The 72,089-nt window shown below is 42.4% G+C and overlaps 1 long non-coding RNA gene and 1 other non-coding gene across 2 annotated transcripts; both read left to right on the forward strand.

Moving 5' to 3' along the window:
* Positions 1-2,001: 2,001 nt before the first annotated feature.
* Positions 2,002-7,335, forward strand: LOC122558049 (uncharacterized). Its single transcript, XR_006314024.2, has 3 exons — positions 2,002-2,290; positions 5,201-5,479; positions 7,133-7,335. It is a non-coding gene; the product is annotated as an uncharacterized LOC122558049 (long non-coding RNA).
* LOC122558148 (small nucleolar RNA SNORD35) lies at positions 2,444-2,523 on the forward strand. Its single transcript, XR_006314049.1, has one exon. It is a non-coding gene; the product is annotated as a small nucleolar RNA SNORD35 (small nucleolar RNA).
* Positions 7,336-72,089: the final 64,754 nt, after the last annotated feature.

Raw genomic sequence — 72,089 nt, forward strand, 5'->3', positions numbered from 1 at the left:
TTTAGATCCCATCATGCACACCCATGGCATTACTTATGATGGATATCTAAATTATTCTGGCAGACGTGTAACCAGTAATTATTGGTGCACCTAGCACAAACTATAGTTTATTCAAAACAACTAGCTTTATACTGTCCTCCACCCCACTCTTCTCAACTTTGACAATATGACTATTATTTTTCAAGGAGCCCACATTGCTCTTATTTATTTTCTCAAGGGCAATTAATATTACCCTAACCAGTGACACCCGTGTCCCATGAATGTATTTTGTAAAAATCCTTTGTTCAGCATGACATTCCAGGATTTAAACTATCATCTCCTAGGTTTTTCATAGCATCACCCTATTCTAATTCTAAAACCTCTTTAGGCACTATATTTCTCTTCGCTTTCGGCCTCAGTAAAACACTCCCTAAATTCCTCCTCATTATTTTGCCTGTCTCTAACTCATTCATTTCTAACTCTTTCCTCCAAATTACATCAGGGAGTACTTTTACTCTCAAAATCACTACTTAAACATGCTATGGTTCTGGTGAAAACAACCCATATGCTGCTATCACCAGTGGATGGCAACTGAAAATAGTGCCAAGGATCGGTTTTGCATGACTAGAATTAGAGATAACATTCATTTAGAGCCTGAGCTGTTTTGTGTCAAAATACTGAAAAACTGACAACATATAGGATGGAAATCAGCCTTTTGCTCCCCATAAGTTACCCAGTTCAAACTGAGCTATAGTTGATCAAAACCCAACATCATTTGGTGGATTATATAAACAACCCAAGGAACACCAATTACAGAACCAATTTCACAGAAAACATTTCCAACTAAACTAACTGAACAAGTGGTCAAGTTACTTTTTGAACCAGCAATGCATGCTTCAGAGGAGGGGAAAAACAAATTGTCGAACCACAGGCATGGGGCAGAAACATGTAGAAACTTGGATGAAATCACAAATGATACATGAAGGTTGCAAAAATAAATTTTATTGAACAGAAGCATAACAATTAAAATAATGATGATAACAAATGAATGGTGTTGTGAAGATTACATGGCCGGGCTGGAATGAACAGTAGGAGGAATGGGGAAGGGAGTAGTGAAAGGCGGTATGAGTATTGAGAGGGTATTTGCGACCAGCAGACGAGGGATGTCAGTTGGGAGAGTGGAGTGGGGTGGAGATGAGAGGGGGTCAGTGAGCAAGTGGGGGGGGAGGAAGGGATCAAATGGTGGGGGAGGAGGTCAGTGAGTGAGTGGGAAGGAGGGGGGGGCAAGTGACTGAGTGGGTGGGCGAGTATGGGGGGCAGGAGCATGAGTGGGGGGGGAGGGTGAGTGAGTGGGGGGGGAGGGGATGAGTGAGTGGGGGGGGAGGGGATGAGTGAGTGGGGGGGGAGGGGATGAGTGAGTGGGGGGGGGAGGGGATGAGTGAGTGGGGGGGGAGGGGATGAGTGAGTGGGGGGGGAGGGGATGAGTGAGTGGGGGGAGGAGGGGATGAGTGAGTGGGGGGAGGAGGGAATGAGTGAGTGGGGGGGGAGGGGATGAGTGAGTGGGGGGGGGAGGGGATGAGTGAGTGGGGGGGGAGGGGATGAGTGAGTGGGGGGGGAGGGGATGAGTGAGTGGGGGGGAGGGGATGAGTGAGTGGGGGGGAGGGGATGAGTGAGTGGGGGGGGGAGGGGATGAGTGAGGGGGGGGAGGGGATGAGTGAGGGGGGGGAGGGGATGAGTGAGTGGGGGGGGAGGGGATGAGTGAGTGGGGGGGGAGGGGAAGTGAGTGAGGGGTGGGAGGGGGGAAGAGGGGTGAGAGGGGAGAATCAGAAGCCGGGCTCGTTCATTATTCCCGTGCCCCTGTCCCTGTCCCCGTCCTTACCCTCCGGTGGTGGAGCCTTGTCTCTGGTTTCCGGTCGAGGCCATGGCACCGACACCGGGGGGAAGGGGCGGGGCGGAGGGGGTCACGTGCCCGCGATTTCCGGTCGCCGTGGCAATAAATAGTGCTCCGGAAGTAGCTATCGGCCTCTGTCTTTCTCTGGGGAAGGTTCTGGAAGGAGCTGCTGGGGTAGCGGCGGGGAGTCGGCTCCTGTATCCGCCCCACATGGTCCCGATGGCGGTGATCTCCCGGGAAAGGCCCCGCCCGGCTCAATCCCCCTCCCCCTTATTCCCCGGGACCCTCCCCGGGCCCAGAGGGCTCCCGTTTGAACTTTTCTCTCTTTGAAATCCCGTTTTCAGATCCCGGGTGGAAATGTGGAGCTGGCGGTGCCGGGGCTCCGGCTGAAGGATGACCCGAGTCTGGAGCGAGTGGGCGGTAGGTCTCTGAGACAGTCCGCTGGAGCTTTCTGATGGTTTACTCTTTAGCAGATTGATAATTCTCTGTAATGTCCTGCTTTACTCGACACTAACAGCCACGTGCACTCGCTTTATAAAACCAGAAGGATCTGAGATTAATGATTTACTGAGCAGAAAATGATGTTTAACTCACGATGGTCTTCATAGCCTTCTGTGATGAGACTGCCTTAAGGCATTGCTGATTACTGCTCAGGATTTAATCAAATGTGACCAGTGGAGTGCCACAAGGATCGGTGCTGGGTCCTCTACTTTTCATCATTTATATAAATGCTTTGGATGTGAGCATAAGAGGCACAGTTAGTAAATTTGCAGATAACACCAAAATTGGATGTGTAGCGGACAGCGAAGAGGGTTCTCAGATTACAACAGGATCTTGACCAGATGGGCCACTGGGCTGAGAAATGGCAGATGGAGTTTAATTCTGATAAATGTGAGGTGCAGGACTCACATTTATTTTGGGAAAGCAAATCTTAGCAGGACTTATACACCCAATGGTAAGGTCCTAGGGAGTGTTGCTGATCAAAGAGACCTTGGAGTGCAGGTTCATAGCTCCTTGAAAGTGGAGCTGCAGGTAGATAGGATAGTGAAGAAGGTGTTTGGTACGTTTTCTTTTTATTGGTCAGAGTATTGAGTACAGGAGTTGGGTAGTCATTTTGTGGCTATACAGGACATTGGTGAGGCAACTGTTGGAATAGGGTTCAGAAACGATTTATAAGGATGTTGCCAGGTTTGGAGGATTTGAACTACAGGGAGAGGCTAAACAGATTGGGGCTGTTTTCCCTGGAGTGTTGTAGGCTGAGGGGTGACCTCATAGCGGTTTACAAAATTGAGGAGCATGGATAGGATAAATAGACAAAGTCTTTTCCCTGGTGTCGGGGAATCCAGAACTAGAGGGCACAGGTTTAGGGTGAGAGGGGAAAGATGAGACCTAAGGTGGCAACCTTTTCACAGAGGGTGGTATGTGTATGGAATGAGCTGCCAAGAGGAAGTGGTGGAGGCTGGTACAATTGCAACATTTAAGAGGCATTTGGATGGGTATATGAATAGGAAGGGTTTGGAGGGGTATGGGCCAGGTGCTGGCAGGTGGAACTAAATCTGGTCGGCATGGACGGGTTGGATTGAAGGGTCTGTTTCCATGCTGTACATCTCTGACTCCAAAATCAATTTTGCAAATTTTAATTTAGAAAAGTATTGAGTAATAGGTTCCTTAAATGGGAAAAGTAACAAATGCCATTGTGAATCTTGCTGTTGTCTGTCTCTTTGTAGCTTTTGATCTCCTGTCCTAATGCTGTTTCAACTGAAAAGTTTAAGGCTTTTTATAATAAAACAAATCTACGTTTGATGCATGTGCTGGGTACTGTTTTGCTCACCCAGTTGCAACTTTGTTTCCATCTGATCTTCTGTATTGGGAGGATCCTGGCAATTAGCTTGGAGGCTTAGATATGTTATGCAAACCAAGTGTGCAATAATCCATGCTTGAGAGTAACAGCTTGAGAATGAAGTAGGCAAAGAAATGGTAGTTGAGTACTAAAATGAGCGATGGTGTTCCTTGTGATAGCTTATTGAACTTCATTAGAACACTGAATTAAAGAATTAGTGACTGGTAATGTTTCTTGGACTGAAATGAGGTGTTGTCCAGCGTGGTGACCTGATTTGGCTTCCTCTGTGGCGGGATGCCAAGTTGAGTAACAAATATAGGATACTAAATCATACAGCATGACAACAGACCCTTCAGTCCAACTAGTCTGCGCTGACCATTTTCCCAAACTAAATTTGTCCCATCTGGCCACTTTTTTGGCCTGTACCTGCATCGACTGCTTCCTCTGGCAGTTCGTTCTGCACACTAACCACTTTTTTAAAAGTTGCCCCTCTTGTCCGCATTAAATCTTTGTTCTCCCTTTAAAAATATGCCCCCTAGTTTTTAACGTTCCCATCCTATGGAAAAGACCTTTGCTGTTCAACTTATCAGTACCTCCTCAGACCTTTTTTCTATAACAATCTCACTTCAACCTCCTATGCTCCAGGTTGGGGGAGGGGGAGGAAGTCCTGGCCTATCCTTGTCACTCAGGCTCTCTATTCCTGGCAAACATCCTTGTAAATCATTCCTGAACCACCTCCCATTTAATAGTAAACCTCCTATAGCAGGGCAACCAGATCTGGACACAGTACTCAAGAAAAGGCCTTGTCAAACACTGCTGTAACTTGCACTGTCTACCTGTGACCCAAATTTTGAAGCATTAAGCACCCAAACTCCTAGTATCTGTTCTAAACACTACTCTGGGACCTAACATTTAATTGTTTGTGTCCTGTCCTTGTTTTTTTTTACCAAAAATGCAATCCTTCCCATTTATTCAAATTAAATTCCATCTGCCCCTCAGCCCACTGATCCATTGATAAAGATCTCTTGTAATCTTAATACCAATTTTTGATGTCATCACAACTTACTAACCATGTCTCCTATATTCTCATCTAAATTCCTAATATAAATTACATGCAAGAGGACATAGTACCTGTAGAACACTGCTTTTCACAGGCCTCTAGTCTGAGAAATAATGCTCCACCACACACATACTGTAAAGCCAACTTTGTATCCATCAATTATGAAAAGTGTTTGAATACTGAGGGAGCAGCAATTCTGACTCCAGCCCTGGTCGCTTTCACATCCCTGATTTTTTACTTTTGGCTGTACAAGGCTGATACATGATCTCTGAAAATACTTATGGGCTACAGTAAGCCATTTTATTCTTTGCAGCATTCAATTTATCATGACATAATTGTATATAATGACCTCTGAATTGTTTCTGCAGAATATGACTTTAATTCAAAAGTAGTTGTAATCATTAATATATTGTGACCTGCCTATTTGTAGATATTACTGGGTTCTGGGAGAAACTCGCCTGGTGCGCCCAACTGAAACGTGAAAATGCAAGGAGAAGAAATCCCAAGCCAGTAATGTGCACAAAACTCTTGTCCGCACTAACCTGTTCTGGGTTCACAAGTGATCCATGAAACCATATCGACCACTGCAGTTGGTGGACATTGTTAACTTTGCTTTCAAGGCTAAGTTTGACATTTTCTGGAGTGTACCTGTGCTTCTTTCCCTCCTGGCAAATCTCTTAAAGAGCAGGCTCTGCTGTATTTTCACCAGGTAAGCACAATTCAAGGTGTCAGTTTTCATTTTATAGTTATTTTATGGCATGATGACTTTGCATTGCTTACATGTTAGTTATTTGGGATCTGCTGGTGGTGTTGCAGATTTGGTTTACCTCTGATTTCTGCAGGGACTGCTGTACTGATTTTTTTTTTTTTTCTAAGCCTCTGAAGTCTAATCTACTTAGGTGCTTATCCAGAAATGTACATTACACAGTCTAGCATTCTTGATAATGACCTTATCTGGTCCAGGGTTAAAATGTTTATACTCATGATGGTCATCTTAATGACTGAGATTGCTTTAAAAGTGACTGATTAACCTGGGATGAGGATGAAGCAAATAGTTAGTGTATGCAATGCATTGCATGAATGTCTGTCACAGATATAAATTCATAGAGCAAGATAATTACTCCTCCAACATTACTACTCCAATTACTCCATTTTCCCCACTTAACAACAATAACCTCACTTTTTTAAGAAAAAGACATGATCCATAATAGGTGACCCTGCTTCCCGATGGACACCAGAGTTTGAGTTGAGCAACGTAGCATTTTTTTTAAAAAAGTCTCCCTCATCTCCTTCCTGAACTCAAGAATGAACTGTCCTTCATGGAGGCACCCATTCCAAGTTCACCTGGACAGACTTGACTTCAGTCAGGATACCTCTAATTACTAACTTAGTAATTAATGAGTTCAGCCTGCCTAACCTAGCCTCATAGGGTAGGCTGCTAAGTATCTATTTTAGTCAATCATGAATTGGTGTGTATATATCCTTCATTGTGGTTTTCATATGTGCCAGCTTTCTTAATAAAGGATAGTATTGTTAACATTGTGCTTGCTATACATGCCCATGTCATTGTCATGGGCTAGAACACTCAAATGTCAGCACCTGAGTTCTGCAGTCATTTTCCACTTAATTTTTATTCTCCCAGCCAAATTAATAGCTTTACACTTAACCACATTATACTACTTTGTCACTTTTTTCCAATTTAGTCAACTCTGCACTTCTATTAGATTAGATTCCCCACAGTGTGGAAACAGGCCTTTCAAGTCCACACACTCTCCAAAGAGCAACCCATCAAGACCCATTTCCCTCTAATGCACCTAACACTATGGGCAATTTAGCATGGCCAATCCACCTGACCTGCACATCTTTGGACTGTGGGAGGAAACTGGAGTACCTGGAGAAAACCCATGCAGACACGGAGAATGTGCAAACTCCACACAGATTGTCACCCAAGGCTAAAATCTAACCTGGGTCCCTGGCGCTGTGAGGCTGCAGTTTTAACCACTGTGCCACCCAAATTCTCTATTTCCTTATTTATTTAGTATTCTCTTTAATAATTTTCCTCTAACTGTCATCTGAATTTAATATGTTGCCTTTATTGATCACTGTAATCCTTGCATTAAGATTATGCAATTTTTGAAATACCTTAACAGCAATAATAACTGTCACTTCAAGTTGCTGAAGAAGTTGAGATATTGAATAAGTAGATTTTTTCAAACTTGTAATGCTATCTGGTTATGTAGATATTTTGCAGGAACATTCCTGATAACTGTCTCTGTAGGATCAGCATTAACAATGAATCTGTTTAGTTTTACTTATGTTTAATGGTATCTAAATTAACACCCAGATTAACATTATGTTCCAGATGCCACTATATTGGACATGAGTGAATCAGGCGGTAATGAGTTTCTGAGAACACCCCCATGGAAAAGCTGGAATGAATTTCAACATCTGACCTGGTTCCCCAGCAGAATATTACACACTTAAGTGCCACTTAAGGCTTGTAAATGTGCAATAATCACTTTGGTTGTATGGAATATATTCAAATAAAGATCCTTATTCAAATTATCAATGCTTTTAAGTTGTCCATTGTATTATTTTTGATTTCACTGTTTGGTGACTAGGTGCATCTAGTAAGTGGTAAATTGGAAACTTGTGCACTTGGAACACTGTTTAGAATGGATTGTTGAACCTGCCGTGTTGGTCAATGAGATCATGCCTGAACTGTGATCTAACACCAAAATATTTATTCCTTTTACAGTGTCCTATGTTCAGTGACTGACTTGCTTCTAATGACTTTAAGATCAGATGTAGGACTTTTTATTAAGGAAGATGAGAATCATGGGGCTGGGGTGAAAGAAAAGGATTATTTCTTAGTAAGGCAGTGAAATAAACATGTTGGTTTTTTAAAAAAAAGCTAGGAGACATACAGAAATTAGCATGTTTCCAGATAATGTATTCAATAGTGCAAACTCATATTTTGGCCCAAATCCCATTCTTGGGGAACGGTCAGCACTTGGGAATAAAGGTTATCTGCAGCATAAGATTTTGTTCCTTCCTGTGTAGGAAAATGTGACTTAGTCCAAAGACCAAACAACAGTCAGCCATAATGCACATTGTGTTGCATTGTTACATGATTACTTTGAGTAGTCATGAGAAGAATTCTAACAGACATCACAGCAAGGGCATAGGTCAATGCTTGTTAAAGGGAAATTTTTATTCTTATGTCTTTGATCTAGATTAATGTGGCTATTGTGACTGTATAAATATATTTAGAACTGTCATTGGACTTCTCCAGAGATTTCTTCCACACTGCATTGCTAAGAGCTCTAAAGATCAATTTGTGCTACTGAACACCAGATTCAAGACAAAGATCTCTCCAACAATTGGTGCAGTTGGCAGGATGCTACACCTGTCCTCAGCCAACTGTGGGGCATTTGTCTTCAGTTGCATTTTAGGCTGATGGTGTTTAATAGCCCGAATGCCAGCTAAATATCTTATTCAGAGTCCAACTACTTCACTTTTGCATTTTAAAGGGATTGAAATCTTGTTCTCCTCTCCTCTCCTCTCCTCTCCCAGTCCCATCACAGCATTCAGAAGGGAGAATGGCATGAAATGACTACCAGTCACATGAATTCTTTTGTGGACAGAATCTGGTTAGGCAGTGACTCAGAACAAGCCTGACCTAGCCATGGCATAAGTGTGGGGAATTTTGGTTGAGAGCCACATTGACAATCCAGGATGCAATCTCCTGATGAAGAAGCAGCACTCTGACAGTTAGTGCTTTCAAATAAGCCTGTTGTACTGTAACCTGGTGTTGTGATATTTAACTTTTGACATTCAGGAGAAAGTAGCCAGCCTAACTGAAAACCCATCCCACTGAGCATTTAATCCATTTATCAACACCTGTTTGTATGCACTGACCAGGTGTACTGTAGCAACTTGCCAACAACAACGCTTCTGATTTTAGTGGGCATACTGGTGAGGTGGTGTAACCTGATAACATTGCTGTTCATAGGGATTAGAGTCATTACTTTAGACTTCCAGATGTAAAGATCAGTCTTTCATTAGCCTAACGCATGGAGAAACTTTGAATACTCCTTGATTCCCTGTTTCCCACTTACTAACATTTAAAAGTATTCTGATCTTGTCTAATGTAGGTGACTTCACATTTGTGTATGTTGCTTTGGAAGCAGGCTGCAATGTTAATGTTTGGCAAGGTTTGTGGCATTTTATGCTATGTTCACAATGCTTTTAATTGTCAAATGATGCCAATTAGTGCTTGCCCATTGTTCCTCTTGACTCCTGCACTACTGGTCAATGGTTTGTCTCTGCATATGTCAGCTCAGTTCATGATAAACTGAATTTGAGGTTCACATTGTCTCCTCGTGGAAATTATTCTGTAAAAGTTCCCTTATACAATGGATCTTGTCCATAGAATTGTGGTGCACTGTATAGTTAGAACAATTGCTTATTGTTGCTTTTGTTCAATAGTAGACAATGGTCCAACTTATTGCTGCCTTGGCAAATTGTGTAGTTAGTAATCTTTACATAGTGCATGCCAGCAAATAATCCATTTGTACATGATTTTAGGTCTTTATAGTCAGATGGTCCTCATTCTCAATTTTTCTAAAATGAGAGACAATCACCTGACCGGAGATCAATAACCAGGGGTGTACTTTAAGGGCAATGGTTTGAGACCATTTCTTGAAGGAAAAACATCCAAAAGAGGTAGGAACCACCACAACATTTAGCATTGGATGAACACCTGGACCCATAACAGCATGTAAGGCAGTTTTCAAGGTGAGAAATGGGATTAGAGCTAATGTGTCCACGATGGTCATCATGCACCTGATGACCTTTTTTCAGTGCTGTGTGTAATATGAAGCCAAACTGCTGCATAGAGTAGTACAAGTGCCTAAAGATGAAGTTGGAGTTTTACTGTGCAAATAGTTTGGTAGCTTGCTTTGTTCATATATGTTCTTCAACATCAGGACTAATTAACTATTGGTAAAGAACTAATGTCAATGTCAGGCAGCATACCCAGTAAATATACAAGTAAACATAGCAACCTCTAAGGACCAATTGCTGAAAGCTGTGTTGCAGCTGCCTTCAGCTAGTTAGACTTTTACAGCTGTGGACCAATTAACTAGGTCTTCTTGCTGCCCTATGATCTGTTCCATGACTGCAGCTTTTGAGCTCAGAATTGTCAAGGTGGGCATGATTTAGTTTGAAGCTAAGCACCTTTTGTTTTCTTGGGATTGCATTTTACTAGCAGCTTGGAAGTGTTGAACCTTGACCATAAATTCAGTTCTGTTTTAATGTGCGTTTCTTCAATGCACATTGGCTTTAACACGAATGAAGAATTTCAACTTTCCTTACCTGGATTGGCTAAAATGTGGTTCTGGTCCCATAAGTTTGAATGGCATAACTTGTGCAATTTTAACACTATCTCATAAGAATGTAGCTATCACATTATACCAGAACTAACTGTACTGAGAATGAAGTGCAGTCCTTAATGCCCTCTGGTGGCTCATTGGTACCATCTGCATCCTTTCCATTTGAGGAAAAATGAACTGAACTCCCATTTTTGCAATTCTGGAGCTAGTATGTCCTCTAAAGAGATTACTGGTGCTTTTGACTTGGATTTAGCTCCTGTTAAAAACATTAATGTTAGTTTATTAACTAGAGCATGTAATTAGGAATAATTATCTCTGAACTGAGGCATAGCATGCACATGTCCTTTTCCCTAAACCTTTAGTATCACCAGTGCCACAAGGTTGAAAGGATGATAAACTTCTCTTTTTTAAAAAAAAAACTGCAGATGCTGGAAAAACGCAGGCCTACCACCATCAGATAAAGAGAAATCAGTTTGTTTCTGGTCTAGTGACCCTTCAGAATTTAAGGTTTTTTCTGTTGTAACCATGGCTTAACTTATAGAAGAATTCGTCGTAGAGCTGCACAACATGGAAAAGTACTCTTCGATCAAACTTGTCCATGCTGTCCAGATATCCTAAATAAATTTAGTCCAGTTTGCCAGCATTTGGCCTATATTCCTCTAAACCCTTCCTATTCATATATCCATACAGATGTGTTTAAATGTAATTATACTAGCCTCCATCACTTCCTCTGGTTGCTCACTTCATTTATGCACCACCCTCTAGAAAACATTTAGATGCCTTTGTGATGGAGGTAGATGAAAGAAGGGGAATTATAGACTGATTAGCTTAACCTCTGTCATGGGGGAAATGCTTGAGTCTATTACTGAGGAAGAAATAGCAAGGAATCTAGATAGAAATTGTCCTGTTTGGCAGAAGTAGCATGGGTTCATGAAGGGTAGGTAATGCTTAACTCATCTACTGGAATTCTATGAAGATATAAGCATAATGGACAACAGGGACCCAGTAGATATGATGGATCTAGATTTCCAAAAAGCTTACAATGAGGTGCTGCAAAAAACGCTGATGCATAAGATACAGATACAAGGTATTACAGGCAATGTGTTAGCATGGATAGAGAATTGGTTAACCAACAGGAAGCAAAGAGTGGGATTAAATGTGCCCTTTTCTGGTTGGCAGTGACTAGTGGTGTTGTAGTTAAACTGGTCCTTTCTCAAGGTGACTGTGCCCTTGGTTTTATTTTTCCAGAGAGGTGGGGTGGGGGCAGTAATTAGCCAGGCTCCAGCTAGACTGGGTTTGAATGGTTTAATGAGGCCCTTTTTGCTTACACCTACCAGATATTGCCTCCAACAGTAGGCATTCAAGACTTTAAAAATAAGATATAATCAAAAGGGATTGGCCAGCTAGCTGTGTAACTAGTCTTCATTTAGATTAGTCAGTTGAGTTCAGCTGGCATCTGTGTGAGGAGCTGACACTCTCCGCTTCTGTCTTCAATGCCTGTAAGACTTTGTTTCATTTTTTTTCTTTTTGTGCTAAGGGATATTGGGATTGTTGCAAGTAGTTTGGCACAGCATCATTAAGTTGGGATAGCCTGTCATGTTCAGATAGGATAAACTATTTTGCGTTCTATTTTTCTGTTCTTTGTGTTTCATTCAGTATTCTTGTAAATAAATTCTATTTTTTTTGTCTGACCAGCTTATTCTCTCCTGGAATATCCACTGTACACTTGCTTAAATCAAATAGCAAAGTTAGGTCTGGGCTACTTTTTTGAAATGTTTTGAGCGGTCTGGCCTGATCCAGTGTACCTCTGGGATCAGTGTTGACACCACTTATTCACAACTTACATAGACGATTTAGAGTTGTGGACCACGTGTAGTGTGTCAAAGTTTGCGAATGACACGAAGATCGAGCAAAGTGTGCAGAGCACTGTGAAACTTTGCAAAGGGCCAATTTCAGAGTTGGTAGAGGTCTGACAAAGGAGTACAATATAATGTGACATCATCAATTTGGTAGGAATAACAGTAAAAAGGACTATTACTTGAATTGTAAAAAAAATGTAGCATGCTGCTATGCAGAGGAACCTGGTTATCCTTATGCATGAATCACAGTAGGTTGGTTTGAAGGTGCAATGAATAATTAAGAAGGCAAATGCAGTTTTATCCTTCATTGCTAAAGGAATTGAGTTTAAAAGCAGGGAAGTTATGTTGCAGCTGCACAGGATGCTGTTGAGGTTACACCTGGAGTACTGTGTGCAGTTTTGGTCTCTTTACTTGAGAAAGGATGTACTGGCACTGGAGGGAGTGTAGAGGAGGTTCACTAGGTTGATTCCGGAGTTGAGGGGTTTAACTTATGAGGAGAGACTGAGTAGACTGGGATTATATTCATTGGAATTTAGAAGAATGAGGGGGGAATCTTATAGAAACATATAAAATTGCGAGAAGAATAGATAAGTTTTAAGTAGAGAGGATGTTTCCACTGATGGGTGAAACTAGGACAAGAAGGCATAGCCTCAAAATTAGAGGGAGCAGATTTAGGATTGAATTGAGAAGGAAATTGTTCATCCAGAGGATTGTGAACCTATGGAATTCTCTGCCCAGTGAAGTAGTTGAGGCCTCCTCAGTAAATACTTTTAAAGCTAAGAGAATCTTTTGAACAGTAAAGAAATTAAGGGTTAGAGTGAGAATGTGGGTAGGCGGAGCTGAGGCCACAAAAAGATCAGCTACTATTTTAGTGAATGGGGGGAGCAGACTCGAAGGGCCAGATGGTCCACCCCTCCTCCTGGTTTTTATGTTCTTTTAAATCTTTCCCCTCTCACCTTAAACCTATGTCCTCTAGTTTTGAACTCCCCCATCTGGGGAAAAGACTTTGTCTATTTACCCTATCCATGTCTGTAATAATCTTTTAAATCTATATAAAGTCACCCCTCAACCCCTACGCTCCAGGGAAAATAGCCCCAGTCTATTCAGCCTCTTCCTATAGCTCAAAGCATCCAACCCTACATCCTTGAAAGTCCTTTCTGAACCCTTTCAAGTTTCACAACAGCCTTCCTATAACAGGGAGACCAGAATTGCATACAGTATTTCAAAATAACCTAACCAATGTCCCGTATAGCCACAACATGACCTCCCAATTCCTATACTCAATGCACTGACCAATAAAGGCAAATATACCAAATGCCTTCTTTGCCCTGTCTACCTGCAACTTCACTTTCAAGGAACTATGAACTGTACTCCAAGGTCTCTTTATTCAGCAATAGTTCCCCAGGACCTTACCATTAAGTATATAAGTCCTGCCTTGATTTGCTGTTTCAAAATGCAGCACCTCACATTTATCTAAATTAAACTCCATCTGCCACACCTCGGCCCATTGGCCCATCTGATCAAAATCCCATTGTACCCAAAGGGCACCTTTTTCACTGTCTGCTACACGTCCGATTTGGTATTTTTTGCAAACTTACTAACCTTGATGTATCTACTTCTGTATCCAATTTGAATTTAGTTCGCCTATCATTTACCATAGCGTCTGGGTACCTGAATTCATCCTGCATGTCTGTCACCAAGGGAGTCAATCTCCCAGTAGGTCTGCCTTACCCCCAGGAAGAGTTCATTTTGCCCCCTCTGTCCATCACTGTAGAACCGGGTGCAGACTGCCATGGTCTATTAATTCTTTGCATTGGTGCTGCAGCTGTAACCCTCTCTATAAAACTGGCTGGTGGCATTCCATGGCATTGACTACACCCTATTTATTTGCAAACTTACCATTGGTGGATCTCTGAGTAAATGCTTTTCTCCTATGATTGTAAGAAGCGTTGGTTCTTTGTAAAGCTTTAACTATTGTGGTCAATTTAATGTTTTGTTTCCTTGTTCCCTATTGTTACTTCCCCAGTTTCATTCTCTTAGGTTCTGAAGGAGGGTCCCTGGATGTGAAATAATAACTATTTTCTCTCTAGTGATGCTGCCAAAACTGCAAAGTTCCTCAAATTTGTTTTTGTTTGTTTCAACTCTGGCACCTGCATTTCTTTGTTTTTTCTCATTATCCAAGGTTGGTTTTCCCTTTGGCCTCTCTTTTCCTATTTAAATAAAAACTCTTGTTGCCCATCTTGAGTTAATTGCAAGTTTACCTGAAGTTTATTTTCCCCCTGTTTATTTTTTGGCTTTTTATGATTTCCTAATCTTGTGCCTTACCACTAATCTTTACCATGTCTATGTTTACGTTTTAAATTTTATCCAATTCTTAACGTCCTTGATGAACCATGTTGGTTTATTCCCTTCCTAGAATCCTCCTTCCAAGCTTATCTTTTTAAAGTGATGAACTATTTTCTTAAATTTCTTCATTGTTTGGAACTTTTTTCTGGTAAACTCCTTTTCCAGCCCAGTCTAGCCAACTCTAATTTCATTCCTTTGTAATTACTCTTACTTAAGTTTAGTACAGTTGTTTCTCCATCTCAAACTAAAAGCTAAATTCTGCCATGCTATGGTCCCTGTTTTCTCTGGGATCTTTTTTCTGGCATCATTTATTAAAACTGCCTTATTATATATCATTCACTAGATCCAAAATAGCCTGATCTATGTTTGGATCCACTACACTTTGTTCCAGAAAACTGTCCTGAATGCACTCTGAATTCTTCCTCATGGCTACCCCTGCCAATCTGACTTTCCCAATGTACTTGAAGATTTTTACATGCCCTCATCTCCTAATTTATTCTCTGTCCTATACTATAGCCAGTGCTAGGTTGTCTACAGACTACTCACGCTCCTGTCCCCTTCTTTTGATATTATACTCATGATAAAACTACAAATGTGTTGAAGAGTTAACAGCACAACCCCTGTTGCAAACCCCAGAAAGACATTTTGAACAGAAGGTCATGTTGAGTGTTTGGACAATTTGAAATCCTTTTGTGAGAACATTGACTAAGGCTGCGCTAATGCATTGTGCATGGGATGGAGTTTCATGGGGCAAGTAACAAGCAGTTGGTCACTATCCAGAGCTTGATTTGAATTTTTATTTATGATCTCAATTGCCAGGAACATAAAAGAACTATCAAAGTGGAATTTGATGAGGCAATATGTGTTGCCTTAATTTACAAATCTCTTGTCAGTAAAGCTGTGTGAAAGCAAAAGCACAATTCTGGAAAACAGAAGATTTCAAAGTACTTTTTAATATAATGAGAATTTACCCTTGAAGAGGATAAATGTTTCGTTTTGCATGACACTAACCTGAATAGTTTAAATTTTAAAAATGACATTTCCTACCAAGAGGGCAGTGCTGCTTTCTGGGTTATTTCCCTATGTGATAATGGCAGCATTGTGACACTTCAAAAATTACCTTTTTGGTTTAAGATGTGTACGTCCCTGTGGATAAACAGTGATGTTTCTTTTTTCTGACACATTGTCTGAAATGAAGTGAAGGCATCTCTAAATCCCATGCACAGTTTCTAGTTCTCCAGTCTTTTCGTTTTGTTATGCATCACCAGAATTTAACGAGAAGACTGAAGAATCCGATCGCTGCATGTTTGTGATAAGCTCTAAATACAGCTCTCTCATTGATTGCTGGAATGAAGCATTTTGTATGCAAATGAAGTATGGATTGGCAGAGCTAATGCTGCCAGGATGGAAAATAACAAACATTTAGTCCCTTGAATACACTGTTTGCATAAGCTTTAAGTAACTTTGAACAGGAAAGTGTTTTGCCTAATTATAATGCACAATGCAACTTAGACCCCTTGTTGTATTTTGTAATTCTAATCATTGGGAGAAATATGAAATACAGTCCATTGTAATTATACAAAGTTATTCTTTTCCAAACAAAGTAACCATAGAACTGACCATTTGAATAACTGTTATGGTGAAAATGCACTGCATTGGGAAATATTCATTCTTTGACACTTGTGTTGGATATTTGTGTGTTTAAAGATTTTATTCTTAATCCTTCATCTTTTCGTTCTCCTATCCTAATACCACTTTTTAGTTTAGTTTACTGTGATCACAGACGACTCTGCATCTGAGTTAAGAAGTTATGGGTGTTCTCACTCCAGAAAATTGACATATACTTTAGGCTAACAATTCAGTGCAGAATAGGCAAGTGAAGTAAGTGCATTATCTGATATAATCCCTTTGAGATGAAATTGAAAATTCCAGCTACATATTTGGATGATACTATTCAAATTCTGTGGTGTGCTGGCCAATATTTAATCCTTGACCAACAACATAAAAGAAGAGAAAATGAGGTCTGCAGATGCTGGAGATCAGAGATGGAAATGTGTTGCTGGAGAAGCGCAGCAGGTCAGGCAGCATCTAGGGAACAGGAGAATCGACGTTTCGGGCATTAGCCCTTCTTCAGGAATGAGGAAAGTTTGTTCAGCAGGCTAAGATAAAAGATAGGGAGGAGGGACTTGGGGGAGGGGCGTCGGAAATGTGATAGGTGGAAAAAGGTCAAGGTGAGGGTGATAGGACAGATTGGGGTGGGGGCGGAGAGGTCGGGAAGAAGATTGCAGGTTAGGGAGGCGGTGCTGAATTTGATGGATTTGACTGAGACAGGCTGGGGGGAGGGGAAATGAGGAAACTGGTGAAATCCGAGTTCATCCCTTGTGGTTGGAGGGTTCCTAGCCGGAAGATGAGGCGTTCTTCCTCCAACCGTCGTTTCGCTGTGGTCTGACGATGGAGGAGTCCAAAGACTTGCATATCCTTGGTGGAGTGGGAGGGGGAATTGAAATGTTGAGCTACAGGGTGGTTGGGTTGGTTGGTCCGGGTGTCCCAGAGGTGTTCTCTGAAACGCTCCGCAAGTAGGCAGCCTGTCTCCCCAATATAGAGGAGGCCACATCGGGTACAGAGGATGCAATAGATGATATGTGTGGAGGTACAGGTGAATCTGTGGCGGATATGGAAGTTTCCTTTGGGGCCTTGGAGGGAGGTGTGGGCGCAAGTCTTGCACCTCCTGCGGTTGCAAGGGAAGGTGCCGGGAGTGGAGGTTGGGTTGGTGGGGGGTGTGGATCTGACGAGGGAGTCACGGAGGGAGTGGTCTTTACGGAATGCTGATAGGGGAGGGGAGGGAAATATATCCTTGGTGGTGGGGTCCGTTTGGAGGTGGCGGAAATGACGGCGGATGATGCGCTGTACATGGAGGTTAGTGGGGTGGTAGGTGAGGACCAGTGGGGTTCTGTCCTGGTGGCGGTTGGAAGGGCGGGGTTCAAGGGCGGAGGATCGGGAAGTGGAAGGGCGGTTGGAAGGGCGGGGTTCAAGGGCGGAGGATCGGGAAGTGGAAGGGCGGTTGGAAGGGCGGGGTTCAAGGGCGGAGGATCGGGAAGTGTGGCGGTTGGAAGGGCGGGGTTCAAGGGCGGAGGATCGGGAAGTGTGGCGGTTGGAAGGGCGGGGTTCAAGGGCGGAGGATCGGGAAGTGTGGCGGTTGGAAGGGCGGGGTTCAAGGGCGGAGGATCGGGAAGTGTGGCGGTTGGATCCCGATCCTCCGCCCTTGAACCCCGCCCTTCCAACCGCCACCAGGACAGAACCCCACTGGTCCTCACCTACCACCCCACTAACCTCCATGTACAGCGCATCATCCGCCGTCATTTCCGCCACCTCCAAACGGACCCCACCACCAAGGATATATTTCCCTCCCCTCCCCTATCAGCATTCCGTAAAGACCACTCCCTCCGTGACTCCCTCGTCAGATCCACACCCCCCACCAACCCAACCTCCACTCCCGGCACCTTCCCATGCAACCGCAGGAGGTGCAAGACTTGCGCCCACACCTCACATCTCTCCTCCCTCCAAGGCCCCAAAGGAAACTTCCATATCCGCCACAGATTCACCTGTACCTCCACACATATCATCTATTGCATCCTCTGTACCCGATGTGGCCTCCTCTATATTGGGGAGACAGGCCGCCTACTTGCGGAGCGTTTCAGAGAACACCTCTGGGACACCCGGACCAACCAACCCAACCACCCTGTAGCTCAACATTTCAATTCCCCCTCCCACTCCACCAAGGATATGCAGGTCTTTGGACTCCTCCATCGTCAGACCACAGCGAAACGACGGTTGGAGGAAGAACGCCTCATCTTCCGGCTAGGAACCCTCCAACCACAAGGGATGAACTTGGATTTCACCAGTCTCCTCATTTCCCCTCCCCCCAGCCTGTCTCAGTCAAATCCATCAAATTCAGCACCGCCTCCCTAACCTGCAATCTTCTTCCCGACCTCTCCGCCCCCACCCCAATCTGTCCTATCACCCTCACCTTGACCTTTTTCCACCTATCACATTTCCGACGCCCCTCCCCCAAGTCCCTCCTCCCTATCTTTTATCTTAGCCTGCTGGACAAACTTTCCTCATTCCTGAAGAAGGGCTAATGCCCGAAACGTCGATTCTCCTGTTCCCTAGATGCTGCCTGACCTGCTGCGCTTCTCCAGCAACACATTTCCATCTCAACAACATAAAACCCAATTAAGCAGTCGTTCACTTCATTATTATTTGTAGATACTGGTGTAAAGTCAAGGCTATTTTCCTATATAACATTAGCTGTTCTTCAGAGTAATATTCATTGTCTTTACAATGAAGCAAGAATGTGAAAAGAACAGTGCAAATTATAACCACTGGTATGTTTTGACAGTAAATGCTGGCAGACAATTAGACAGTGCTAATGTCCATGCTTGCTACTAATGAATATATTTTTTGCTAGACTTCACTTAATGTTGGTCAGAACTGAACCAACATTTTACCTAGCTCTTGCCTGGAATGCTGGTGCTGCTATCTTTGCCCATATTCAGATTATCAACATTAATGTTGATTATACAGTATTTACGATAAAGATGTGGTTTATGATGTTGCAACAAATTTACATTGATTAACTTAGAGAAATGGCATTTCTACTGACGTTTTTTTTTCAAATTTTAAGTGCATAAGCAGAGTATAATATACTTTATTTGTCTGGGTTCGTTGTATTCAGTAATGCGTTGATTGGTTAAACTAATGGTTAGTGTTGTTTTTAACAAATGTGGGAAAACAAGGGAGGGAACTAAAGCAGAATAATGGTGCAGGGGGAGATAATGCATTTTAACCCCTGTGGTGTCCATCTGTGTCTAAAAGCTTCTAGATGCCAGCATGTTTCCTCTCTACGGACACCAGGGCACATATGTAGCTATGGAAGATGCAGTCAGTCAGGAATTAAAAGCCTCCACCATGACTTGCTGCCTGGACCTGTTGATGATTACTTTTTAAAAAAAATATATTTTATTGGAAAAATAGATTTTTTAATATTACAACAAATGCAAAACAATAGAATTCAAAACAGTATAATAAAACCCCAACCAACCCTCATGTACAAATGTTTAAAGAAATATAGGAAAGTATAGAATTAAAAAAAACCCAAACTAGCTATTTAACAAAATTAAAAAAAACAACAAACTAATAAATAGTAATAACTTAGCCCAGCCAAACAAAACGCCCATATGTTCACAGTTCCTCCTCCCTGGATATTGATCTCATAAAACACAATTGTTTTATGGCTATATAAAAGCCCTTGTTAGTGTGGCAGATAAATCTGTGTCCAGGTACTCCAAAAAAGGGCAGCCATGTCTTATAAAAATTCTCAGTTTTGTGGTGTACCATATTTGTGAGAAAATCCAGGGGAATATGCTCCTTAACAATCTTTCGCCAATACAACAGGCCCGGGGGGGTTTTCAGATATCCAACTTAAGAAAATATTCTTTCTTGCAAAGAATGTGAGAATATTGAAAAGCATTTTCTTATGCAAGTCTGCAGGAAATACAGAGGGCAGGCCCAAAAGGAGAGAGATAGGGTCCTTCTCCACCCTTACACCCAAAATCCTCTCCATTGCGCCCGCCACAGCACTCCAATATGTTTGAAGCCTATCGCAAGACCAGAGACAATGGGTAAGGGTGCCCGTGTAGACCTTGCACTTGGGACATGTTAAAGATACCCCTGGTTTAAATTTTGACAAACGGTCCGGAGCCAACTGGACTCTGTGGAGAATCTTCATCTGTAAAGCATGGGTCCTATTGCAAATTGATATCTTCCTTGCATTCTCCCAAATATCCTCCCATGCCTCTAAAGAGACTTCAACACCCAGCTCTCTCTCTCTCCCACATCCTGCAAAGTCGATCAAACTCATCTGAGGGGGCACCCCCCAGTTGATGATATAAAGTACTGACAGAAAGTGTACTCTTAGGACTTAGCACACTTCTCTCTCTGTCGGATTTGTAGGGATCAGTCAAAAGAGTGGTAGTTTTTTGAATAAAATCCCTAACTTGAAAAAAACCGAAAGAGGTCTCTATTAGATAACTCATACTTTTGTACTAGCTGATTGAAGGACATCATTACGTCTCCCTCAAATAAATCGCCCATGCAAGACACACCCCTAGTTGCCCAAAGTTTAAATCCGGAATCTATCATACCCAGTTGAAAATCCGGCATACCCACTAAAGGTGTAAACAAAGATGTTTTGCCATATTGCTTTCACTCTGCCGAATTGCTCTCCATGCTTTAACAGTATTGAAAACTATTGGGTTATGGCAATATTTCCTAACTGTCCTTATTTTGTCCAAAAACAGCAAACTGGTAAGGGGGCACCTTGCCCGGGAGGCTTCGATATCTAGCCATATTGAAAGAGGATCTCCACATACCCAATCATTCACGTAGGTCAAAAGCTTAATTCGTAATTTTTAATGTCTGGAAGGTCCACTCCCCCCAATCTGTGAGGTAGTTGCAGTTTAGCTAATTTAATGAGGGGCCGCTTACGATGCCAAATAAAGGAGCTAAACCAACAATTCAGTCTCCTATCTTATTGAAAATCACGGGGAGTATCTGTATCAGGTATAGCAAACAGGGGAGAATATTCATCTTAGTAAGCGCTATCCGAACCAACCACAAGACTGGAAGTGCCTCCCATCTTTGAAGGTCTTGTTAAAGGGTTTAGATGGAGAGGAATTTGTTAAATATGTACAAGAAAATTTTCTGATTCAGTATGCGGATGTACCTACTAGAGAAGGTGCAAAATGTGACCGACTCTTTGGAAATAAGGCAGGGCAGGTGACTGAGATGTCAGTGGAGGAGCACTTTGGGGCCAGCGACCATAATTCTGTTAGATTTAAAATAGTGATGGAAAAGGATAGACCAGATCTAAAAGTTGAAGTTCTAAATTGGAGAAAGGCCAATTTTGATGGTATTAGGCAAGAACTTTCAAAAGCTGATTGGGGGCAGATGTTTGCAAGTAAAGGGACGGCTGGAAAATGGGAAGCCTTCAGGAATGAGATAACGAGAATCCAGAGAAACTATATTCCTGTTAGAGTGAAAGGAAAGGCTGGTAAGTATAGGGAATGCTGGATGACTAAAGAAATTGAGGGTTTGTTTAAAAAAAAGAAGGAAGCATATATAAGGTATAGACAGGATAGATTGAGTGAATCCTTAGAAGAGTATAAAGGCAGTGGGAGTATACTTAAGAGGAAATCAGGAGTGCAAAAAGGGGGCATGAAATAGCTTTGGCAAATAGAGTTAAGGAGAATCCAAAGGATTTTTAAAATACATTAAGGACAAAAGGGTAACTAGGGATAGAATAGGGCCCCTCAAAGATCAGCAAGGCAGCCTTTGTGTAGAATCGCAAAAAATGGGAGAGATACTAAACGAATATTTTGCATCAGTATTTACTATGGAAAAGGATGTGGAAGATATAGAAAGTCGCGAAATAGATGGTGACACCCTGCAAAATGTCCATATTACAGAGGAGGAAGAGCTGGAAGTTTTGAAACACATAAATACCCAGGACCTGATCAGGTGTACCCTAGAACTCTGTGGGAAGTTAGAGATGTGATTGCTGGGCCTCTTGCTGAGATATTTGTATCATCGATAGCTACAGGTGAGGCACCAGAAGACTGGAGGTTGGCTAACGTAGTGCCACTGTTTAAGAAGGGTGGTAAGGACAAGCCAGGGAACTATAGACCAGGGCCTGACGTCGGTGGTGGGCAAGTTGTTGGAGGGAATCCTGAGGGACAGGATGTACATATATTTGGAAAGGCAAAGAATGATTTGGAATAGTCAACACGGCTTTGTGCATGGGAAATCATGTCCCACAAGCTTGACTGAGTTTTTTGAAGAGGTAACAAAGAGAATTGATGAGGGCAGAGCGGTAGTTGTGATCTATATGGACTTCAGTAAGGCGTTCGACAAGGTTCCCCATGGGAGACTGGTTAGCAAGGTTAGATCTCACGGAATAAAGGGAGAACTAGCCATTTGGATACAGAACTGCCTCAAAGGTAGAAGATAGAGGGTGGTGGTGGAGGGTTGTTTTTAAGACTTGAGGCCTGTGACCTGTGGAGTGCCACAAGCATCGGTGCTTGGTCCTCTACTCTTTGTCATTTACATAAGCGATTTGGATGCGAGCATAAGAGGTACAGTTCGTAAGTTTGCAGATGACACCAAAATTGGTGGTGTAGTGGACAGAGAAGAAGGTTACCTCAGATTACAACAGGATCTTGATCAGATGGGCGAATGGGCCGAGATGGAGTTTAATTCAGATGAATGCGAGATGCTGCATTTTGGCAAAGCAAATCTTAGCAGGACTTATACAATTAATGGTAAGGTCCTAGGGAGTGTTGCTGAACAAAGAGACCTTGGAGTGTAGGTTCATAGCTCCTTGAAAGTGGAGTCGCAGGTAGATAGGATAGTGAAGGCGGCGTTTGGTATGCTTTCCTTTATTGGTCAGAGTATTGAGTACAGGAGTTGGGAGGTCATGTTGCAGCTGTACAGAACATTGGTTAGGCCACTGTTGGAATATTGCGTGCAATTCTGGTCTCCTTCCTATGGGAAAGATGTTGTGAAACTTGAAAGGGTTCAGAAAAGATTTACAAGGATGTGCCAGGGTTGGAGGATTTGAGCTATAGGGAGAGGCTGAACAGGCTGGGGCTATTTTCCCTGGACTGTCGGAGGCTGAGGGATGATCTCATAGAGGTTTACAAAATTAAGAGGGGCATGGATAGGATAAATAGACAAAGTCTTTTCCCTGGGGTGGGGGAGTCAAGAACTAGAGGGCATAGGTTTAGGGTGAGAGGGGAAAGATATGAAAGGGACCTAAGGGGTAACGTTTTCACGCAGAGGGTGGTATGTGTATGGAATGAGTTGCCAGAGGAAGTGGTGGAGGCTGGTACAATTGCAGCATTTAAAAGGCATTTGGATGGGTATATGAATAGGAAGGGTTTGGAGGGATATGGGCCGGGTGCTGGCAGATGGGACTAGATTGGTTTGGGATATCTGGTCGGCATGGACGGGTTGGACTGAAGACTCTGTTTCCATGCTGTACATCTGTATGACTCTATTATTGGATAAAATTGGCTTTGAACAGCCGAGCCAAAACTGGAGTAATGAATATGCCCAAATACACAAACCCAGCTGTGACCACCTAAATGGGAACCTATAGTCACCCTCAAGACCTAGCTCCTTCATAAGACCACCCATAGGCATAGCCTCTGATTTCGCAAAATTAATCTTGTACCCCGAAAAATCACCAAATGTGCAAATGCATTGTATCAGGCGAGACACTGAAACTGCTGGGTTTGTCAAAAAAGTTAGGACATCGTCTGCATACAACGAAATCTTATGTAATTTTGACCCCACGTCTGGAGCTGATATATTGGGATCCCCACAGATGGCCTCCGCCCAATGGTTCAACCACCAACGTAAAAAGCAATGATGAAAGGCTGCCAGCTGCCCCTAAAAATATTAAAATTGCTTGATCGTACCCAGTTGGTGATGACCGCCGCGAGAGGGTCACCGTAGAGAACCTTTACCCATCTTATAAAGCCTTCGCCCAAACCAAACCGCTCCAAAGTATAGAAAAGCTATGGCCACTCAACTTAGTCAAATGCCCTGTCTGCATCTAGAGAAATCACCAATCCCTGTGTTGACTGTTGGCATGCTTGAATTACATTAAGCAGCCTCCCAAGATTATTGGAGTATCTGTGACCCTTTATGAAACCCGTCTGATCCTTTTTAATAATAGAAGGTAACACAGTCTCCAGCCTTAACGCGAGAGTCATAGAAAGGATTTTAAAGTCTACATTTAAGAGTGAGATGGGCCAGTACGAAGTACAGTATTCCAGGTGTTTCCTGTTTTTAAGGATAAGTGAAATATTAGCCTCTCTTACAGATGATGGGAGACAACTATGACTGTATGAATCATTAAACATATTTAGCATCAGGCCTGACAGTATACTTACAAATTCCTTATAGAACTCACTGGGAAGTCTGTCAGGACCGGGCGCCTTTCCACTCTGAAGCTGCCTCACAGCTTCCTGCACGTTTTGCTTTGATAACGGGGCATTGAGAAAGGACTCTTGTTCGGGAGTCATACCCGGGAGCTTCAGATCCCTAAAAAAAATTTCCATTTTGGCCTGCCCCTCCTTACAATCCTTGGATTGGTATAACTTAGAGTAACATCTCTGGAACGCCACATTAATCTTTATAGAATCACATGTTAGGTTCCCAGAACCTTCCCTAATCGCCATAATGGCTTGTGGGCACTGCTTTTTCTGGCAAGATACGCTAAGTATTTGCCTGGCTTGTCACCACGCTCAGATAACTTTGCTTTGCAAAAACCATGTTGCTGCTCACCCTTCTGCTGCTTCCTACTGGCGGAATATGAAATAACTAACCCCCTAGCATAGGCTTTGGCAGGTTTCCAGAGGACGGATGAGCTACCAACTGAGCCTAAGTTAATGTCTAGGAACACCCGAAATTCCCGAGAGAAATGCTCCACAAACTTATTATCCTTGAGGATAACAGGATCCATTCGCCAGTTCCTCAAACCCACTGTAACATCCTTAATCTTAACCATAAGGTACACTGGAGCACGATCAGAGATGGTAATATTACCAATTGTACAAGATGCAACTAAATCCAGGGTTACTGCAGGGGTCAGAAAAAAATCAATCCTAGTGAGACAGATTGGAAAAAAAACGTAAACTTTTTACCTGTAGTGCAGAGGTGCCTCCAGACGTCCATCAACCCTAACTCCTGACACAGACCCACTAACTATTTAGCTTGTACAGAGGGTATCAAGGGATCTTTGGACAACCTGTCTACTGTGGGATCCATGAGACAGTTAAAATTTCTCCCTATAACTCCCAGGACTCGAGACTTATCAGTTTAGGAAAAACATCTACCAAAACTTTAAGAGGATGAGCTAAAGGACAATAAACATTTAAAACACTATATTCTTCCCCATTTATCAAGGCTTGAAGAATTACAAACCTCCCGTGTGTGTCTTTAACATACTCTAACAGCTTAAATGGGAGATTCTTCCTAACCAATATAGCTATTCCCCTACTTCTGGTATTAAATGATGATCAAAGCCATTCTGCTGTAATTTCAGATGCTCTTTATCATCTTACATGTGTCTCCTGTAACAAAGCAATAGCCACCTTCTCCTTTCTAAGACAAGAGTACCTTCTTCCTCTTAATTGGTGAATAACTTCCCTTGATTTTCCAGGTACACCATTTAATCAAGCCATTAGCCATAACCATCTGCAATAACATTGAAATTCCAGAAAGGAGGAACCCGAACCACAAACTGCTGAGCCTTAATGTTACATGACCCACTAAATACAAAAACTACAGAAACTAAAACCATTGAATTTAACAAATCTAAAAAACGATTAAAAATTAATAACAACAAAAACCAAAAAAAACTAACATATAAAGCGCCAACAGTACTGAATAGGGGAACTCACCCCCTGCTCAGAGCGGGCAACTACCCATCCCAAACTGCCAATAAGTAGGCATCTAATCATCCCAAGCACTTTCACTTCTCCCAGCTAGAGCCGCACTGCAGACACAAACAAAGAAAGAGTAAACACCGATAGAATACCAATATGAATAAAAAAACACTTTTTTTGTTAAAAAGGGGAAATAAATACCCCAACCACCCTTTAGTATATTCTAACTTAGAAATTGAAAATGTACATCTCAACCGCCACCATAGTTTAAAACCAATTATTATTAATAAAGGGAAAAAAAATAAAGCTCAAAGTGGACATCCTCTGTTTCTTTTACAAAATGATAAAGACATACCCAAACAACACTATTTATATATACTAAAATTGTTCAAATTAGGTTAATTTGTCCACAAAGTCTCTTGCCTTCTCCGACATGTCAAATAGATGTATGGATCCATCTAAGGTGATCTGAAGCATCGCCAGATACCTCAGGGAATACTGAATCCCAATCTCCCTCAGTCTTCTCTTGACACTGTCGTAAGACTTTCGTTTCTGGATCACCGCTGCTGAGAAGTCCTGAAATAACATGATCTTAGAGCCCTTGTAAATTAGGGCCTTTGGATCCTGCCCCTGGACTCTGGAAGTCTCCATGACTCTCTCCTTATCCCGGTAATGATGGAGCCGCACCAGAAGAGGATGAGGACGTTGATCCAGACCCAATCTCCGCACTGCGACCCAGTGAGCCCTCTCTATCTTCAATCATCTCATGTCGGCCTCCAAGTTAAGGAATTTCGGCAGCCAATCCTCAACAAATTCTGCAGGCCGCTCACCTTCCTTACCTTCAGGCAGACTGATGATCCAAATGTTTTGTCTCCTGCTGCTGTTCTCAAGATCATCCACTTGGTTGCACAAATTACAGACCTACATCTCCAGGGCTTGGATCCTATCCCTGGATGAACTTCTACCATTGTGACCCTGTGCTCCACTTCCGCTGTCCTCTTCTCCATGTCTCCCAGCTGCTGCACATGCTTCTTCAGCATGAGAGAGTTTGGAGCCAGCTTCTCTTCAATCTGTTTCCCCAGCATCTCATGAGATTTTGCGAGCTTGTTCACCAGGCCCTGGAAAGTAATCAACTACGAGGATGAACTGCAGACCCGGCCTCGGATGCTCCTCCTCCATTTTTCAGCATCTCTGAATGGCTGGAATCAGAGGTAAGTTAATTTTTGAAGTTTTTGGGACTCACGATCTTCCCAGAGTCCCAAGATATCACAATGATCTGGGTTGGACTGGTTAAAGGTTCGTCCCGTTTGTGCTGTGATATGGAGCTCTGTAGTGTGATCTTCTCAGATCGCTGCCATCTTGGATCTCCCTGATGACTACTTTAATGGGACCCAGGAGCAGGCCCACAAAGAAATCTTGTGACTTGCCCACCCCAAAGATCAAGAGCATGGGCCTGAAATACAACCAAAAAAAGCAACAAATTCTTCAAATAATTACAAAAATGAATGCAATCTCCATCAGCCAATGCATACGTAATCCTTGGGCTCCATAGCACTGTAGAACAAACAGTTGGAAGGTTTGTGTGAATCACAAGTACTACCCACCTGGGGCACCACAACAACAAAAGAGAACGGTAGGAAAACAAACAGCGGCTTCAAAAAAAGGAATTTAAGGGGATAGCATTTTTATTGTTTACTTTTCTTTTTTATCTAAAGAATGTTTTTTTTCTGTTTGATTGCCACAAGGTCACCCATATTTCTAATTAATGAGAATTTTTGTGCAAAGCCTGTCAGGGGTGGTGCAATGACAACATAAATGAGAGAAAGATAGTGAGGGGCCAAATTAAAATGGAGGTGGAGGAGAAAATGCTGCATTGCACCCTCTGCTGTACCCAGGTCTCTGTAAAGGCACAGAGTGGACACTACGGGCTCCATTTCCAAAGACATTCGGGCACGAATGTAGCCCTGGGAGAGGGCAAGGCCCAGTCAGGAATGATAATGCCTCCACTACCCAGACCTGTTGATGGCTGTTTTGATGAGACACATGTGGAGGTTCTTTAATATTCCTGCATCTTCCACACCAGATACCCAAAGGTAAGGGTGTGGGACTGAAGTGTCATCAAAGGAAGAGTAAAAGATTTTTTAAAGTATTTAAATAGTGGATTCAAATGCCCAAAACCAACATATGTGTAGTCTATAGACTACGCAACAGCAGAGAATAAATGGTTGTGCTGGGAGATTTGTATTTATTTTTTCAAAACCAGTAAGAAAAGAGGAAGGAGCTAAATCAAAACAGAATTGGAAGGTGATCGCAAATTTTTGTGCTAATTATTTTTGTAGCATTACTTTTCCTTTTTCTTTTTATATCCAGGAGTGCTTTTAGCCACTATTATTTTTGATCCACCACCAAGTCCCCCTTGTTACTTTTCTCCTTTATTCTTCACCACTAAATTGCCTATCATTCTAATTAGCGACCAATTTGCATTCAAAGATGTTAGCAACAAAAGGGAAGGATAGGGAGACAGGAAGAGGGCAGAATCATAATAGAATTGGAGGGAGAAATAAGAAATGTCACCTTCTGCGGTGCCCACCTCTCTCAAAATAAGTCAAAAATAGCAGTGGACATGGCATGCTCCCTCTCCAAGGATACCCGGGCCGGAATGTAACCGGAAGAGATGACAATCAGGTTGTATGTTGTTATCATAACTGTTATTTTTGAGATAAATCTTTCATCTCAATTCAAAATTATAGTGGGAAGCAGGTTTGACACTTCAGATACTCAGGTTGCCCTCTTCCCTAGGCACTCATGCTGCTGTTTAACTCCATTGTTACAAGGTGCCTTACAGCCCATACCTCAAAAGCATTTAGTTCTTACTTCAAATAAAAAAATAATTTGAACTCTTTTATCTGTGTACATATTCAATTTCCCATGGTCCTTCACCACACTTTGAAAGTCCCCCAAGCAGCCTGATGTGACTGCACCCCTTTGTTAGTGTGGGTTGCAATTACCATGATGTCAAGGTTCATTGCAGCTGGTTCATAGACTAGTTTAGAGTTGTTGGATGTTTGTGCTTAAATTGATTATTAACCCCTAATTTGTACTACCTCGTGATAAGTTGTACTCAGCCTCATATTTTGAAAATTCAAAAATGTGGAAGGATTACCATATTGATCAAATACTCCATCAGACATTAAGTATTAGAACTAAAACTGGATATTAAAACTTGCAGGTTAATGGGGGTAAAGCATTGGAGTAAAGCTCAAGGGAGCTCAGGCTAAATGCGGCCTAAAGAATTAACAATATAATATCCTTTTCACATTAATCTCATCATGTGCATATGTTGGTTTAGCAGTTGAGAGAAGTTTGACAGTGGTGGGTGGCTGGGTAAGCAACATGTTTAGTATCTTGCTGCAGACACGAAAGGTCTGGTCACTCAGAACTATTACGCTTCATTGTGAAGAACTTGGAGCAGTGAGATTTGAGCTAGCTTTGTATTCCTAATTTAGATCAGACTGCTCACCCTGAATTGAAATGGGACCAGAAAAAATACAATGTTAATCTATTCCTTGTAGTCTAAACACAACTGCCAATTCATCTAGGTACATAGTGCATAAAGTGCACGATTGAGTGCGCATTGAATATAAGAACACTATCAAAAGACAACACAAGGAATAAAATGCCAAAGGAATGTGTGAAGATTAGTAATTATTACAGCAAAGTAATAGTGACAAGTGTGGAGCTAAGTGAACAGTAAAAGTGGGTATTATTAATTTGCACATGAATATTTTTGTGTAGATATATTCCATTGGTGAGGAATTCTTGCCATTTCTTGTAGACTGTAATTAAGTTTGTTTGTCACTTTGGGCCAGGCTCACAGGAAAACCCTTAGCTTTAAAATGGTCCAGCTTGCAGATCTAATATTAGGCGATCTCTGTCAGGCCTAACTGTTACCTCTGTGTTGTAACCTCAACTTCCACCTGGAATCCATGGATCAAGTGGACAACTGTAGTCTCTACTTTGCAGCTGTTATTTGTCAACTCCTAATTCTGCCATTCTAAGTAGCAAAAACAAAACCCTGGGATTAAGCATATGCTAATACAGATGCAAGTGAGAGATGAAGTTGCCAAAGGACAGATTGTCATGGAGAGTAGTGGACATAAAAGTCAAGATAGAAACAGTACGGTTGCTCAGCTGGCGGTACAGTGCCTCAGTGGTTAGCAGTGCTGCCTCATAGTGCCAGGGACCCAGGTTCAGTTTCAGCCTCAGTGACTGTCTGTGTGGAATTTGCACCCTGTCTCTGTATGGGTTTTCTCCCACAATCCAAAGATGTGTGTTAGGTGAATTGGCCATGCTAAATTGGCCATAGTTTTCAGGGATGTGCAGGTTAGATACATTAGTCAGGGGCCATGTAGAGTAATAGGGGAGTGGGTCTGGATGGGATACTCTTCGGAGGGTTGGTGTGGGCTTGCTGGGCCAAATGGCCTGTTTCCACATTATAGGGATTCTATAATAAAAGCTTCCACATGAGCCAGAAAGAAAAATCTAGAAAATAAGTAAATATCATTATACAGCACAACTGGAAATTTGAAAAAAAAAGCACAATTATCAGCTTCCCCCACAGCAGAATTAATGTTAAAAAAAAGAGTAAAGTTACAGACATGATGCTTACAAGAGAACTGTCAGATACAAACTGAGACTTGATGAGTTATCATCATTTGATTAACTGAACATTAAGTTTACTCTACAGATTTGATATCAATGCACCTCTACTCAAATAAGAACTAGTGCATGTATGTCTAATAACCAGCAACCTGATGAAAAGAGCCAAACTTCCAGAATATAAACCAATATTAGGCCCAATGACAGTCTTGGATCAGTGGTGCTGGAAGAGCACAGCAATTCAGGCAGCATCGGACGAGCAGCAAAATCGATGTTTCGGACAAAAGGCCTTCATCAGGAATAAAGGCAGAGAACCTGAAGCGTGGAGAGATAAGCTAGAGGAGGGTGGGGGTGGGGGTGGGGAGAAAGTAGCATAGAGTACAATAGGTGAGTGGGGGAGGAGATGAAGGTGATAGGTCAGGGAGGAGAGGGTGGAGTGGATAGGTGGAAAAGGAGCTAGGCAGGTCGGACAAGTCCGGACAGGTCAAGGGGACAGTGCGGGCTGGAAGTTTGAAACTAGGATGAGGTGGGGGAAGGGGAAATGAGGAAGCTGTTGAAGTCCACATTGATGCCCTGGGGTTGAAGTGTTCTGAGGCGGAAGATGAGGCGTTCTTCCTCCAGGCGTCTGGTGGTGAGGGAGCGGCGGTGAAGGAGGCCCAGGACCTCCATGTCCTCGGTAGAATGGGAGGGGGAGTTGAAATGTTGGGCCACGGGGCGGTTTGGTTGATTGGTGCGGGTGTCCCGGAGATGTTCCCTAAAGCGCTCTGCTAGGAGGCGCCCAGTCTCCCCAATGTAGAGGAGACCGCATCGGGAGCAACGGATACAATAAATTATATTAGTGGATGTGCAGGTAAAACTTTGATGGATGTGGAAGGCTCCTTTAGGGCCTTGGATAGAGGTGAGGGAGGAGGTGTGGGTGCAGGTTTTACAGTTCCTGCGGTGGCAGGGGAAAATGCCAGGATGGGAGTGTGGGTCGTAGGGGGGCGTGGACCTGACCAGGTAGTCACAGAGGGAATGGTCTTTTAGGATTTAAAACAGCTTCCAACATTTTTTAAAATAATTTTCTGTTGTGGCTGTCACTGTAATGGCCAGCATTTAATACTCTCACTGCCCTTGAACTGAATGGTTTGTCAGGCCATTTCAGGTTGCAAAAATCAACCACATTATTGTGGGTCTGGAATCCAGAGTTACATATAGGCCAGACCAGGTAAGGATGACAATTTCCTTTCCTAAAAGACATTAGTGAACTGGATGGGTATTTATAACAATCAACAGTGATTACATTGTCATCATTAAAACAGCTTTTAGTTCCAGATTTTTATTGAATTCAAATTCCACCATCTGTTATTGTGAGATTTTAAACCCATGTCCCCCGAAAATTAGATTACTAATCTACTGACATTACCACTATGTCACAGCCAGCCCTTAGTGAGTGTGGAACTAAGTCCTCTGAACAACAATGAGGCTGTCTGCCCGATATTTTACATAGTTTTTGAAAGAAGAATGACTAGTGAACCACGGGAGAAGGACCATTGACAAAATCAATCACCAGCCCATTCTGCCATCTTAAATACTATGGCAGCAAGAAGAGGAAGAAAAAAATACTTGGTTTTAAAAATTGTACATAAGCCACATATCAGTGGCACTAAATGTCCTGATATCTTCTCTGTGCACTCACAGAAAACCACAGCTTGGAGATGCAGACGGTGCCAGGATGATAATCGGGGAGCATTGTTCTCCGACATCTGGCTAGCAGATAAGGAACGTCTGCATACAGATGATAATGAAAGTCGGCATCTGTGGTACTGTGTCTTCGAAATTTTCCCTTAGTTTCTGAAAAGGTTTTATTTAGCCCACTGACCTTAATTGAATATTAATTAACTAATTACAGAAATATTGTTCTTCACAAATCCTGAATAGGTGACTTTTAAAAAAAATGCCATATTTTTATTAATGTTTGCATAGCGTATAATTGAATCTTTGTGGCTGCCAGCAGCTGTCAGATACACCTCTCAGCTTCTGTAATAAGCCAAATTAAAAAAAGTGCTGGCAGCACTTTTATATCACTATAGCAAGCTGGTTGTGAGCTTTGTATTGAATATATTTGGACAAAAACAATTTCTTCGCTGGCTCCCAAATATCAACAAAATTGTCTTTTACTTTCTTTCACAGTATCTCAATGTGTTGAGTTCAATATAACTTGAATTAAAGGTGGTCAGACCAGGTTATACTGTCTGTGGGCTGTGACTGGTGGTATTACAGGAAATAATGTTGTGATCACTTGCCCAGTGAAAATAAAATATAAAATTTATATTTAAGTTTAATATTTATCTAAGAAATAAAAATATAAAGTGGTCAATAAAGAAATAAGACAAAACAGATTATTAAAAAGAAGAATGGTGCCCCATCTACTTTCTGTGACCCGTAGGACAGACAGCATACCCTTCAGCCATGTTTATGGTGTGAATGGACAATTCAGGTATGTGACTTCAGAATTTGTCAACATTGAAAGCTCTGGATAATGGATAGTTGAACCGAAGTCACTGAGGTAGTGATGAATATTTTTTATTGAATTGAACAATCCAGTGGCAAAAGCAAATATCATAAAAGCTTGTAAGAAGGAAGGTTAAATAGTTGGGATTTAGCCTCTCTTGATTAAATTATTACCTTAATTCCACTAAAGTGACTATTATTGTTCTTAACCATCACAATTTGAAGCAAAATTATAATTATTTTACAATAAAATATTACAATTTCACTGCAGCTAGAACAAAGCACTGTATTAGTACAGTAATTCTATTGCTGTTGCTATCACATGTGGGTACTCTATTCCAACGTAAGAATGGAATTAATAGCTTCATCATACTCTACAGCCTGAAGGAATAGCTCTATTATTAGTGGATCTTAAAGTATAGCTTAGCTACAGTGGAGTGTGTGAGAAAACGTTGTGTTATTGTTCAAGTTCTGGAGTGCTAGCCTGCTTGAAGTTGCAGCATATTGTGAGAATCACAAACTTGGTGGCTTCAGCATACTTTGGACTTTGATCACTTTTATTTATTTATAATCATTGCTGGCAAGACCATTTATGCTGTTTTTTTAATTGCACTTGACATGTTGGTGGTGAACTATCTTCTTGAACTGCCGCAATCTGTGTGTTGTAGGCACGCCCTCAGTGTATTTAGGGAGGGAGGTCCAGGAGTTTGACACAGTGTTAATGAAGACATGGTGTTTCTAATCAGGATGTTTTGTAGCTTGAGGGTGAACCTGTAGATAATGCTGTTTGCATGTTCTATCTGCCCTTGTCCTTCTAGTTGGTACTGGTTGCAAATTTGGGAGGTGCTGTTGAAAAGGCCTTGGTGAATCATTGCAGAGCAACCTGTAGATGGTACACATTGCAGCCATGATGCACCAGGAGTGAAGGGAGTAAATGTTTAAGGTAATGGATGCTGCCCCAACAAAGCAGGCAATTTATTTCAATAAGATCAAGTTCCTGGGCCATGATTGGATCAGCATTCATCCATGAAAATGGGGAATATTTCAGCACACACTTGACATTTGGCTTGTAGATGGTGGAAAAGGCTATAGGACAAAGGAGGTGAAACATTCATTACAAAACTCCCAACCTTTGATGTGCACTTATGGCCAATGTATTTACATCCACTTAAGGCTTTGCTCAATGATGACTCCTGGCTGGGAAATTCAGTGTTGCCATACTGTTGAATATCAAATGAGAGTTGGTTTGAATCTCCCTTGATGAAGATGAGTATTGCAAACTATCACCTCGGTGCAGTAGTGAGGGAGTGCTGTGTTGTTAGAGATTTTTTTCATTTGGATGATGTGTTACATGGTGCTTCTGAATCCCATTTCAGGTGTATGGGCAAGACTCTTTAGCATTAATTGACAAAGACTAAAGGAGCTCCTCCATTGTCCTAATTAGCATTGTTCCTTCAACTAGCACCATCATACATAAAATCTCAGTTACCTTAGTGTTGTTTATAAGAAATACTTCTGTAATATTTCTGAGCAGTGATAATTACTATATAAGTGCAAGTTTTTTTCTGAAGATAATAACTCCTAATATGAAAGGAACACAAGCGAATGTCTGATACAGAGTCCTGCTTTTTACTGCCCTTTTGATCTTTGCCTCTTTCTAGACTGAAGAGGTGATCTGGCTGCCGAGCACATGTTAATGTTATTCCATATAAAGTCACTGGGGTGCCTGTAAAATTGACCTGGAGTTCAAACCCTCTTTCCTTCTGATTTCCACTCGCATCCCATAGGAAAATATTGTGCTTCATTTATCTTACTGATAAGTTTACTACTTTGTAAGATATCCCAGTGTATTTTATGCACATTTTCTGCAATTTCTCAGCTAGAATGACAATTGGCTGGAATTCTCCTAGGATAGAAAGGAGAAACCATCCAGAGATACTCGACCAGATGTATGAAACCTCATGCAAAGTGCTTTGGGATGTTGTTTAGTCAAGAAAGTGCAATGTAACTTGAAGATTTTCATGGAATCACAGCTATAATATGGGGGGGGGGGCGGGGGTTGCTCCACCAAGTGCATGTAAGTTCTCTGGATTCAATTCTGTTCAGTTCAGTTCTGCTTTTCTCACTGTTAAGTACAGATAGTCTATTGGTATTCATTGTTAAGGATCACACATGGAAATGGCCATATGGATGAGATAGTGTTTTTAAAATTCATCGAATCATACTTTAGAAAGAAACAGCAGCTTTCAGAAGCGATAGGTGGAATAATTAGCGAAAACAAATATTCTAGCACATATTTGTATCTTTAGTCAGGTCAGGCAAAGTGTTCAGTGATTTGGAGTTGTAAGAAAAATGTCATGTGACATCTGTTCTGGAGTAATCCCGTAGGAGTTAAGGAGGATTAGAGAGCATTTTATGCCAATTTATTTGAATGAAAGGATACTGCTCTTGGGAATGGTTTAGTATTATTTCAGAGAATAGAATTTATAGACAGTGGCTGTATTGAAAAGGCAGCCAGGGCATAGGGAATGGACTGGATTTAAGGGTTATCTTGGACAGATTTGGATAAGCTCACTTTGTACTTCTACATTGTTCCAAGAATGTGAATGATAATTTCACTGCCCAGTGATGTGATCATCTGTGGCAGTAAATTATAAGTTAATAGTCAAATTCCAGAATGTGTTAGAATGAAACCATGAATCACCTTGAGAACAGATAGATGCAGCAATGTTAATGGTGCATTACTGACATTCTTTCAGTCATGCCAGAGAGTATTGGAATTCATTTGCACCTGTGACTGATGAATTATCGGCTGTTCTCATTTCTGAGAATTTCACCATTAAAATGTCTTCCATTCATTGTGAATACTCTCTGGCCTCCATTGAAAGTATGATTGCCATCTTATAATAATTTACAATTTTTTTTGTATTCTTCCTTTCTGTGAGTCAAACAAAATTTCCTTTCCAAAGCAGCAAATTTTCTATATGCCCTCAAGCTTTTGAAAATACTGCTCTTGATTCAGAAGTAATTAACCACTCAAGTAGTCTGGAATAAACAGTCCAAGGAACATCTGCTCATTTCAGCTTATATTTCCATCTTTCTGCTCTCTAAACAGCACAGTCAGTCATTTTTTAAAGGTACTTTTAGACCTTTATATCACAATTCATTGGAGATAGACTACTTGTCTATTACATTATTATGCCCTATTAAATTATTCAACCCAGACAAATGCAAATAGCCTAAATTTATATGAAGTGAACATGAATGTTACTAGACAATTAAATGGCTTCGGAGTAGTTAAAACTCTTTTTCTATTTTACCACCTGCCTATGTAGTCATTCATATAGTTTAAGGTTCCTCATCACAATACACAGTTATGGATGGGTACATCAATTGCAATTATAAAATTGATTTTTTCACATTTTGGACAACAAAATCACCAGAGGCACAAATATCTCCAAAGTTAACATCTGTTATCCAATTAAACAAATAGTCATAGAAAAGGCAGATTAAATTTTGCACCTCATGAAAAATTGAACTAAGGACAAAGGATATGGAACAAAGGCTGTGGAATGAAGTTGAAATACAGATTATAATGATTGGATAGTATAATGCAACAATCTTGAGGAGCTCCATGAGTGGAATCACAATGGCATATCTAGAAGACTGAGATAGCATATTCAGAGAGATGGTCTCACCACAGCTTAAAAGCCTGGAGGCAGAAAGGGAATGAGTGACAACCAGGCAGTTCAAGAGAAACAGACAGGTAGTGCACAAGTCCACTAAGATCCCATTCTCAAATCGGTTTTCTTGTTTTGGAAGCTGCTGAGTACATTAGTTTCACAGGGCATTGCAGTCAGAGCCAAGTTTATGGCACCACAGGAATAAAAACAAAGGAACATAATAGTGATAGAGATTTATTAGTTAGAGGAACAGACAAGCGTTTCTGCAGCTGTGACTCCAGGATGGGATGTTGTGTCCCTGGTGCCAGGGATAAGGATGTCATAGAGCAGCTGCAGGATATAGTTCGAGATTGATTCATAAGAAACTATGATCAGATTGGTACCAATCACTTGGGTAGGAAGAGATAGGTCCTAAAATCAGAACCTAGGGAGCTAGGTAGAAAATGGGTAAGCAGGATCTCAAACATAGCCAACTCCAGATTAATCCCAGTGCCCCGTGCAAGTGAAATTTAAAGATAAGGCAGGTGAGTGCATTAGTGGAAAGATGGTCCAGGAGGGAAGACTTTGGATTTCAGGAGCACTGCCATTGGCTCTGGGGAAGGTAGCACCAGTACAAGCCAACTGCTTGCACCTGAACAGAGATGGGACTGAGTTCCTTGTGGATGTTTTTGTGGTGCTGTTCAAGGAATTTAACTCACTAAGGTGTGGAAACAAGAGAGAATATTAGAGAGGGATACCAGAACAAACAGTTTACTTGGAGAGATGAATAACAATGGTATAGAGAAGTCATTCATGAAGTCTAAGTAAGGGAGAAAATAATGATGTTTAATTGAGGTTGCTATGTATGTATGTATATATGTGAATGCACAGAGTATAGTAAATAAGATTGAGGAATTACAGCTTGCCATATGGAATTATGATGTGATTATAACAGAGACCTGGATCAAGGAAAGGCAGGATTGAATATGAAATTTTACTGAGTGCAAAGTGTTCAGAAAGATAGGGAAGGGAGGAGAAGTGGTGGTGGCGTTGGTTAAAGAGGGCGGGTGGAAGAGAATGACCTAGAAGGCTAAAGACCAGAATCAATTTGGCAACAGCTAATGAGCAAAAGAAAGCATCTACGTTGCTCAGTGTAGTGTAAGGACCAGCAACTAATTGGAAGGATATAGAGGAACAAACTGTAGAAAAATAACAAGAGAGTGCCAACATTATGTAACAGGGAGCTTTAACTACCTGAATGTAGACTAGGTCAATGGTTCTGCGATTGTGTTCATAAAAGTTTGCAACAACAGTTTGTGGCCAGATCGAGAAAGGATACACTGCTGGATCTAGACCATGGAAATGAAGTGTCAGGTAGATCAAGTGTTAGTGGTGGAACATTTAGGAGGCTGTGATCATTACACTCTAAGGTTTAATGTCCTAATAGAAAAGGACAATTGGCAATCAAGACTAAGAGTAATTAACTGCTGCAGAGCCAATTTCAATGGGGCAAATACAGAATTGGCCAGGATTGACTGGAACTGTAATATTGACAGGAAAATCTGTAGCTGAGCAATGGGTCACCTTCAAAAATGAAATGGTTTGTGTCAGCATATATTCTGTCACAAGGGAAAGGAAGATCATTCAAATCCAGGGCTCCATGGGTATAAAAAGGGATGGAAATTAACATAAAAACGTAACAATTTGTCAATGACAGGTGTCAGGCAGAAAATACAATTGAGAACCAAGAGGAATAGAGAAGGTTCAGAAAAGAGGTGAAAATGCATGAAAAGCGAAGATGGATTATAAGGAAAGACTCTGGATCAATGGTGCTGGAAGAGCACAGCAGTTCAGGCAGCATCCGAGGAGCTTCAGCAAAATCGATGTTTCGAGCAAAAGCCCGAAACGTCGATTTTGCTAATTCCTGATGAAGGGCTTTTGCCTGAAACGTCGATTTTGCTGAAGCTCCTCGGATGCTGCCTGAACTGCTGTGCTCTTCCAGCACCATTGATCCAGAATCTGGTTTCCAGTATCTGCAGTCATTGTTTTTACCCTATAATGAAAGACTGGCAGCCGATTGAAAGTGTTCTAAAAGCACAACATAGTAAAAGTGTGGTAAGAGGAGTTGGGCCAATTATTTAACAAAAAAGGGATTTGCACATGGCAGCAAAAGACATGGCTATGATGTCAATATAGTACTTTGCATCTGTCCTCACCAAGAATGTATGTGATTTCCTGGCCATGGTATAGAAGAAGACGTTCTGTTACCAGAAGGATTCAAAATTAATCAACAGGAAATGTTGGATAGGCTATCGATTATTAAAGTTGATAGCCAAATGAGAAGCATCTAAGGATATTGAAGGAAGTGAAAGTGTGTGTTGCAGGGCACTGGCTATAATGTTTCAGTCTTCCCTAGATTCAGGGGAGGTGCCAAAGGATTGGAGAATTGGAAATGTCACTTCCTTGTTCAAAGTAGGTTGTAAAGATAAGCCAAGCAACTACAGACCAGTCAGTTTAACTCCAGTGGTGGGGAAGCTTCTAGAGAGAATTATTCAGCGTATAATTCATAGACACACAGAGTCATAGAGATGTAAAAGCATGGAAACAGACCCTTTGTCTAACTTGTCCATGCTGACCAGACAACCTAAATTAATCTAGTCCCATTTGTCAGCATATAGCTCATAAACCACTAAACCCCTCCTATTCATATACCCATCCAGATGCCTTTTAAATTTCGTAACTGTACTAATCTCCACTACTTCCTCTGGCAGCTAATTCCATACATGCACCACCATCTGCGTGAAAAAGTTGCCTCTTAGGTCCGTTTTAAATCTTTCCCCTCTCACCTTAAACCTATGCCCTCTAGTTCTGGACACCCCCACCCTAGGGAAAAGACCTTGCCTATTTACGCTATCCATGCCCCTCATAATTTTTATAAACCTCTATAAGGTCACCCCTCAGCCTCTGACCCTCCAACCTCTTCTGGCACAATGGTAGAGTCACTATCTCTAGGCTAGTGGTCCTGTGTTCAAGAACCACTTGCTCTGGATCTGTGTTTAATGTGTTGAAACACGTTGACTGAAACAAATATAAATCAATAAATCTAGGGTATAATCTGTGAGGGAGGGGGTCTTGTAGCTCACTGGTAGTGTCCCTACCTCTAAGCCAGAACGCCTGGGTTCAAATGACACCTGCCTTTGAGGGTGTGTCATAACATCCCTGGGCAGGTTGATTAAGAGCATTGAAAATACTGGCCCACAGCTGTTGTCTGTGTTGGTACAATAGTTAGCCCAAGGCTTGATAGTCCTTTAGCTATAAAAATATTAATTTACAGACATTCCATAACCATTCACATGGGCATATCATGCATTTAACCAGAAAGATTTTCAGCACAGGAGGAGGATAACATTCAACTCATTATGCCATGCTAGCTCTTTGTTCAAGCAATGCGAAATTAATCTCACGGTATGGCATTTTCCACACAGCCTTGCATTTTACCCCGTTTCAAACATTTAGCTTGTTTTCCATTGAAAGACTAGTCTCCCTCAGGGGGCAAAAAGAATCCATGCTCCAAACAGTTTGCAAACCAAGGCATTTTCCAAAATCTCCAAAGTGAATTGGATAGTCTACTAAAGAAAAAGCATGGCAAACATCTACAAGTGTTTGGGGTGGTGGGGTGGGGAAACGAGCTGAGCTGTTCTAAACAAGCAGCTCAGATGAACATAATTATCTTCTGTCCTGCATGGCCCTCACTCTCTCTTAAAATTTTCTGATCTTTACCACAAAATGTTTGTATTCCTGCCCAAGGATATTACTTCCCTAGTCACTAACAGCAGTTATGTTTACACAATGAGTGAGTCGCTTTTGGAACTGGCCATAATTGCTGACCCCCAACAGGTTAAAACTTCCATGGTTTAACTGACACATTGTATATATGATCCAAATTGGAAATGAAAATGCTCACTGATGATCAGTATGCATGTGGGAAACAAAGATGGCTGACAAGTTACAGAGGATTACATCCACATCATTGCCACATCAATGACAACAGAGCTGTCGAAATGCACCTTCACCACAATTGAATAATATAGAGCATGTAGTATTAATGTTTAGAATGTGAAGAAAGGTATTTCTTCAGTAAGAGCCACATGGATTTCCAAAGGGAAACTCATGTTGGACTAACTTGCTGGAGATCTTTGGAGAGGAAACAGAAAGGGTTGATGAGGATAATGCTGTTGAGGACTTTCAAAAAGATTCAGTACATTGATGCACAATTAACCTGTGAGAAAAGTTATAGCTCATGGAATATATGGGGCAGTAGCAAACATGGATACAAAATTGGCTAAGTCATGGGAAACCGTAATGGTCAATGGATATATTTTTGGGATTGAGGAAGGTTTGTCGAACAATTCCCCAGGGATCAGTATTGGGATATTTGATTTTCCTAATATATATTGACGATTTACATCTTGATGTCCAGGGGACAATTTCAAATGTTATGAATTGTACGAAACTTGGAAACTTTATAAACTCTGAGGAGGACAGTGCAGATGTCCAAAAGGACATAGACAGATTGGTGGAGTGGGCAGGTGAAGTTCAATGAGAAGAAATATGAGGTGATGCATTTTGTTAGGATGAACATGGACAGGTAATATAACAGGAGAAAGTGAGGACTGCAGATGCTGGAGGTAATATAACATACAAGGTTCAATACTTGAGGGAATGCAGGTGCAGGGGGATTGTGTGTATATGTACATAGATCACTGTGGGTGGAAGGACAGTGGTAAGAACTGAATTTAGTATTCTAGGCTTGAGTAATAGGGTTATTGAGCTCAAAATAAGGAGGTTATGCTGAATGTATACAGGACATCTGTTGAACATCAGCTGGAATATTAATTTAGTTCTGAGTGCCATTTAGTTGTGAATGCATTGGAGAGTGTGCAGAAGAGATTTACAAAAATTATTCCAGGGTTGAGAAATGTCAGTTATCAGGATAGATTTGAGAAGTTGGGATTGTTCTCCTCAGAGAAAAGAAGGCCAAGAGAAGATCTAACAAAAATGTTCAGAACCATGAGAGGTTATATGTTAGATATGGGTATATCAGGGGAAACTGTTAATACTCATAAAATGATTGAAAACAAGAGGGCACATATTTTAAGTCATTCACAAACTTAATAAATATTACGTGGATAAAAACATTTTCACTTAACAAGTGGTTCGGTCTTGGAATGCCCTGCCTGGGAGTATGATGGAGGCAAAGTTAATTGAAGCATTCATAAGGGTATTGGATGATTATTTAAATAGAACGCTGTGCAAGGGTTTGGGGAAAAGGTATGTGAATGGCAGTAGGTCATAATGCTCATTGGAGAGCTGGTGAAAACACAATGAGCTGAATGGCCTCCTTCCACTCCAGAACCATTTTTTCATTCCTGTTTATGTGAAAATTGGAACACTGTCCAGTCAACTTTGAGAGACAATGAGAATGTTGTTGACTCTTGGGGGGAAAGAGTTTTTTATTCACTATTGGGATGTGACCAGCATTTATTGCCAGTCCATAGCTACCCTTGAGAGGCTGGTGGTAAGCTGCTTTCTTGAACTGCTGTAATTCACGTGCTATAGGTTGACCCACAATGCCCTTATCGAGGGATTTCCAAGAATTTGACCCAATGACAGTGAAGGAACAGTGATATATTTTCAAGTCAACATGTCAAGTGACTTGGAGGCGAACTTGCATGTGGTGGTGTTCCCATGTATCTGTTGTCCTTGTGCTTCTAGATGGAATTGGTCATGGGTTTGGAGGGAGCTGTTGAAGGATCTTTGGCGAATTTCTGCAGTGCATCTTGAAGATAGTACATACTGCTGCTGCTAAGAGTCAGTAGTGGAGGGGATTTATATTTCTGGATGTAGCGTCAGTAAATTTGACTTTTTTTTCTGGATGGTGTCAAGCTTCTTGCATGTTGTTGGAGCTGCACTCATCCAACCAAGTGGGGAGTATTCCATCACACTCATGACTTTATCCTTGTAGATGGTGGACTGGCTTTAGGGAGTCAGGAGGTGAGTTACTCCCCGCAGTATTCCTAGCTTCCTAGCTGTTGTAACTACTGTGTTTATATGGTAAGTCCAGTGAGTTTCTGGTCAATGGCAACCCCAAGGATATTAATAGTGGGGGATTCAGTGATGAAAATACCATTGAATGTCAAGGGGCAGTTGTTAGATTGTTTCTTATTGGAGATGGTCATTGTCTGGCATTTGTGTAGCATGAATGTTACTTGGCACTTGTCAGCCCAAACCTGGATACTGTCCAGATCTTGCTGCATTTGAACATGGGCTGTCACGAATGGTGCTGACCATTGTGTAATCATTGGCAAATAGTCCCTTTTCTGACATTATGATGGAATGTAACTGAAGATGATTGGGCCTAGGACACTACCCTGAGGAACCCCTGCAGAGTTGTGCTGGAGCTGATATGACTGACTCCCAACAATCATAACCATCTTCCTATGTGCCAGGTCTGAGTCCAAATAGTGGGGTATGTGCCTCTCAATCCATTGATTCATGTTTTGCTAGGGCTCCTTGATGATACTTGGTCAAATATAGCCTTGATGTCGAGGGCTGTCACTCTCAACTCAACTCTGGAATTCAGCTCTTTTGTCCTGTTTGAACCAAGGCTGTAATGAGGGCAGGAGCTAAGTGGCCCTGACGGAACCCAAACTGGACACCACTGAGCAGGTGCTGCTTGATGACACTGTTGATAAAGTGTTCCATCACTTTACTGATGGACGAGATAATTCCTGATGAAGGGCTTATGTCTGAAACATCGACTTTCCTACTCCTTGGATGGTGCCTGACCTGCTGTGCTTTTCCAGTGCCATACTTTTCAACAATTGGCGGTAATTAGCTGGCTTGGATTTGTCCTGCTTTTTGTGGACAGGACATATGTGGGAAATATTTCACATTGACAGGTATATGTCAGGAGTCTGCAGGACTGTAGAACTTAGATCTGATCCATTGGTTGTGGGATCACTTAGCTCTGTCAATCATTTTCTGCTTATCCTTTTGGATGAAAGTAGTCCTGTTTGGTAGCTTCACCAGGTTGACACCTCAATTTTAGGCATGTTCCTAGCTTATCGTCCTGTGCCCTCCATTGTACCAGGATTGATCCCTTGGCTTGATGCTAATGGTTGACTGGGGAATATGCCAGGTCATGAAGTTACAAATTGTGCTGGAGTACAATTCTACTGCTGTTGATGGCCCACAGCGCATCATAGATGCACAGTCTTCAGTTGCTAAATCTGTTCAAAGTCTGTCCCTTGAGTATGGTGACAGTGCCACACAATATGATGGAGGGTATTCTCGACATGAAGGCAGGACTTTGTCTCCACAAGAACTATGCTTTGGTCACTCTTACCGATATTGCCGTGGACAGATGCATCTGTGGCCGGCAGATTGGCAAGTATGAGATAAAGTATGTTTTTCACTCTTGTTAGTTCACTCACCCCCTGCCAGTCTAGCAGCTGTGTCCTTTAGGACGCGACCAGCTTGATCAGTAGTGCTGCTGCCCAGAGACCCCTGGTGGTGGACATTGAAATCTCCCAGCCTTACAACCCTCAGTGCTTCCTCCAAGTATGGTTCAACATGGAGCATGGAGGAGTGCCACTTCATTAGCTGAGAGAGGGTGGCACGTGATAACCAGCAGAGCTTTCCTTGCCCATATTTAACCTGAAGCTATGAGATTTAATGTGGTCTGGGGTCAATGTTGAGAATTCCTAGGGCAACTCCCTCCTGACTGTATGCTATTGTGTTGCCGCCTCTGCTGGGTCTGTCCAGCTGGTGGGACAGGACATATCCAGGGATGGTAATGGTAGTGTCTGTCAGTTATGATTATGTATGATTATGTCACGCTGTTGCTTTACTAGTCTGTGAGACAGCTCCCCTAATTTTGGCACTGGTTTCCAGATGTTAATAAGGAAGGCTTTACAGGATTTACAGAACTGTTTCTGTCCTTGTCTTTTCTGGCATCTCAGTTGATGGCAGATGGTCCATCCAGTTTAACTTTCTTGTCGAGACTTCATAGCGATCGATATAATTGAGTGGCTTGCTCAGATGCCAGTTCAGAGTCAGCCATGTTGCCATGGGTCTGGAATCACACGTAGGCCGAAGCAGGTGAGGATGGCAGATTTCCTTCCCTGAAGAACATCAGTGAACCTGTGATATACTGTGAATATGTCATTTTCTTTAGTTTAGGTATTTGTAAATAGATAGAATTGCAAAAGATGCATATAAACAGGTCATTCAATCCAACTGGTTTATGCTGTTGTTTATGCTGCACATAAGCTTCCTCCTTCCCAGTTTCATTTAATTCTATTTGCATCATGTCATTTCCTTTCTTCCTCTTCCTTAGAAATCTAGCTTTCCCTTAAATATAACAATGCTCTGCATTACAATTTACCATGTGGTTGAGAGTTTTACATTGTAACCACTCATTGAATAATGAGGCATCTGAATTCCCAATTGACTTATTAATGTGTATTTATACTTTTGAGCCCCAATTTTGTTTGAACCACAAGTTGAAACATCTTCTCTATATCAATTCTATACTGTATCTAAACTCTTTCATTATCTTAAAGACATTTCCGTGATCACCTCTATTTCTTCTCTTCCAATTAGAAACACCAAAGCCTGCTGAATCTTTGTTAATCGACATAACTTTTAAGTTCTAGTATGATCAATGTGAATAATACAGTCAGCTACAGTCAGCTATGTGTGTAATAAACAGAGGAGACTATTTCTGACCCAGATCAGATAAAGGAGTATCTTTTTATCTTTGCACATTTTTTTAGAACCAGCAGAATCCAGTGCACAGATGCAGTGTGTAACCCATTCAGGCAGCATCAGAGTGAATGGTTGTAGAAGCCATGCATCCTTCTTATGTATTCCAGCAAGTAAAGTGTGCAATAATCCTTAGAACACTTTGGCAGCTTTTGAGAAAAAGTAGGTGAGTGAGGGTCTACATAGTGTTATGTTAATGTATTAATGATAAAGATCTAATTATCAATTTCTTATCAGGAATTACTTATCTACATTGATTGCTTATTTAAAACAATAAAACATATTACACGTTATGAAGCAGACATCACTACAAACTAACAAATTTCTGTGTATTCTGCTTGCATATCCACAGCAGAAAAACTGCCAGTCAAAACATTGCATATACAGACTACATGGAGTCCTTAAATGTGAATTCTCTTAAAGACAAGAGATAACAGGTGGAAAAAAGGCGTGGAGTGCCATGTGGTGAGAAAGTAGGGTGACATGGGTGTGATTGAGTAGGGTGTTGGTGCGTGAGAGGTTAGCATCTGCAGACAGTTGAGAAGGCATAGGTAGGTGGGTAATCGGATGGGGTGCAAATCAGGTCAAGGGTCGGGTGAGGTTTCTATCAGGAGATGAGTGTATCGGTATTTCTTGGGGCTTGGGTGTCTATGTAGGTGGATCATGTGTCAGAGTGAGGGGTCAGTTATCACAGGCTCAGGTGTTATGAGGGATCAGGTGTCAGATGAGGGTCGAATGGTGGAGGCAGCTGGGGAATGGTTGAGTTCAAAGTTGGGTGTCGGGTTGAGTCAGGGTCTTCTGAAAATCTTCTCTAATCCGTGTGAGCAATTGAGTCATTGTGGGGGGGGGGGGGGGGGGGGGGCGGTGTCAGGAAGATGGCCCAGGATTTATTGTCAGTATTATAGATGGTCAGGTGTTAGAGCAGCTTTTAATTGCTCTTGATTTTCCCGGGTTCCTGTGAGGGTAATTGAGCCTGTATTGTCTGAAGTATCTGACTCCAGCCCTTTTCAGAGGGTTCCAATGCTGGATGATTCCCCATTTTAGGTTTAAATCTCCCATGCAATTACCACAAAATCAATACCTCAGGACTTTGAGAGGGTCCCAGCACACATCTTCACTGGATGTGACTGGTCTCTCACTATACAGATGCTAGAAGATATTGGCCAATGATCTCCTTTTCTCTATCATACTTACATATGCAGAACTGAGTTCTGTTATATGTACAAAATAACAGTTAAGGCCTCTAGAATGATGTTTGTTTCATGACATCCTTGAAACAGACACAAAGACTACGGATTCTGCCAAGAAGAATTTGGTATGTGTGAGCTACCCTCGTAATTTCTGGGAGCTTGAAAGCTACTGTGGATTAATTCCTGTAAACTGAAATTATAGTGATTGCAACACAATCACTGATGTTTCAGTCAGGACATCATCATCATTAACTGCACTAAATGCCAGTCATTGCAAAGACAAGCAAAATGAATGCAATGTGACAATCTGTGCCTGATTGCAAATAATATAAGAAAATAATTAACTCCATAGAGTTTCTTAAGCTGACAGTACTGTCTGACATTTGGAGGAGACTGTGTTTCTGGTTTCCGTACTCTCTTATGTTCTGTTGTTTGATACATAACTTTTACAAATTGAAACATTTTCAAACAAGAGTTAAAGTTCCAGTAAAATAACTATTTCATCATTGCAAAACCTGGGGGGTTGAACGGGCTACAGAGAAGAGTCTCACTTGCCGAATTGTAGTATAAACTTGCTTCTTGATTCTTTCCAGACGCCAGTTGTAGGTTATATGATTAGGAGAAAGCCAGGACCAGGGACTTAATGGTGAACCTCAGTAACTACCATGGGTGTACTAGTTCTAATCCTTTCTCATTTCTTCTCAACATTATACCCTTATTTTTCAACTATCTTATCCAACCTAATCTTAGATGTTGGCATGCTTTACAGTTCAATCACTATCACTGTTTCTAATAATGTTTTGTAATTTTATTTTTCTTAAATCAAATTATCACTTCTGTGAAACCAGACCCAGACTAACAAGTGGCCCTTTGTATTTGTAAAAAAACTGCCAGAGGAGGTAGTGGAGGCTGGTACAATTGCAACATTTGAGAGGCATTTGGATGTGTATATGATTAGATTAGATTCCCTACAGTGTGGAAACAGACCCTTCGGTCCAACCAGTCCACACCAACCCTCCAAAGAGTAACCTACCCAGACCCATTTACCTCTGACTAATGCACCTAACACTATGGGCAATTTAGCATGGCCAATTCACCTGGACTGCACATCTTTGGACTGTGGGAGGAAACCGGAGCACCTGGAGGAAACCCACGCAGACATAGGGAGAATGTGCAAACTCCACACAGACAGTCACCCAAGGCTGGAATTGAACATGGGACTCTGGTGCTGTGAGGCAGCAGTGCTAACCACTGAGCCAACATGCCGCCCTAATGAATAGGAAGGGTTTGGAGGGATATGGGCCGGGTGCTGGCAGGTGGGACTAGATTGGATTGGGATATCTGGTTGGCATGGACAGGTTGGACCGAAGGGTCTGTTTCCATGCTGTACATCTCTATGACTCTATGACTCATAATGGGTGACATCTTAGTGAATCTGTAATGCACCCTATTATTTCAGAACTGTAGATTATATGCCAAACTGAGGTCTTAATCAAGATTATCTCAATTGACCAACACATCTAAGTGTTCTTCTCTATATTTCTTACTCTAATACCCAGTATTCAATTCACTTTTCTAATGGCTGTGTGCATTTATACCGCTGCTTTTAATGCCTTGTGAATCTGAACCTCCCAATTCCTTTGCTTCCTTGTATCATTTGGTTTGCCTCTATTCAAAGAATAGTACTTTGAGAATTTCTAAACGGCTCATTTTCATTTAGGGTGGCAGAGACTGAGCTTATGGGCAAGCATTTTAGCAATCTGGCTTTGTGCAGATACTGACATTTCATGGCAATTGGAACTATGCTATTGTGTGTGTATTGCTTGCTAAATATCCTTGGTATTGTAAAACAGAGTATTTGTTTCCTGAAAAAAAAAGGTTGGTGGGATATCAGTTAATTAATATGAGAGAGTTTAACTGGTTCTTCACTTTCCTGGCCACTTCCTGAAGGCACTGGATCAGTTTAGTAGAGCCATCAGCCTCCCTCCAGTATACCAGCCAAATATCTATTCTTGCTAGAGCAGCTTGAGCAACTCTCTGGGATGTGACAGCTGCATCAATCCTATCATTAACCAGTATCGGCTGTCACTACTGATTAAAAACAGGAATCTTGGCTTACCTATTGGTGCTGAGGGCAACTGTATCTGCCATGCTGTTACCTATACTGCCATCTTAGCAATCACCAGCCAATTCAGCGCTAATTAAGGAAGGCAGTGATGTAGTGTTAATGTCACTGGTGATAGTAAAACAGAGTCCCATGCTAATATTCTGGGGACAAGTGTTGAAACCCCATCTTGACAGATGGTGAAATTTGAATTGAATAAAATCTGGAATGGAAAGCTGGTTAAACAGCAACCATGGAAACATTGCCAGTTGTCATAAAAACCCCTCCGGTTCACTTTAGGGTCAGGAATCTGCCATTTTTATCTTGTCTGGAATGACTTAGCAAATAATTCAGTTGTATCGAGTAGCTACAGAATGAAATCAAAAATGAAATTCGATGGATAGCCATGCACCAGAAATAACAACAACAGACACAGCCTGTCAACCCTGCAGAATCCACCTTACCAACGTCTGGGGGCTTGTACCAAAATTGTGAGCGCTGTCCCTCAGCCTGACATGGTCATGTTCATAGTGGTAATGCCCCCGACACCAGAATCATCTATCCTATATAACCATCCTTCCTATATAACCATCCTTCCTATATAACCATCCTTCCTATATAACCATCCCTCCTATATTACCATCTTTCCTATATAACCATCTTTCCACTGGGTGGTGAGGATCCCCAGTGGAGGGCTCTCTACGTGGGAGTCCTCCCTCTTTCTCTTGGGGATCTGGGGTGGAGGGTGCTGCACGCAGCAGTCCCCTGCAACCGCAGATTGCGGTGGTTCACGGACGCCCAGCCCAACTGCCTGTTCTGTGGAGTCCGTGGACCACGTGTATATTGGGTGTGGGCGTTTGCACTCCCTTTTTGATTTTCTTAAAAACCTCCTCCTCTGCTTTTGGTTGCACTTCAGCCCCACGCTCCTGATCTTTGGGCACCCGGTACGGAGGAGGGAGGGCAGGTCTGAAGATCTACTCGTGGGTCTGCTCCTGGGCCTGGCCAAACTGTCCATAAACAGGTCCAGGCAGCGGGCCGTGGAGGGGGTCATTAGGGCCGACTGCCTACCCCTCTTCCGCAGTTACTTAGGGCCTGGGTGTCCTTGGAGAAGGAGCACGCGGTGTCCACCAACACCCTGGGTTGTTCAGGGAGAGTTGGGCGCCGCGGGGAGTGGAGTGCATTATTTCCCCCTCCAACTCTATTTTGATTTAGTCCCTACCCTCCCCTTCACTGTTTGATCACACAGCACTGCCCTTTGATGTGAAGGGCACTGCCTGTCATTGGCCACTCGGGTGTTTTCCTATCTTCCTGGTGGTGGAAATTGAATAAAAATTCATGCACTTTGTGTCTCTCACTGTGTCTCACACCTGCACACACACACCATGGGTGCTGGGGGGAAATAATAAGCACTACCGCAGTTAGGCGGTAGTGTGGGGGTTAAAAAAAAGAAAAAAAAACATCTTTCCTGAATAACCATCCTTCCTATATATGTCCTGTCCCAGCAGCAGGTCAAACCCATCAAAGTGGCAGCATAGTGATATACAATCAGCAGGGAGTTGCTCAGGATATCGTCAGCATGATCAAGGAAACCACCTTATAATTCTCACCTACTGCTACCCCCCATCCTCGCCCAGCTGATGAATGAGTCCTTCTCCATGTTGAGGGTGGCAAAGATGTACTCTGAGTAGGGGATTTCAGTGTGCCTCATCGAGGGTGGCTTGGTTGTACTCACTGACCAAGATAGCTAAGTCCTAATTCGTTGTTGGACTAGGTAAATGGCAAATGGTGAGTGAACCAACAAGAGCAAAAAATTGACTTGATATCATCCTTACCTGCAATACATCATTAGGAGTGACCAGTACACAGTTCTTGAGGAGATGAAGTCTTGTCTTCATGTTAACGATGCCCTCCATTATATTGTGCAGTCCTACCACCATGCCAAATGGAATAGATTTTGAACCAATCTAGCAACTCAAAACTGGGCATCCATATGGATCACCAGCAGCAGAGACTTGTTTTTAACCACAATCTGGAACTTCATGGCTTAGCATATCCCTGTAGTATTCGGTTTAAAAAAAATCTCCAAACCAGATCATTCAGGGTGAAGTGGACATGACAATGCGTAACTGAAGAAAGTGGGAAATTCCATGGAGACCTTTGGCTGGAAGATCACTGTAGTAATCTCGGCTGCGGGAGGGAAACAGACTATTGTGCATTTAACACAGAGACACCTGGAATTGTTTATGCGCAATGGAATGCCTGGAAAAGTATTGAAAGCACTAAGAAATAGTGATAGTGCGTATCATATTTGATTTAGAATAGTATTATATTGAGGACTGTGCACCACTCTTCGGACTTTCGCCATCAGATTGGGTTTGCGAGACTGGAGACATGGACCTTCATCATCGGACTCGGGTTCATGAGACCAGAGAGTCACAAAGTCATAGAGATGTACAGCATAGAAACAGACCCTTCAATCCAACTCGTCCATGCCGACCAGATATCCCAACCTAATCTAGTCCCATTTCCCAGCACTTGGCCCATATCCCTCTAAACCCTTCTTATTCATATACTCATCCAGATGCTTTTTAAATGTTGTAATTGTACCAGCCTCCACCACTTCCTCTGGCAGCTCATTCCATACATGCACCACCCTCTGCATGAAAAAGTTGCCCATTAGGTCCCTTTTAAATTTTTCCCCTCTCACCCTAAACCTGTGCCCTCTAGATCTGGACTCCCACACCCCAGGGAAAAGACCTTGTCTATTTATCCTATCTGTGCCTCTCATGATTTTATAAACCTCTATAAGGTCACCCCTCAAAACCCAACGCTCCAGTCTATTCAGCCTCTCCATGTAGCTCAAATCCTCCAACCCTGACAAAATCCTTAGAAATGTTTTATGAATCCTTTAAAGTTTCACAACATCCTTCTGATAGGAGACCACAATTGCACACAATGCTCCAAAAGTGCCAAGGAATTTGCAATAGAGCTTCAAGTGCCACTATTGCCAGTCCCTGACAAGCCGAAAGGTAATGGTTGCAGATGTATAAAGTAGTTTAAACTAATAGGTTCACTCATTTGTTCATATATATGTTAGTTGGATTAAGCTAAGAATCTATTAGATACATTTGACCTAACAATACAATCCCCACTATTACCATCAAGCCAGGGGATCAACACTGGTTCAATGAAGTGTGTGGGAGGGCATTCCAGAAGCAGTAACAGGTATACCTAAAAATGAGGTGACAAGCTGATTATTTTACAACACAGGACTGTTTGTATGCCAAACAGCAAAAGCAACATGCAATAGAGAGCCCAGCAATCGCACAACCAATGCATCAGCTCTAAGGTCTGCAGTCCTGCCATGACCAGACATGACTGATGGTTGACAATTAAACAACCAACATCGGGGAGCCTAGCTAACACAGTCATGCAAAAGACAAGGCTGAAGTATTTGCATCCATCTTCAGCAAGAAATACTGCATAGATAATCCTTCTTGGCTCCTCCGAAGTCCACAGACTTCAACCATCTGGATTCACTCCATTAGATATCAAAATATAGCTGAAGGTACTGGATACTGCAAAACCTATGGGTCTTGACAACATTCTGGAAATAGTAATGAAGACTTGAGCCCCAGAACTATCCATGCCCCTAGGCAAGCTGTCCCAATGTATAAATAATGCTGGCAACAGTCTAACATTATGGACATTTGCCCAGGTATGTCCCACGCACAAATAACAGTACAAATCTAACCCAACCAATTACTGTCCTTTCAGTTCAATCTTGATCATCAGCAAAATGGGCTGAGGAGTGGCAGATGATGTTTAATTGAGATAAATATGAGGTGTTGTATTTTGGAAAAGCAAATCTGTGCAGGATTTATACATTTAATGGTAAGGTCCTAGGGAGTGTCGCTGAACAAAGACCTCGGAGTGCAGTTTCATCATCCCTTGAAAGTAGAGTCACAGATAGATAGGAGAGTGAAAAAGGCATTTGTTATGCTTTTCTTGATTGGTCAGAGTATTGAGGATAGAGTATAGGAGTTGGGACATCATGTTGCAGCTCTACAGGATGTTGGAATATTGCATGCAATTCTGATCTCCTTCTTATCAGAAGATGTTGTGAAACTTGAAAGGGTTCAGAAAAGTTTTCCAAGGACGTTGATAGGGTTGGAGGATTTGAGCTAAAAGGAGAGGCTGAATAGGCTGGAGCTGTTTTCTCTGGAGCACTGGATGCTGAGGGGTGACCTTATAGAGGTTGATATAATCACGAGGAGTATGGATAGAGTAAATAGACAAGGTCTTTTTCCTGGGATGGGGGAGTCCAGATCTAGAGGGCATAGTTTAGGGTAAGAGGGGAAAGATATAAAAGGGAACTGAGGGGCAACTTTTTCACGCAGAGGGTGATGTGTGGCTGGAATGAGCCACCAGAGGAAGTAGTGGAGGATGTTACAATTACAGCATTTAGAGGGCATTTGGATGGGAATATGAATAGGAAGGGTTTAGAGGGATATGAGCTAAGTGCTGGGAAATGGGACTAGATTGGGTTAGGATATCTGGTTGGCATGGATGAGTTGGACCGAAGGGTCTGTTTCCATGCTGTACATCTCTATGATTCTATGACTAAAATGAATGGAAGAGGTTACAAAGAATGTTGGAGAAATTCAGCAGGTCTGGCACTATCCATAAGAGAGAAAAACAGAGTTAACCCTTTGAATCAGGTATGACACTTGTTTTGAACCCCATAACCCCTTGATTAGCATTCTAACTTCAACCTTCAATATTCAGTCTCTTCACCAGTGAATAATTTGCAAAGGCTCCACCCATAGCCCATAGCCTCCATCATCCAGAAGGGCAAAGACAAAAGATGCACCTGAAGACCACCAGATGTAAGATCCCCCAAGCCACACACCATCCTATCACCTTTACCGTTACTGGGTCAAAATCCTGGAACCTCCTTCCGAGCAGCACTGAACATTCTGCAATGGTTCAAGAAGACAGCAGAATACTTTATCCAGGGCAATGAGGAATGGGTAATAAATATTGGATTAGTCAGTAATGACCACAATCCATGAACAAGTAAGAAAAATACTGACGCAGTTCTGAGTGTTGGATATGGTTTACAGTATTACAATGATCCATTAATGCCATTTTTGAAATAATGAATTCACAATGTGTTCTCAACAAAATTACTCAGCCATTTTTTTCAATAAAAATAGCAATGTTTCACCGCACATAATGAGTGAGTGTGTTTACCACAGTTGCTGATATGGAAACTCTTTGCATTAATAATTAAAATGCTGAATAGTTACATCTAAACATTTTAATTAATCTATCTTGTATAAATAATTAAAACATTGCACAGTTACACTCAGCATTCAAGCATTTTAATTTATGTGTCCTGCTATTATGGGAGTGACACCAAAGTGCGCAAATTGAGGCACAGTGCTGATCAATTGAGGTATATGGTTTACATCCCTTGAGTGGCTAATTGATGACTCACAGGGCAGCATGATTTTATTTTCCATCAGGCTCAGGTATTGGAGCAGTTAATAATAGCCTACTCTAAAACTTGGTAAAATTCCCATGTAACTACTGAGAGTAACAGCAACTTTTGTTGAGACATCTAGGCCAGGATCCAGAGCAAGGGCACCATCAAAGTCACATTGTCAAAATGAATAACTGGCCAACATATGACAGCACAGGAAAATGCAAGCTCCCATACATAACAGAACAAGTTCTGACAGACAGGCAACATGTCCTACCATTGGTCACCCACCACATCCATCTTCATGGAATACTGCCTTTCACACCAATCAGAAAGTGGACAGCCACATCAGTTGGAATCTTCTGGGGATCTGAATGATGTGGGCTATGGTGAGATTTATGCCACAATCAAGTGAGGAATCCAGTGAGACCTATCTCAATGTTGCAAGCAACTTGCGCACCTCCAATACATTTGTTGAGCTACGAGGTGAGTTTCTCACTGGATGGCAAGTTGTCAGACGAACGTGAGGACTGCAGATGCTGCAGATTAGAGCCAAGAGTGTGGTGCTGGAAAAGCACAGCAGGTCAGTCAGCATCCAAGTTGCCTGTTAAGGGGGACTAGAGCTTTATTGCTTGACATGTCTCATTAGTATTCGGCTTCCTATCTTACCAAATGTGTTGAACAAGGTGGTCATCACGTTTATTCAACGTGGATATCAGAGCAGATAGCTCGCAATGTCACCTCCTAGCTGGCTGTTGCTCAGCACAAACAGCATCTCAGGGCATAATCTGTGGGCACCAGTCACATGCACGTCTCATCAATGGGCATTGCCAAGTGACATCTTCACAACTATTATGGCACCTCTCTGATCCACTTGCAGGATGTATAGGAAGCACAGACATACATTGCAGGGCATATAACAGCTAACATAAAAAGGCTGCTGCAAGGACACTTTGTACCCAGCTCAGAAACTGGGCCAGGCTGCATCTCAGAGCTGTTTACTTGTGCTCTTAGTACTTGTCTACTTAGCACCTACTGGGATGCTGTCAGTACCACTGTCTTGCCTTACTGTGCCAATTAACATTGTCACATAACCAAGGCCCCTTGCCTTGCTGGTCAGTAGGACTCCAGTACCTTGATGTGCATCACTGCACCATCAATTTTAAACCAGCATCATGTACTAACAGCTTATGCAGCAAACATCCCGCATGTGCAGCAAACAGGCAGCTATGTCTCAAAGCCTTAGGGGCGTAGTCCTCACTGAAATCCAGGAGGATACCCATCAGTCGAGGTGGAGAGGGTTGTGGTGATATTGGTGGTTAGGGCTATTACAGTCAGGGAGATATACAGGCATCAGTCAGGAATCTGGGCACTTCTTGTTCAAGGCTGTCTGATCAGGTTGCAAAAGGGGATGGACAATGGTCACTTTGTCTGGTCCGTCCAGAGAGCCTATGAGGAAAGGGTGAGGGAGGACGAGAGTACAAGGGAGGGCTGCTGCCAGTTGAAGGAGACTCGGGCACCTATTGCTCAGGATTGAGGGCTGCAAACCAGTGATAGAGGGAGCCACAACAATTTTTTTTATTATTCTTTCATAGGATATGGGCATCATTGGCTAGACCAGCATTTATTGCACATCCCTAATGACCCACAGGGCAGTTAGGAGTCAACCACATGTCTGTGGGTCTGAAGTCACATGTAGGTCAGACCTGGTAAGGATGACAGTTTCCCTTCCTAAAGGACAGGTCCAACTCATCCATATCAACCAGATATCCCAACCTAATCTAGTCCCACCTGCCAGCACCCGGCCTATATCCCTCCAAACCTTTCCTATTCATATACCCATCCAGATGCCTTTTAAATGCTGTAATTGTACCCACCTCCACCACTTCCTGTGGCAGCTCATTCCATACACATACCACCCTCTGTGTGAAAAAGTTGCCCTTAGGTCCCTTTTATATCTTTCTCCTCTCACCCTAGACCTATGCCCTCTAGTTCTGAACTCCCCCACCCCAGGGAAAAGACCTCGTCTATTTACCCTATCCATACTCCCCATGATGTTATAAACATCTATAAGGTCACCCCTCAGCCTCCAATGCTCCAGGAAAAACAGCTCTAGCCTATTCAATCTCTCCCTATAGCTCAAATCCTCCAACCCTTGTCCAAAGCGTTTGTTTCCGTGCTATACATCTCTATGACTCTATTAGCGAACCAGATGAGTTTTTCCGACAATCAGCAATGGTTCATGGTCATCATTAGAGTTTTAATGTCAATTTTTTAAAAATTCAATTCAAATTTCACTATTAGCCATGAGTCCCCATGGATATACCTGGGTCTCTGAATTAACAGTCCAATGATAATACTACTTGGCCATCACCTACTCATCACGAAGGGGAAAACTCTATTTGTACAGGGTATAAATGGTAAAGAATGATGGGAAGGGGAGTTCGCCATCAATCAGGAGCCACCCTGAGAACATCTCTGGGACACACGCACTAAACGACCTCACCACCCTGTGGCCGAACACTTCAACTCTCCCTCCCACTCTGCAAAGGATATGCAAGTCCTGGGCCTTCTCCACCACCAAATCCTAGCCACCTGACACCTGGAGGAGGAACACTTCATCTTCCACCTTGGGACCCTCCAACCACATGGGATCAATGTCGATTTTACCAGTTTCCTCAACACCCATCCCCACCTTATGCCAGATCCAACCCTCCAACTCAGCACCTCCCTCTTGACCTGTCCTACCTGTCCATCTTCCTTCCCACTATCCGCTTCACCCTCCTCTCCAACCTATCACCTTCACCGCCACCTTCACCCGCCTATCGCATTCCCAGCTACCTTCCACCCCAGCCCCACCCTGTTTGCATTTATCTCTCAGCCCCTTTGGGCACCCCAGCCCACCCCATTCCTGATGAAGGGCTCATGCTCGAAACATCGATTCTTCTGCTGCTTGGATGTTGCCTGAACTGCTGTGACTTTCCAGCACCGTGATGGTTCGACTCTGATCTCCAGCATCTGCAGTCCTCACTTTCTCCTAGTGTGGGGGAACCTGTAAACTACACTGACATAGAGTCATCCTATTTGCCAGGGGCTGAGGGGAACAATAGGCAGGTGCAGACTCATGTATATGGTTTGGTCAGGACTTGGGGACATGCAAAGCTTATGATGCTGACGGGGAAGGTATCAGGAAGGACATCTGGATGTTCGGTACCTCACTGAACACACAGAGGTGGCAGCAAGAAGCCAGTGGTCACAGAGTGCTTCCTTGTACAATAGCCTGTGGGGAACCTTATCGAATGCCTTGCTGAACTCTATATACACCACATCAACCAGTTTACTCTCATCTACCTGTTTGGTCACCTTCTCAAAGAACTCAATAAGGTTTGTGATCTACCCTTCACAAAACCGTGTTGACTATCCCTAATCAAATTATTCTTTTCTAGATGATTATAGATCCTATCTGTCATAACCTTTTCCAACATTTAACCAACAACTGAAGTAAGGCTCACTGGTCTATAATTACCAGGGTTGTCTCTACTCCCCTTCTTGAACAGGGGAACCACATTTGCTATCCTCCAGTCTTCTGGCAATATTCCTGTCGACAATGACGATTTAAAGATCAATGCCAAAGGCTCGGCAATCTCCTCCTTGGCTTCCCAGAGGATCCTAGGATAAATCCCATCCGGCCCAGGGGACGTATCTATTTTCACACTCTGCAGGATTTCTAATACGTCTTCCTTGTGAACCTCAATCCCACCTAGTCTAGTAGCCTGTATTTCAGTATTCTCCTCGACAACATTTGTCGTTTTCTAGAGTGGATACTGTTGAAAAATATTCATTTAGTACTTCCCCGTCTCTTCTGACTCCACACACAACTTCCCACTACTATCCTTGATTGGCCGTAATCTTACTCTCGTCATTCTTTTATTCCTTAAATACCTATAGAAAGCCTTAGGGTTTATCCTGATCCTATCCGCCAACAACTTCTCATGTCTCCTCCTGGCTCTTCTGAGCTCTCTCTTTAGGTCTTTTCTGGCTACCTTGTAACCCTCAAGCGCACTAACTGAGCCTTCACACCTCATCCTAACATAAGCCTTCTTCTTCCTCTTGACCAGAGATTCCACTTCCTTCGTAAACCACGGCTCCCGCGCGCTACAGCTTCCTCCCTGCCTGACAGGTACATACTTATCTAGGACACACAGGAGCTTTTCCTTGAATAAGCTCCACATTTCTAATGTGCCCATCCCCTGCAGTTTCCTTCCCCATCCTATGCTTCCTAAATCTTGCAGAATCGCATCGTAATTGCCTTTCCCCCAGCTGTAACTCTTGTCCAGTGGTATACACCTATCCCTTTCTATCACTAAAGTAAACATAACAGAATTGTGATCGCTATCACCAAAGTGCTCACCTACTTCCAAGTCTAACACCTGGCTGGACTCATTACCCAGTACCAAATCTAATGTGGCTTCGCCCCTTGTTGGCCTGTCTACATACTGTGTCGGGAAGCCCTCCTCCACACACTGGACAAAAACTGACCCATCTATAGTACTCGTACTGTAGTGATCCCAGTCAATATTTGGAAAGTTGAAGTCCCCCATGACAACTACCCTGCCTCTCTCACTCCTATCGAGAATCATCTTTGCTATCCTTTCCTATACATCTCTGGAACTATTCGGAGGCCTATAGAAAACTCCCAATAGGGTGACCTCTCCTTTCCTGCTTTTAACTTCAGCCCATACTACCTCAGTTGACGAGTCCCCAAACATCCTTTCTGCAACTGTAATACTGTCCTTGACCAACAATGCCACACCTCCCACTCTTTTACCATCTTCTCTGTTGTTACTGAAACATCTAAATCCTGGAGCCTGCAACAACCATTCCTGTCCCTGCTCTAACCATGTCTCCGAAATGGCCACAACATTGAAGTCCCAGGTACCAACCCATGCTGCAAGTTCACCCACCTTATTTCCGGATGCTCCTGGTGTTGAAATAGACACACTTCAAACCACCTTCTTGCTTGCCGGTGCCATCTTGCGTCCCTGAAACTTGATTTCGGACCTCCCTACTTTCAACCTTTTCTTTCCTCGAACTACAATTTTCTTCTTTCTCTCCCTCCCATTCTATCTCAGTGTAGCTGCTGGATCTGTAGCTGGGATGGGTGGGTGATGGAGCCTGCTTGCCAGTGGAGCCTGTTGGCCCTGGAGGTCTGGTCAGATGTATCTGGAAAATCCAGAGATACTGAGGGTTTTCTGGACCCCCCCCATAGCTTAAACTTCCAAGGATTAGAGGGAGGGAGCAGCAGGGTTGAAGGGGAGAGCACAGTCCCCCCTGGAGTGTCAGAGAGGAGAGCTCTGAGCAGTTTTGTGTGTGACTCCTCCTCTGGCTGGGTGTCTCCTGGTACCACCCATTCTTGTTGTGAAGAAGGGGTAGCTGGAGTGAGTGCACACAGGTTCCTCATCACCGTCCTGCCATATTTTGAGTCCTGATGGCTTGTGGGTGTGTGTGCCTCTCCAGCAGACCCTGAGGGTAATGCACCTGGCTCACCATGGCAGCTGCCAAACTGGCCAATGGAGGCAACAATCACAGGCACAGCTGCACTCCTGCAGCCTCTGGGATCTGGCCCCATTGTGTCCCACATCCCAGTCTGCTGCTTCTGTTTCTCTCTGTGAATGTGCATGAAGCCTCTGACTTCGTTACGGAGGTTAAGCAGCTGCCTGGCTGTGCTCACCAGATTGTGCTATCAAACCTCTAAAGCTAATGTTTCCACTGAAGCATCACTATCTGAGCTGGTTGAGAGGTGCAGGAGGTAGCTTTGGTGATGCTTCCTCTGAGATACTCGCATCCTCAAAGGCTGAGGAGGTGGCTTCTCATGAAGCAGGCCATATCTTTACAGAAGGGGTACACATCCCACTGGAACCTGCAAGTCAAAGGAGACAGAAGATGCCGCAACCAGTGGTATGCAATGAATGACAATGCCAGCATGTTCAGTGTGAGGGTTGCTATGGAATGAAGAATGGTACCTTCTCGGTTGTTGAGACATCCCTGTTTCAGCATCTCTGCAGGAATGAGCCCAGGCTTCTCCTCTAAGAGATAGAACTCTCTTACTCACAGTGGCAGAGGAGAGAAGCCATCCCACCACCCCTCCAGGTCCTTTCTGCTCTATTGTAGACTGTCTTCTCCTATAATGAAAGAAAGGGAGGGATTAAGTGAGGTGAAAGTGGGCGGTATGTCTGTTTGTGCTGGTGGATGTGGGGGGCAAAGTGGTGAGGGGTCCCGAGTGAGTAAGTAGGCAGTGCAGAGGTCATTGCTGGGTCAGTAACTTGGGATTTAAGGTGAAATGAGAGCAAATGAAGGAAGACATTGCAGGCTACAGTGAGAGTGACAGAACATCAGCTTTGGTGGGCGTTGAGGGGCAATGGCAGATACAGTGAGGCAAAGGTAGCAGAGGAAAGTATATGTTCTGGGAAAGCTGCGAAGATTACTGACCTTCGCACAGCATTGCCAGATATTACTATGCACCAGTGAAGTGGCAGTGACTCGAGTGGCAATCTTAGATTAGGCTGCCAGGGTGTGATGCCGTGGCCTCTTCAGGTGGTCCTCCAAGAAAAGGATAGCTTTACTTTTCACCATCCCATTCACTAGGACCTCCAGGCTCCAGCTGAAGAATCGTCTTCTCTGTCTACAACAGTTTCAGACTCTGTCCATCCCCCAGCAGGGCAGCTTCAGAATGCCCATGCTCATTTACAAGTATGGCAGTGCAGGTGCCAGAGATGGGTATCCACTTAATGATGAGTTGTTCAGGGTACAGGGCGCTGGAATCATTTGTGATGGCAAGTTTGGTAAGATAGAAAGAGAGATCTCGCTAAGCCTTGCAGCGAGAAACCCCCAAAAAATCGATGCAACTTGCAATTAGCCACAAAGCATAAGATTTAGCCCTTCATTGCCTGATTGACTATGAGTCAAGAATTGTCCAAATGGCCAAGTCTGTAAAGGGACAATTTTATTTAATATCCTGACAATTTTTCTCCCAGGCTCCTACAACAATGTCCTGGAGAGAAACCTTCATATTCCCAGAGACCCCAGGTCAATGTTTGTCAGCACCATTTCCTCAGACATTCGGGAAACCGACCATGCCCTCCATCTCCTCCTTCACTTTCGGTTCCCTGGCACCCAATGCCTCATCTTCACAATGGACATAAAGTCCCTGTACACCTCCATCCGCCAAGACGAAGGTCTCCAAGCCCTCCATTTCTTCCTCTCCTGCTGATTCAACCAGTATCCTCCCACTGAGACACTCATTCGATTGGCTGAACAGCTCCTCACCCTCAACAATTTCTCCTTTGAAACATTCCACTTTCTTCAGACCAAAGGGGTAGCCATGGGCATCTGCATAGACCCAGGCTATGCCAAACTCTTCATCGGATACATGGAAGAGTTCATCTTCTCTTGTTACACTGGCACCATTCCCCATATTTTCCTCCATTACATTGAATACTGTATCGGCTCCACCTCATGCTCCCTCAAGGAGGTTGAATGGTTCATCAACTTCACAAACACCTTCCATTCTGACCTCAAGTTCACCAGGACCATCTGGACATCTCCCTCCCCTTCCTGTACCTCTCCATCTCCATTTCTGGTGAATGACTCAACATGGACATCTACTTTAAACCTATTGACTCCCACAGCTACCTGGACTACACATCTTCACACCCCCCCATCCTGTAAAAATACTATCCCTTACTTCCGAATCCTCTACCTCCGCTGCACCCGCTCCCAGTAGGAGCAATTCCACTCCAGAACATCCCAGATGTCCTTCTATTTCAAGGACCACAATTTCTGCTCCCACGTGGTCAACAAGGCCCTCCAGCGTATCTCCTCCACTTCCCGCACTTCCATCCTTGAACGCCATCCCACTAAATGCAACAAGACTAGAATCCCCCAGTCCTCACTTTCCACCCCACCAATCTCCGGACACATTGCGTCATCCTCCGCCATTTCTGCTACCTACAGTCAGACCCCACCACCAGAGACATATTTCCGTCCCCACCCCTTTCAGCATTCCACAGAGACCATTCCCTCTGCGACTCCCTTGTTAGATCTACACCTCCCTTCAACACACCCTGCACCTTCCCTTGCCACCTGAAGAGATGTAAAACCTGCACCCACACCTCCCCCCTCACCTCCATCCAAGACCCCAAAGGATCCTTCAACATCTGGCAGAGATTTTTCTGCACATCCAAACATCTCTTCTACTGTGACTGTCGCTCTCGATGTGGTCTCCTCTATATTGGGGAGACAGGACGCCAACTTGCGGAACATTTCAGAGAACATCTCTGGGACTCACGGACCAAACAACTTCACCACCCTATGGCCGACCATTTAAACTCCCCCTCCCACTCTGCCAAGAATATGCACGTCCTGGGCTTCCTCCACCGCCAAATCCTAGCCACCTGAAGCCTGGAGGAAGAACACTTCATCTTACGCCTTGGACCCTCCAACCAAACGGAATCATGTCGATTTCACCAGTTTCCTCATCTTCCCTCTCCCCCACCTTATACCAGATCCAAACCTCCAACTCGGCACTCCCTCTTGAACTGTCCTACCTGTCCACCTCCCTTCCCATCTATCAGCTCCACCCTCCTCTCCGACCTATCAACATCACCGCCCACTTTCATCTACCTATGGCCTTCCTAGCTGCCTTCTCCCTTTCCCCACCCCTCTCCCATTTATCTCTCAGCTCCCTTGGGGCCCCCCCCACATTTCTGATAAAGGGTTTATGCCCGAAATATCAAGTCTCTTGCTCCTCGGATGCTGCCTGACCTTCAGTGCTTTTCCGGCGCCACACTTTTTGACACTAATAAGGAGACAGCTTTCCAGTGACCTGCTCTATTGACCTTATATTTATTTTTATTTGCTTGAACCTTTCTTGAAAATCTGATCAAATGTCATTATGTATACAAATGTATACCTGGCAGCAGGAATAACAGGGCTATGGAATGAAAAATCCTTCCCGATTGCTTCCTTAGTGAGCACCGAAATGTTAGGGGTAATTCCATCTCTTCGCCAAAGGTCAATTAATTTAACACAGATCAGAAACTGAACTTGGGAAGTTCCTGCTCTGCAAATGCTCATTGTCCCAACTCGAAGTGCATTTATACCTCAAACATTTATTTTCAGAGCTGCTGGGTGAGTAAACTTTGTAGAAATAGAAATGAGTTAAAGATTTATTATACATGTTCTTCAAGATTTTCTAAACACTGTGGACCTATAGAATATCAGTCGACTGATCTTTCCTTTTACCTGCAGCTCTTACTCACTGTACCCTGAGACAAATCTTCCTTGTTTTTTTTAAGAATGTGCAAAACATGTTTCAGGAGACAACCTTCATTAATTCTGCTTATTCGGAACACTGTGTTGGTGCTTTGAGAATTTACCACAGTCAACTGCGGATATTGCAGACTCACAAAGGGGTGAAAGGTTGAACTGGTGCCTCTAATGTTTATATTTGACAACTCCGTGTGTTTTCTGGTCTTATCTCAATTAATGTTAAATCTCCCACTCTTTTTTCATTTTCCAGTCCTACAGTTTTAAATGATTGAAAGGAACTTATCAATCCTTGTTTCATCTTGTTGCATTCCCAGACAAGGTTTCCCAAAATGAATAATATGCTTGATACTACAAAAGGCAATTGTAAATTCCATGCTAAATTGTTCAATTGGACTGCCAGTTGTTCATGAGTGAATGGCAGTGAGAATCGGAGATGGTAAGTGTACTCTGATCTACCTGTTATTACCATGCTAGAGAAAATAAAATACTGTCTTCAGGGACTAAGATGTTGGATTGAGCAGTAAATAGGATAAATTCCTATGGCCTTGTTCAAAAATAATTTCACTTTTTCTCGCTTCCACCCCTGAGGTTTTCGAAAACACAACATAAATGCAAGTCTTCTATTTCTTTACAAAGCTGTTGACTGCATGCTGAGACACAGTTTCCTGGTTGTTCTCTTGTACCTCTGCAAAAGCCATTCTTCCTGGGTGAAGTTAATACTGGGAATCAGCAATCTCTTTGACAGATGGGCAGCATCCTAGCTAAGCCTGAACTTTCCTTCACCTAATACTTGTACGTCGAACAAAGGTCACCATATAGCATTTGGGAGTTAAAACATTCATAATTTATCCCTCACTGACCCAGGAATGCTGAAGCTGAAAGCCCAGGACCCTGGATCAGATCAGCAAATGCAATACAGACTAGGGATTGAACCTGAATAGCTTCACTCACTAAATTCTGCAGAAAACTCATAACATAAGCAAGGCAGCAGGAGAGAAAAAGCTGCTTTAATGAAGTAAAAACAGCCTCAGTACAGATAATTGTCAAATACTTGTCAAAAGAAGAAACTCAGGGAAAAAATAACTCTGGAGCCATTACCATTACGTAACCTTTCAGGCATCCTCAGCATTCTTTCAGCGAAGGTTACATGCATTCTTCCAAAAGATATCTTCCCATTATTAAAATTCCGTTTTAAAGTGCACTCTTTATGCAAAAAACTGTTAGACTTGTTGCTTCTCACTTTGTTTTGATACATGACAACACAACTTATTTTGGAACACTCTCCACCACTTCCGCATGTTATCACTGTGAACCATTTTTCTTCTTCCTTCTCAAACATGGAACAGGTTTGCCTCAAATTGCCTGAAGACATTATCTGTTTAAAAGCCTATCTCAAAGTTGCCATTCAAAAGTGTCCTGTGTATTTAATATAATTGTACAAAATTCCTCCCTACTAGTTCTTTCAAATTTTCTTTTATAGAAAGTAAGCAGAAATTGGATCACTACCAACACAGCAGCCCAGATATTGCGCAAAATTTTCATGGCAGTTGCAAATTTTTAACATATTTATCTTAACTTATTTTGTCTATCATTTTACATTTATTAATACTTTTTAAAAATAGTGAAAGATAATTTATTTTGGCTGCCTTAAACATCAGTTAATATTGCATAAATCTCTTCTATTTTGGGATGTCTTCAAAATAGTTGCCTGGTTTTGAAACTTTTATTTTTCATTTCCTAATTCTTCCAGGCATTGATCTGGTGGTTGAATCTGAATCAATTCCTCTAAATTGTGATGAAAGTTACAAAGTCCTTCTCCAAACCACAAAATCTATTATTTTGCTGTCCCCTTTGGTTCGCTATGGAACAAGGAGGTGCATGGATGATTTAAAATAATTTTTTGCTTACTTAGAAACTTGTTAGATGAAGTGACACTATACACCAAGCCACCCACTCCAGATCTATTAATTCAGTATGCAATCTCAAAGCATGTTTTTACATTTCAGTATCAAGTCAGTTATGTATTACACCCACATCATGTTTAAAAGCTGAATATTCTGAATTTATATCCTGAATTTTAATGTTTTCTCTGCCACCTCCTTACTTCAGTGAACATTTTTCCACCAGTTGGCTGCTGACAATAGATATTATCAACTGTTTACAGGGCCACAGTTGCGATTAATAGCAATAGGTGGAATGGGGGGAGGGAGAATTCAACACTAATGCCATTCCAATGGTAAGGTCCAGCAAGATCCTAGCCTGACCTACTTTGTTAACGTTAAAATATTGACTTTTGATGAACTTTGCCTATTGTGGTGCTCTGATGTGAGGCATGAATCAGCAGCAATCATTGGGTATGCTCCTTGCTGTTATCCATTAGTTACTTACACTGCAGCTGAGGGTAAAGTGGGGGGAGGGGGAACATCAATTTGATGATTGACTTTTATAGTTTTAGTGCTGTCACTGTAGAGATTGAGAGCTCTGTCTTTAGATTAGTCAGTGTAAAAGCATTTTAGCCGGTAAGTGAGCACTTAGGGGATAGTGAATTAAAATGCTTGTTTCTGATTCCATATCTGTTAGCATGCTGTTCGAAATATATTAAGAGATTGAATAGTAACGGCAAATTGAGTATTTCCATATTCATCATTTTAACAATTAATCAACACTTATCATCAATTTTAACAAAAATCAGCATTTCTTAGAGAGCTCACAGATCATATTTCAATGATTAAATTGACATGCTTTAATCAAAACATAGTCAGAATGACAGTATTCATCTTCAGAATTCATTTGAAGGTGATTTAAAAAACTGATTGGCCAGCAATGTGTATCACAACCAACACTTTCAAAATGGTTTTAGATACATTTTTAGATTGTGGCAGTAATCCAGTGGTGATTACATTCTGGGTTAAGACTCTTTCAAGACTGGATGTTGAACAAGCAATCAAATAGGATGGACCACATTGTGGAATGGGTAAGATGGTAAGATGGTTGAGAGAGAGCTAGGTATCTTTAACATTTCTGTGGAAGCTAACCCCATTCATGTGGATGGTGACATCAAGGGTTTAGCATGTACATAGTGCAGAGAGAGGATAAAATGTGACTTCTTGGGGACTTTGGAGATGATGCTATCATGGTCAAGGAGAAATGATTGTTGGGGATGCTCTGTTTTTCTTCACTGAATAGGAGAATGATTTGGGCAACAGAGAGTACTTGGAGGAACATACAGAAAGAATACATTGCCTCAATATTTCAGAAAATATGTATTGGAATGTGTATGATCTATCTTTCTGGCAGATGCGCAGCTAAATGAAGCAGTTTAGATGCATGAAATTGATGGTTATTTTCTTATTATGATGCCTTGAGAACAATTAGACTCTCTATCACAAAACTATAGCAGTTAAGAGAGTGAGTTCATCCAGTTGCTGCCAAATTATCCATGGTCTGCAGTAACTTAGTTATGATAGCTACAAAGGTACTGTGATTGGCTTAGGCACCCATGAGGGAATAGTTAGTCCCACATTCTGTTCCTGGTTGCCTTTCAGCAACTCAGGATAGCATTGTCTGTGATGTCCCTATGCATCAAACTCACTGATTTTCAGGGTAACCTAGTTGTTAATGAATTAGTGGTTAACTAATGACATTGGGCCAACCGCTGGTACACTTCGATTAAACTTGAGTTCCGTTAGTTTTAATGCTGCCATCTCGAAGTTAATAAGATTTTTCTTATCAGTCAGCTGAGATGGGGATCCAATTTGGCTCTAACCTTACAAGTGGGTCAGGCCAAGATGGACATCAACAGGTCCAGGAAATGGACAGTCGAAGGGGGGGGAAGTCATAGTTTCCCAATGCCTGCTCCTCTTCCACAGCTACATTTAAGTCTGGGTGTCCTTAGAAAGGAAGCATGCAGTGTCTACACCATCCTTGAAGCCTTTAGAGAGAGAGAGGTAGGCACCACAGGGGTCGGTGTGCATTATTACCCCCTTCAAATCCATTTTAGTTTAGTTATTCCCCTCTGTCTCTTCCAACGTTCCCTTAGATTTATTGCTTTTGCACTGCCCCTGGTGGTAGGCCTTGATAATTGTTGTTTTAAAATTAATTTGGTGGTAGTAAATCAAATGACCAGAGGTGTGTAACAGCATCTCTGAACAAAATACAACGTGACAAGTGGAAGTGAATCTAGTCCAAAGTGCTTAATTTGGCTTTGCTAGTTTTTTTTGTTTATTCTGGAGCCCTGGATTATGGGATGCGGGCTTCATTTTAACAATTAATCAACATTTATCACCACTTTTAACAAAAATTCTCACTGCTTATGAAGTTCAGGAATCACATTTCAATAACTCAATTGACATGCTTTAATCAAAATACATTTAAGATGTCTGTATTCAGCTTTTGAATCTATTTGAAGGTGATTTACAAAGCTAAATTAACCAGCTGTGCCTCTCTTTGTTATGTATGATTTCAGCCAATGAAGAGTTTACCCTCACAATCCTACTGACTCTAGTTCTGCTAAAGCTTTGATGTCAAGGGCTCACTTTAATCTCAACTCTGGAATTCTGCTCTTTTGCCCAATTTTGAATCAAGGCTATAATGAAGTCAGGAGCTGAGTGGCCCTGGCAGAACCCAAAACTGGGCAAAACTGAACATATTGCTGCTACGCAAGAGCAAATTGATAACAGTGTGGATGACCTCCTTCATTATTTTACAAAGTAAACTGATGGAGTGGTAACTGGCCATGATAGATTTGTGGGCAAGACATAACTGGGCAATTTTTCACATTGTTGGGTAGGTGCCAGCCAACCCCAAGGGATCCCTCTACATTCAACCTGTACCTCGACCAATGTCATCTAATGTATCTGTTTCACCCGATGTGGTCTCCTTTACATCGGGGAGACATGATGCCTTCTTGCGGATCATTTCAGAGCACATCTCTAGGACACCTGCACCCACCAACCCCACCGGCCCGTGGCTGAACACTTCAAGTCCTCCTCCCACTCCATCAAGGACATGCAGATCTTGGGCTTGGGCTTCCTCCACCACCAAACCGTTACCACCCGACACCCGGAGGAAGAATGCCTCATATTCCACCTTGGAATCCTGCAACCACATGGGATGATGTGATTTTCAACACTTTCCTCATTTCCCCTCCCCCACATTATCCCAGTCCCAAGCCTCCACCTCAGCACTGCCCTCTTGACCTGTCCATCATCTTTCCCATCAATCTACTCCACCTCCCTCTGACCTATCACCTTCGCCCTCACCTTCATCTACCTATCGCTTTCTCAGCTACCTTCCCCTCAACCCCATCCCCTCCCATTTATCTCTCAGCACCCCCCCACATCCCCCCCTCCCTTTAGCAATGAAGGACAAATTTCCATTTGCCTTCCTAATTACCTGTTGTACCTGCAGACCAGCCTTCTGTGATTCGTGCACCCAGGTTTCTCTGTATAGCAGCATGCTGCAACCTTTTGCCATTCAAGTAATAATCTTTTTTACTGTTACTCCTACCAAAATGTATGACTTCATATTTATTAAAATTGTATTCCATCTGCCAAACCTTTGCCCACTCACTCACTGCATCTGTGTTCCTCTGCAAAGTTTCCCAGTCCTCTGCACACTTTGCTCTGCCACTCATCTTAGTGTCATCTGCAAATTTTGCCATCCTACACGTGGTCCCCAACTCTAAATCACCCATGTAAATTGTGAATAATTGCAGTCCCTTCACAGATCCCTGAGGCACACTACTTGTCACTAATTGCCAGCCAGAATAGCACTCATTTATCTCCACTGTTTGCTTTATATTATTCAACCAAACCTCTACCCCTAATGCCATGCATCCTTATCTTATGCAGCGGCCTCTTGCGCGGCACCTTGTCAAAAGCTTTCTGGAAACCTAGGTACACCACATCCAATGGGTCCCCATTGTCCACCTTGCTCAAAATGTCTTCATAGAATTCCAAAAGATTTGTCAAGCATAACCTGCCCTTCATGAACCTATGCTGCGTCTGTCCAATGGGACAATTTCTATCGAGATGCCCTACTATTTCTTCCTTGATAATAGACTCAAGCATCTTCCCCACTACAGAGGTTAAGCTAAATGGTCTATAATTCCCCATCTTTTGTCTACCACCATTTTTAAACAGTGGTGTCCCATGTGCTATTTTCCAATCTGCTGGGACTGCTCCAGAGTCCAGCAAATTTTGGAAAATTACTGTCAGTTCACCTGCTATTTCTCACACCATCTCTTACCCTGGGATGCATTCCATCAGAGTCAGTAGACTTATCTATCCTTAGCTCCATTGCCCTACACCACCTCCTCCATAATACTGATTGTTCCCAGGTCCTCACCTATCTTCGTCTCTTTGTCAATTACTGGCATGTTATTAGTGTCCTCCACCGTGAAGACCAATGCAAAATACTTGTTCAATGCCCCAGCTATTTCATCATATCCCATGACTAAATGCCCTTTCTCTTCCTCTAAAGGACCAACTTTTACTTTATTCACTCTTTTTTGTTTTACATATTTATAGAAACTTTTGCTATCTGTCTTTATATTCTGTGCTAGTTTTTTGTCATGTTTTAGCTTACTTTTCTTTATAGTTCTTTTTGTGGCTTTCTGTTGATCTTTAAAGTTTTCCCAATCTTCTAGTTTCATGTTGTTTTTGATCGCTTTCTGTTTCAATTTGATAGCCTCCCTTATTTCCTCAGACACCCATGGCAGATTACCCCTCTTCTTACAGTCCTTCCTTTTCACTGGAATATACTTTTGCTGAGCAATTTGAAAATTTGCTTTGGCAGTCCTCCATTGTTCATCCACTGTTGCATCATAAAATCTTTGTTTCCAGTCTACTTTAGGCAGGTCCTCCCTCATTCTATTGTAGTCTCGCTTGTTCAAGCACAGGACCCTGGTATTGGATTCTATCTTCACAGTCTCCAGCTGTATTCTAAATTCAACCATACTGTGATCACTCCCTCCAAGATGATCCTTAATTATGAAGTTATTAATTATTCCTGTCTCATTACACAGGACCAGATCTAGGATAGCTTGCTCCCTCGTCGGTTCCATTACGTACCATTTAAGAAAACTATCATGGATACACTCAACGAACCCCTCCTCAAGACTACCCTGACCGAGCTGGTTTGACCAATCGACATGTAGATTAAAATCCCCATGATAATTGCTGTACTATTTTTAGAGGCATTAATTATTTCTTTGTTTATTGCCCGCCCCGATGTGATGTTATTACACGTTTCACAAGCTATAGGGATACTCTACAGCTTCTAATATAGATTTGTAAAGAAGAGCTCTGATGTTCAAATTCCTGTGATGCAACTATAACAAACCTTATAAGTCAATGCCAAGATCTCAGTCGGTTGTCACAATTTATTCAGTCTCTCAGTCCTATCCAGTAACAAAGTGTTAAGATTTCTTCTGGGAACCATGATGTGAAGATGCTGGTGTTAGACTGGGGTGGAAAATGGCAGAAGTCACATGACACCAGGTTACAGTTCAACAGGTTTATTTGAAATCACAAGGTTAAAGGGGTGGATGTAGGGGTATGGGTGGGTTGCGCTTCGGCGGGTCGGTGTGGACTTGTTGGGCCGAAGGGCCTGTTTCCACACTGTAAGTAATCTAATCTAATTAGAATCTAATCTAATCTAAACAAGCTTTCAGAGCGCTGTTTCTTCGTCACTCCACCTGACGAAGGAGCAACTGTCCAAAAGCTTGTGATTTCGAATAAACCTGTTGGACTATAACCTGGTGTCAGGTGACTTCTGACCTCTGGGAATCATGGCACATTTCTTGCTTCCACGATTTGTGACCCCATTGCAATTATCAATTTACATGCAATGCCTCATTGCAATAACATTTATCAGCTGGAATGGTCAATGGGAAGGCTTTCGAGTATCCGAGGATTTGAACGGTCTGGAGTTGCATTACAGTGGTTTCAGTAAATATCTTATTATTGTCGTGACCAGGTTGACATCGTTTGTTGTAACCTTCACCATTTTGCTGTTCCCAGGAGATATTGTGTGCAGATGAAGCAATGGATGAATCTGGAATTCAGTGACATGAGAATCAATACTCCAAGATTTCTTCCATGTAAGCCAACATGAAAATTCATAGGGAAATTGTTAATAATCTTTTCTCTTTGGATTGAAATGGTACCCTTAGAAAATGCTCATCATGAGAAACTTCTTAGTCTTTCTGCTAAACCTAATAATTGCAATCTTAAATCTTTGTTTTTCTGGTCTTCATAAACACTCATGCCATGTCACCTAACCAGAATTCGCAATACATCATCTGACAACAGAGACAATTCAAAATGCAGTATCAGGTGTATTTTAAAATTGCAGTTATCATCTCTACTTTTAATCAGAATGTTTCTCCTGGTTACCTAGTTGTACTTTTCTATGACCTATCTTTGTGCTCAATCTGGTGCTACTTG

This window comes from Chiloscyllium plagiosum, unplaced genomic scaffold (genome assembly GCF_037043375.1).
Source record: "Chiloscyllium plagiosum isolate Xiang-an unplaced genomic scaffold, Cpla_swu_hap1 HiC_scaffold_18, whole genome shotgun sequence".
In the NCBI taxonomy this organism is placed as follows: Eukaryota; Metazoa; Chordata; class Chondrichthyes; order Orectolobiformes; family Hemiscylliidae; genus Chiloscyllium; species Chiloscyllium plagiosum.